At 41.8% G+C, this 72,089-nt stretch overlaps 1 protein-coding gene across 1 annotated transcript; it reads left to right on the top strand.

Annotated features, from left to right (window-relative positions):
• The first annotated feature begins 25,030 nt into the window (after nt 1-25,030).
• Nucleotides 25,031-53,575, top strand: NGFR (nerve growth factor receptor). The gene is made up of 6 exons (XM_003768385.3): nt 25,031-25,231; nt 31,243-31,384; nt 41,370-41,729; nt 49,312-49,564; nt 51,034-51,194; nt 52,860-53,575. The coding sequence occupies exons 1-6, from the start codon at nt 25,181-25,183 to the stop codon at nt 53,159-53,161; spliced, it is 1,269 nt and encodes a 422-aa protein (XP_003768433.1). The 5' UTR covers nt 25,031-25,180; the 3' UTR covers nt 53,162-53,575.
• Nucleotides 53,576-72,089: the final 18,514 nt, after the last annotated feature.

The following is a 72,089-nucleotide window of genomic DNA, read 5'->3' as shown; positions in this document are numbered from 1 at the left end:
TAAAAAAAAAAGTATATAAACAAATCCCACATTATTTTCAAAACTGTCCTGCTTTTCTGCTCCCTTCTGAGCATCATTCTGCTCTCTTCTCTAAATTAAAAAAAATATTCATTTTAAACTTAAATGAGAAATGAATGAGAACTGAGAAAAGAAAAAAAGGACATTTCCATGTACATAACAGAACACAAGAGAAGATTCGATATAAAATAATAAATTTCCATTTCATGAAAACCTATGTAATAAATCCTACACAGTGTTTTCAAAGCAATCCAGCTTTTCTGTGCTTCCTTCTCAGTTTTCTTTTGTTTCCTGCTGTACACTTTTTATTTTATTTTATTATTTTTTATTTCCCCCAGTGTCCTTTTTTGGGGAAGATATCACTATTGTTAACTTTCTTTCTCACTCCCTTCCCCTCAATTAAAAACAAAAAAGAAAAAGGGGGGGAGGGAACATCTTCCATATCCAAAAATGTGTTTCTTTTTGTCCATCCCCTAACAGGAGGTATGCAGTGTGCTTTATTTTGCAGAGTTTCTTTGGAGATATACAGTGCCTTCATTCTATGGATGTGGAATCTGGGGAAGTTTAGAAAGACTGACTTGTTGCAGATAACATAGATATTAAGGAGTTTAGCTTAGACTTGAATTCCTAATCCAAGCCTATTTCTACATTACCACATTACATTTTTCATTGCTCATTTTAGGGATTCATCCCTCCCCAATATAAGAAAGTTCTTATTTTTATATTCCTCCTGCCTCCAGGGTCCATCTGCTCTGAACCTATGCATAATATCTAACTGAGTTGAATCTGAGGCTCTAATGGAAGTGTTAAAACGTCCTCTTTTTACACTTTCTAGCTCCTTAATTTCCCTTCCAGGTACCCCAGGGGCAAATTATTTAAAGCTAGGTTTTGGCTTATGTTCAGATCTCCCAAAAGAGGGAATAAAAAGGCACTCAGTGTGCAATTCAGAGCAGGACAGGTATTTATTTCCTACACATAAAAGGAATGTTAATGGACACAAAAGATTCACAGCTCAAATTGGCAGAACAACTTAAAACAGGAATCAGTAACTACTTATAGCTATTATTTATTCTCTTAGGAAATGGATGGTTAAGCCTCATCAGAAAATAAAGCTGCTTTCAGAGTTTGTTGATTAAGCTTCTTAAATTCCACCTTGGTTCTGCACTGTCCAAACAACTGCCAGCCAGTTTCCCAACTTGATAAGACTTTCGGATCATTCACTTTACAAGATCACTTCCAAACCTTGAGGTTGTTGCATAGTTATTTGCTCAGAAAAGGAACCATAAAGAGCAGCCAGAAGCCCCAGCAGGACCTGAGTTCAAATATGACCTTAGACACTTAACACTTCCTAGCTGTGTGACCTTGGGCAAGTCACTTAACAACAATTTGCCTCAGCAAAAAAATAAATAAATAAATAAATGATTTTAAAAAATTATTTACTGGGGTCTTCTTGTTCTAGAAGCTATTTGAGAATGGCTGTAATGGTCCTAAGTGGGGAGGTGCCAGCCCATCCTCCACCCTTCATTGGAGGGTTCTTTGTTATATAATAAAGCCACTAGGATATTAAAAGAAACAAAGGTTTTTTTTTCATTTTTATAAATAGTTTTATTTTATTATCCCTGCTTACGTGCAAAACAATTTTTTAAAATTATAGCTTTTTTTTTTTTACAAGATATATGCATGGGTCATTTTTCAGCATTGACAGTTGAAAAACCTTTTGTTCCAATTTTTTCCCTCCTTTCCCCCACCCCTCCCCCCAATGGCAGATTGACCAATACATGTTAAATATGTTAAAGTATAAGTTAAATACAATATAAGTATACATGTCTATACAGTTATTTTGCTGCACAAAAAGAATCGGACTTTAAAATAGTGTACAATTAACCTGTGAAGGAAATCAAAAATGCAGGCGGACAAAAATAGAGGGATTGGGAATTCTATGTAGTGGTTCACACTCATTTCCCTGAGTTCTTTCGCTGGATGTAACTGGTTCAATTCATTCATATACTACAATTTATTCAGACATTCTCCAATTAGTAGGTATCCATTCAGTTTCCAGTTTCTGGCCACTACAAACAGGGCTGCCACAAATATGTTTGCACATGTGGGTCCCTTTCCCTTCTTTAAGATCTCTTTGGGATATAAGCCCAGTAGTAACACTGCTGGATTAAAGGGTATGCACAGTTTGATAGCCTTTTGAGCATAGTTCCAAATTGCTCTCCAGAATGGCTGGATATGTTCACAATTCCACCAACAATGCATCAGTGTCCCAGTTTTCCCACATGTCCTCCAACATTCCACATTATTTTTCCCTGTCATTCTAGCCAATCTGACAGGTGTGTAGTGGTATCTCAGAGTTGTCTTACTTTGCATTTCTCTGATTAATAATGACTTGGAGCATCTTTTCATATGGCTAGAAACAGAGAAACAGAAAAGTTTTAAAATTTTAATTAAATCAGCACCATTCCTTCCCTACTATTGACAAGATATCAACCAATAGAGTTTTATTGCATACCAAATTGATGACAGTGTGTGGATAGGATGGGGTGCTCAACTTGGAAGGAGTTCAGAATTCTTTTTTCCCTCATATTTATTTTATTTTTAATTTATGGAATAAAACAAGCTTTTCCATAACATAATATAATAAAAAAGATGATTGCAGCAAAACTACAAATCTATTATGTACAATGTGTTATTCCTTTTAAATATATAATATTTTATGTAAAATTTCTTTTTTTCTTTTTTTCCTTCCTTTTCCTACTCTCTTCACCAGAAATTAGACACAAATCTGATATTTAAAATCTGTGTTTTACTTAACCTCAATTTCTTCACCTGTAAAATGAGGGAATTAGACTTCATGGCTTCTATGATCTGTTCCTCTCCAACTCTAAATCTAACATACTATGACCTCAATATCAGCCCACCATGTGGGTAGCAGCAATCAAAAAGCCATCCCCAAAGGGTCTAAATGCTGTCCCTGAAGCCTCCAGAAGTTTCATGGTGAGTGCACATTCCCTAGGATGGCTTTTCTAAATTAATTCAACCTTGGTTTAACCTGCTTCATGCCTCCTGTTGTAACCTAGAAGTAGAAAATAATTCTGCATTGAAATCCTTGGCCCTAGATAACTCAGATAATATTTATGGGAGAAAAATGTACACCTATTACAATGCCTAACACGTAATAGGTACTATATAAATGCTTATGCTCTTCCTTTTGGCTCCTTATCTCAAATCAATTAAATTACACAAGACTACCATGTATGTGTTAGGCACTCTTCTAGATTCTAGGGATACAATTTCTTTTTTTCCCTCGATAGTATTTTATTTTTCCAAATACATAGAGAGATAGTTTTCAACATTCTTTTTTGTAAGACTTTTTGTCCTAAATTTTTCTCCCTCCTTCCCTTGCCTTCTCCTTTCCAAAAACAAGTAATCTGATATAGGTTAAATATGTGCAATTCTTTTAAATATATGTCCATATTTTCATGATGTGCAAGAAAAAATCAGACTAAAAGGCAAAAAAAAAAAAAAAAAAACCATGAGAAAGAAAGAAACAAGAAAACAAACAAGGTAAAAATACTGTACTTCAATCCACATTCAGTATCCATAGTTGTCTCTTTGGATGTGATTGGTATTTTCCATCCCCATCTGTTGGAATTGCAAGAGCCAAATCAATCACATCTGATCATAGGATACAATTAAAAAAAATAAAAATCACTTTCCTTATATTCTGCTGGAGGGAAACAGTTATACACAAATAAATAAATTAGGGATAGGTGCTGAACTTTTGATTTTATTGTGGTAGGGAACTCCCAAATGAAGAAATTTCCTTTATGAAAGCAAGTCAACACTGATCTGTATAAGGACATATGTGTATATTGTTAGAGGACTGTCCAGAGCAATGAGAGGTTAAGTGATTTACCTGCTTAAGGTCAAGTGACCAGTGAGAATCATAGAAAGCACTTGAACCCAGTTCTTCTTGGTTTCAACACCAGATCCTATTCACTAAGTCACATTATTTACAGAAAGATCAGTACCAAAGATATTCAAAGCAAACACAAATTTATTGGGGGGTGGGGAAAGCATAAAACTGCCAACGAGGGTAATCAGGAGGGGCTCTCATTTCCAATTCAGTGAGAAAGGTTATTCCAATGCCATCATATTTTAGTTCAGGGATTGAAGAGGGAAAACTAGAAGTTGAGTAAAAAAGCATCCCCTAGCTTCAGTCATGGGATTATCTTTCATGGGGGAGGGTGTCTCATCACTGACTGCCTTAGGACCATTGGTCACACGACCAGGGATGTGCTGAGGATGTGATTCCATTATCATTGCTTCCTGTTCTCTGGCTGGCCTTCTGGGGGAAGGAGTTAGGTGGGGGGCTGGGATGCAAGAGAAACCTCAAACAACAGAGAAAGGAGAGAAAACCCAACCGGGAAATTATATGTTCCCAAAGCCAGATCTGTATAATGAGAAGCAGAGAGGGACCCATTGGTAATGAAAATCAGATTGTCAGGGGGCTCTGAGAAGCCCTTCTCTCAAACCTGCTGAAAAGAGAGTCTTAGGAACAGGAATGTAAATAGGGAATGGCCGTCTCTGCCCACCTGGTCAATTCCCTTAATCTCAGCAGGAGTGAGGGATTGGGGGGTGGGGTAGAGGAGAAGAACAAGGTGGATTGGATGAGAGTAGAAGGTATTCAGATAGAAATCTGTGTAACCAACTCCCTACAAAAATGTAAGAGGTAAGTCAGACTATCCATCAGTTGGTATGTCAGGAGAGCTAATCAAACACTCAGCATCATGAATTCAGCATCCTGTCTTAGCAGAACTCAGGGCTAAGTAGAGTATTGGAGGTAGGGTATGCTAGAAACAGGAAGGCATAACGTGCCTGTTCTTGGAGAGTGTGATGAGGGACTCAAAGTGTCTATCTCAAGGAGTTCCTAGTCTGATAGGAAAGATACTATACCTAACTCCACAGAATTTCTACTCTGATGGGGAGACATCTCCTTGGATATAGAATCATAAAACGGAGACCTAAAAACAAATCTAATGAAAAGGCAGAAGAATTTTGGTGCATGGGAGGATGGGGAAGGAATGAGGAAAATGGAGTAAAATGGGAAGAATTGGAATATACTTCCTAGACTAGAAAGGCATTAAGCCTGAGCATTAGGATCAATCTGAGGGTGGAGATTCTGGAGTGAAGGAACTGGTCTGTTAGAAAATTTGACTAGAGCAGTGTAAAGTAAAGAAGAAAACTACCTGTAGAATCTAATTTGGTTAGTGTTGGGAAGAAAGGGAATGAAATGAAGAAGAAGGGGAGGTGGAATGAGGAGAGAGGCTGCTTTCAAGTTGGCGTCAGCACTTAGTGAAAAAAGTAGGTCCCTGACAAGTACAAAAGTAGGGGAGTAGGAGGAGGGATGAAAGTAGTATTTGAAGAAGATGATAGCCATGTATAAGACAGAAGGAAGGGAGATATTAGAGACCCATTTATGTGTCAGAAAGAGAGTAATAGGAGCAATATAGCTGAGTCACTTCTGTCCTTCTAATGAGTTAGACAATAAAGGGAAAAGACCTATCCTGTGGTCTTTTCTTTGGATAATATGCTTAGCGTGATGGGGAAAAGTTATGTTGATGATGATAATGATATAGGCAGGAAGAATTTTATATCCTTAATCTAACTCATGTCATTTCACTGTCCCTTTGCAATTCTGTTCAGATATCCTGAATTCCCTTAAAGGAATTAGGGTTTTCCCTTTATTTTTCAAGATTCCAAATAATTTCCCAGGGATAGGCCCTCTGGAGGATGGAGCAAAGGAGAAGGGTAGGCAACTAGAGAAACAAGCATGTTGTAAGGGCTGTCATCCTGGAAGCCTTACCCAGAGAAAGGGGATAATGAGATCAGCCACAAAGTCCTCAACTCCATATAGTTTTTCATCATCTGGACATGAAGTGAACCAAAAGGAACTGAACTAAAACCAACATACAATCATGTAATTCCTTAAATATACAAACCCTGTCTCCAGAAGACTAAGCAGGCAAATATCCATGGTTTTTGTGGTGATTTTTTCTTTCTTCCTTCCTTCCTTCCTTCTTTCCTTCCTTCCTTCCTTCCTATCTGCCTTCCTTCCCTCCCTCCTCTTTCCCTTTCTTTCTATTCCTAATTTATTTCTTCCCCTTCTTTTTGTTTTCTGTTTTCTTTCTTTCTCCCTCTCCTTTCTCTCTCATTCTTTCTTTCTCCTTTTCCTTCCTTCCTTCTTTCTTTTTTCTGTTTCATGTCTTTATTTTTGTTCCTTCTTTTTCTATCCTTACTTTCCTTTCTGTTTCTCTCTCTTTCCTCTCTCATTCCTTCTCTTCTTTTAAAATTTCTTTTCCTTTCTCTTCTACTTGCTCTTTTTTCATTATTTATTCACTTCTTTTTTCTCCCTCCAATCCCCTGACCCCTCCATTTTGGAGGACTTCCCTGAGATGTCAGATTGGGAAGTCCATTAGAGCAGATGTGGAAGGGAAGACTGTTCCAGGTGTTTGGGTCCAAACCCTTGAGGAAGAGACAAGGGTTGGAGACCATGGATATTGGGGAGTAGGGAGTATGGGGGAGGAAGAAGCTAAATCTCACATGATTACAACAAAGAGAACCAGCTGAGAAGTGGAGACAAGAGGATAAGTGGGGAAAAGCTGCTGGAAGCAGAGAAGAGTCACATCCTAGCCCCACACTGCCTCTTGGCTAGAAAATTGAAACAAGAAAGAGATGAAAGAATCTGGAAATGTTATCATTCTCATTCTCTCCTTTCAGTCCCCTCAGTGCATTATCATTAGGTCTTCCCTTTGTCCTTCCTCCTCACTCTCCATTCAGCCATCCCTGGCTTTAGGACCCCTCAGCCAAGTAACAGTCTGAAACCTGGCACAGCATCACATTTAAGAATTTATTGCCAACTAGAGAAGGCAGATGGAAGTATCCCTCTCCCAGGTTTCCCTTCCCCCACCTCATCCTGATAGAAGCAGCCTCGGATATAAATGTCATCCATCCATCCATCAAAATTTCCTATTTGGTCTTATTCATAGACTCCCCCCTCTTCAAGAACAACCAATGATGCCTCCCTCCTTCTCTGGCCCTGGATGTTTTCAGAACTCTGAAAGGATTGAGACACGACAAAACAAGAGCACAATGACATGCTGGTCTTTCAACTACTAAGGGTAGGGGGCCCTGAGAAGAGCTTTCCTTGATTGGAAGTGAATTAATTAGGAGTGAGGCTTTTTAAGTCTCCACGTTGGGTTATTTATAGTGTTCTGTTAATTTTGATAATTAACATCGGGGGCAGAAAAGCAAGTTCCTAGGAATCTAGTGCTTGCCTAGAGAGATGTGCTTCTCCCCCAACACCTCCCCTTCTCCCCTATTGCTCTGCTTGGACTCCATCAAGACAGGCTGCTCCCTACCATAGTGAATTTCTAGGGTTTTCTATAAGTAGGGCAAAGGAAGAACATTTAAAAGAAGTGGGGCCAATTGAATGAACAGTTGATTCCAAGGAATGAAAGTTAGAGATATTTGAAAGCACAGGCTTAGGCTTCTTTCATCCAGAAATTCTCAAACTTTTCAGCTTGAACTCATGTCTCTGAACCCAGCACTCTTCTCATCTGTGTCTGCTTTTAAGGGCTCAGTATTTACTTTCATGGCATGGGTTTGTACCTTGAATCTTTTCGCCCAGACAGCAGAAAGAGTCTGAACCCTGACTAACAACAGAAGCTAGTGGCAGAGTCATTACTAGTATAGGGTGATCAGTGCTTTCCCTAAGGACTCCAGAATTTAGAGGATATTGTCAGTATTTGTACTTTCTTGGCAGACAGAGACATCTGAGCTTAGGACCTAGTAATAAGAGTAATTAGCTAAAATAGAAATCTACCAGATGGTGTCTTTTCTTCCTGGTTGCTCCTCAACCAAAGGTGAGCTTCTCCTCAGCCTGGTTTCCTTCTTGGTCTCTTCCTCTATATCCTTTCTCTGCCATGGCTTCCATGCAGCAGCTCCCATGTGCTGGGATTTTAGTTTCCTTCACACAGGGTGGTAGTTCAGGGTCTCTCCTATTCATGGAGCCTTATACTGTGAAGTCCAAGGGCTCTCTCCTTAGTCTCACTCTCTCCTCAACCAAATGACCTAGATGTTGATTTGAGAGAGCCTTTCCTGAGGCCCATGTTGTACTAGTTACAGGTGTCAGAATTGCTCTCTTGGGCTCTGACCTCCCCTTCACAGGGAGATACAATAGAAAGGGTGGGGCAATGCTGGTTTTTGTTTATCCCTCAGGTATTGGGTCTCCACTTTCATCTCCAGTGAGAGAGAGAGCTCTGTAGAATGGCTGGGAACAGACAACAGGAAGTTCAGATGCAAAAGGGATTCCCTGGTGGCCTCTGGCTCCAGGGCCTGCCAAGGTATAGATGCTGGACAGGAAGAGTAAATCTGGCAGGAGAGAAGCTTAGCTTCTTGTGTTCTGACAGCTTGTACCTAATTTCCTGTTACTCTCCTATCTCCTCTCCCCTTCATACATTCTCAGATGTCTCTCCAGCCTGGCTTCCTAGTCTCCCTCCTGCCCTCTCTCTTTTCTCTAGAGCTCTGACTTCAATGTGCTCTGATGTTTCAAAGGAAGTGGAGGAGGAATAGTGGAGAAGAGGAGGAGGCATTTTCTTTTCCCATCACTCTTTCTTCCACTAACTGCCCCACCCTGGTGCAGATCATTGCTTTTGACTCCCTGATCAGTTCTCAGTTAGCAATGCTTTGTGCCATTCCTGTATCCCAATTTCTCCCATCCTAAACATTCTCGTAGGTCAGACCCAGAAGCCCTCCCTCTGCCTTTTGATGTCTGCCTCTATTTCTACCCTCCTTTTCAGCTCTGCCATAGATTTTCCCTCTTTTGGACTCAAATCTTCCTCTCTGGCTACTCCATTCTGCGCTTAGCTCTATTTCAGGGACTGATTTCATTGATGTGTTTTTGGATAGCCTTGAAAGTTATCCCTAGGTCTTCACTCTCTTATGACTATGAGCTCCTTTATGGCAGGCACTTTTCTACCATCAGACTAGGAAATTCCTAAAGGCAGAACCAGGTCTTTTCCCTAAGAATAAAGTTGTAATGAAGTTTCAATGTTATGTTTATAGAATACAAAGTTCAAGGTAGTCACAGTTATTACACATGCATATGCCTGTTATTTTTATCAAAAATGTTAATGATATTTATATTACATTCTAGATTCCTGGAGAAGACTAGGAAATGGGTGGAGAGGTTGGCAGCCTTAACTCACAGGATAGAAGAGCTCTGACTGGCTCTGGGTTGCGTGACCAGGCAGTCATGATCAATAGGTAGTAAACCCAGCATCAAAGAAATCCAGTAGAAAATAGTTTCAGGGCAGCTGGTCACATTTAAAATGACATAGGAAATTTTCATTCAGTTTCTTCCCTGCTGTCCCTCAGGATAAGACTGGGGGTATAAGTGAGTATTTGTTTTGTGCCAGACCTGACTCAGACTAGACCAATGGTTCAGGCTTGGAAAGAAATAAAACACTCATCCATCACATAGCATTTCAAGAAAGGAAATGTATTTAATAATAGCTATCTAGTGTTTTAAGGTCTGCAAATGCCTTACAAACATTAACTCATGTTTTCTCACAACAATTGTAGGAGGTGAGTGCTATTATTATTCTTTTACAGATGAGGAAACTGAGTCATAGAGGGATTACTTACCGGGGTCATCCAACCAGTAATTCTCTAAGGCAGGATTTGAACTCAGATCTTCTTAACTTTATTAAGATTGGCTCTTTACCTACTGCTCTGTCTAACCTGGGAAAGATATCCAACAAAGATAGAGTATCGATTTAATTGGTTACAACTGCCTTTTTTATCTGCACCAAATCAATTTACTAACTGGCATGGAAACTGGGAGTCCATCAAGCCCAAGGAACCCTGACTCCTCATGCTGACTTTTCCTTAGCTGGTAAAACTATTTCAATGGTTTAAGCCTTAGTCTGTTAGACAAATTAAATGTCAAAGACAGTTTCATTGCCTTTTTAGGGGAAAAAATCACTTAACTCCATACAATGTATATCTTGTTGCTACTTTGACACAATCCCATATACTGAATGACTTAGACCTTTGAAAAAAACTGCCCTCCCTCAGTAGGAGAAGGTCCAGGAAGCCAAATAAGATTCAACATCCACCCCTGGAGATTGTTTTCTCCACTCCCATCCCAGAATGAACTATGATGTTTCCCTTGTAGCTAAGGTCTGTGGCAACATCTCTCACACCTGACCTCCTATAGACTGGAATCGCTATCACTCTTGATTCAAAATTCTTATCCCTTCTTCAGGCCAGCTTGGGACTCCCATAATGGTTTCCTAACAGGTCCCCTTTCCTCCATTTTCTCTCTAATCTATCCTCTATTAAACTTCCAAAATGGTGAAATGGAAAAGACTACTATATTTGGAGGTGAGAACATGGCTATCATTTCCATCCCTGCCACTCACTACCTTGGTTACTCTTTTCTGATCTGCTCTCCTTTGCCACATAGGGAGGGAGTAGATTCAGAGATCTCTAACATCCCTTCCAGAGTATGGTCTCTGAAATGATTTTTTCCTAAGGTTGAGGTCTGATCATGATCCTTATTCAGATACCTTCAGTGAACTCAATTGTCTATGGAAAAATTGGCTAAAGGAGTGTGTGTGTGTGTGTGTGTGTGTGTGTGTGTGTGAGAGAGAGAGAGAGAGAGAGAGAGAGAGAGAAGAGAAGAAGAAGAAGAAGAAGAAGAAGAAGAAGAAGAAGAAGAAGAAGGAAGAAGAAGGAAGAAGAAGGAAGAAGAAGGAAGAAGAAGAAGGAAGAAGGAGAAGAAGGAAGAAGAAGGAAGAAGAAGGAAGAAGGAAGAAGAAGGAAGAAGAAGAAGAAGAAGAAGAAGAAGAAGAAGAAGAAGAAGAAGAAGAAGAAGAAGAAGAAGAAGAAGAAGAAGAAGAAGAAGAAGAAGAAGAAGAAGAAGAAGAAGAAGAAGAAGAAGAAGAAGAAGAAGAAGAAGAAGAAGGGAGAGAGAGAGGAAAAGAGGAGGAGGAGGAGGAGAAGGGGTGGAGAGAGAGAACATAAATCTATATATATACTTGTCTATTGGAAATATATATTCTGTCATTTTACAATCTAAGGCTGGAGAGGGGAAGACCTGATGTGGAATGCTATGAAACAGAAAACTCTCACAGAGGAATCTTCCTCTACTAAAGTACACCAGAAACTATTCTTCAATTTATGATCTTAGGGAGATACCCAGGGAACTGAAGGGCTATGTGACTTGCCAGGACAGCTAGTAGATATCAGAGGTCTAGCTTGAATCCAGGTTTTTCTGACTTCAAGATTCCACCCTTTATCCACTATATTACACCGTAGTATGGCCAGTATTGATTGAATAAATGTTTGATTACTAGTACTATTCATATTATTAATATTACTACTAGAATTCCCAGTACTACTGTTGTAATAATGGACAAATAAATCCCTTAATTTCTTTAAGCCTCAGTTTCCTCGCCTATAATATAGGATAAAGAATACTTCCACTATTATCTTCCTTGGATGCCACAGAATAGAGGTGACTGGCCTTTGGAAGAAGATGCAGTACAACATAATAAACTTTTTGAGGTCAGGGAATGCCTCCCTTTTGTCTTTGGATAGCAGTGCTTAGTGCAGTGTCTGGTATACAGTAGACCGATCGTGACTGTTTGATGAGAACTGTGTCCTCACTCCTCGAGGGTAGGGAGTACTTCTTTCCAAGCAAGCTGGGGACTCCCAGAGGGCCAGGACTCTGGCCACCCTTTTTCAGTTGCTGGATTCCCATTTTCCTCCCTGGCTGGAGTACAGTCCATGGTGCTGAATGAGAAAACAGATCTTCCTCTTAATTTTGCTTTTTGCTCTCTACGTTCCTTCTCGGGCCGGACCATCCCAGCTCTGACCAGGATCCTAGTTTGGCTCTTAGAACCCAAGGCCAGAGAGCCAAAAGAGGGGGGTAGAGGCGGGACCCGCATTCAGTGCCTCCAGACGCCGGGCTGCTGCCTCCTTTCAAATAGGCGTCGAAGGTCCCACGGGAGAGCGGGCTGCCCTCCTTCCCCCTCCTCCGCACCGTCTCTCTGCTGTCTTCCCCGCGAAGGAGAGCAGATTTTTAATTAAAGTGGGAAAAGGGCTGAAAATATATTCGCATTTAATCATCTTGACGACCTTTTTGCTTAAGAGTTTCCAGCTGAGGGGGTGGGGGAGGGTCGTCGGGACGGGAGTGGGGGAGGGGGACAGCGCAGCAGCATCTACACCTCCCTCCGGTGTGGGCCAGTAGCCTCAGTCTTGTATGAATAATGGAACAGGAACCTAGGAACTGGGGAGGGCTGCTTGCGCCAACTCAGCGCTTTTGCTGTCTCCCTCCTCCTGCTCCGGGAGGGACCCGGCTTTCCCTCCCCCTCCTTTAGGACCCTCTTTCTCTCTCCAGCTACCTGCCCCACCCTGCTCGGGGCAGAATCTGGGTCCAGGCCCCTTCTCTGGTCCTTAGGGACCTCAATTGACAAACCTGGGTCACGAGGTCACTCGTGATTGGCTCTTGTTGCCTTTTGGGTCCAGCTCCCTGCCCTCTGCCCCGAGGTGTCCAAGGCTATTTTACCTCCCTACCCTACCCCTTTCCACTACAGATCTCGTCCATTTGTCTTAGGGCCTCTGAGATAGGATTCACCCACCTCCTCAGCAAACTTATCTTCTGTTAGAATCTCCCTCTTTACAAAAGACATTCTTCTTTCTCTCCACCCCCTCCATTGTTTGAGAAACTGGTACCCACAGTCCTACTTGTCTCCACCTTCCCAGTTCCTCTCCATCCTCTCCTGTAGGAAGTCCTTCCCAGAGATTTCAATTTGGATCAACTTCCATTTCCTAACACCTTTCCCCACCACCACAAGGACACATCTGGCTGATGTCTAGAGGTCTGTCCAGGAGAATCTGTTTTTTTCTTTGTGCCTACATAATGTCTCCCCTATTAAATTGGGAACTCTCTGGGATTAGGCACTGTGTTTCCTCCTTCCTGAACATTAATATCTCCTCCAGACTATTAGGCAAAAGAGGACTTGGTCTTTATCTAAATGTTTGGTTGGCTGATCTTAACTTCTTCAGAACGGGAACAGACTCAGACCATTACACTTGACCCCACTTTCCATAAGAGTTCAAGAAGAGATAAGTCCATTATTTCCTCTCTTCCATCTCCTCTCCTCCCCCAAATATTCCCGTGGGAACTCCAGCTTGATACAACTTCCCTGTAACTCTGGTTCTTATCATGGCAAGGGCGGATGTAGGGCCTCTGCCCTGGAATTGCCTTCTCATCTAGTAGGGCACTTCTTCCCTCAATTCTTCTTTCTGTTGGAGTGGAATTAAATGGAGCCTACTATAGTCTGCCTTTTTTGTTGCATTTAATATCTTTAGCCTTCAGCCCTTTAGTCTTTAATGTCTCTCTTGAAGCTAAGAAGAAAAAAAAAGGGAAGCAGACACAGGGAGCCAAACTGGACCCATCAAAACTCTAGCTCATTTCAGCAGAGAATGTCAAGGAAGACTTTCTGGAAAAGAGATGAGAAAAAGAGGGACAGAACTGGATAGAGAGGAGGCAGTGATGAATATGGGATATACAATTAATGCTGAGAAGGTTACTCTGCCCCCTAAACATCTTTCTCCTTTCAGTCATGGTACCTGAAGCTGTGACTTTAGGCATTAGAACTTTATTTTTTGGATGAAGCATTGTCTTTTCCAAATTCCTATGTACAGTGTTCTGTACATAGTTTATCTTTCATTTTTGAAGAGCACCAATGACAAACCAGGGTGATATTTTTCCTTGGGTATGAATTGGATGTAAGTGAGAAGTCATCAGCCTCAGTTTTTCTTCCAGAATCATAAAAAAATCCAGTGGCAGAACAAAAGTCAGGATAATGGGCAATGGTCCAGTATGCAGTGGCTGACCTTGTGTCTTTGATGTCTGACCAAGCTCTAAGTGCTCCACAGCACCTGCCTCTGTAGCCTTTATGATTGTTAGAACAAATTGTTCTCACCTGTCCATTGTGCTTGAGGGAAAGTCTTCATATGTTTGAAAGACACTCCCTTAATCACCAAAGGGTTTGACGTCCATCAATTACCTTCAACCTTGTTTGGTCCATCTGCTGAGATGGTTTACCCTGGGTGTGGTCACTGTGTATACTACAGCTTCTTGGAGCCACAGGTGAGAACTGGTAAAGATAGACAACAAAAAAGGATAAGCAAACACTGAAAAGGTCTCAGCAAGTTCTCACACCACAGTTGCTAGTCCTCTTTGAACACCTTTAGATCCCAGATATATAACCCTAAGTAAATGTTGACTAAAATGTCAGTGTTTCAGAGAAGGATAACAAGTCAAGTAGCTGACATTCATAGTGGATGTAAAAATTATTAGGCTTCCTCCTTGAAGGAAGGATAGGGGAAGTATGTGTACCTGGAAGTCTGTGGGGCTGGTGGGGAGGAGGGAAGGAAAGAAGTCCAGAAGACAAATTTGGTCTCCTCCACCATTTTGCACAGGACAGGAGTAGTTAGAAGTGTATCCTTCCTCCCTCCCCTCCAACTTTTCCATCTTTCCTGCCTTCCCAAGTTTCCTAATGAAATAGGAAGAAGGGATTGTTGACAAGGTAATCACCACTTCACTTATCAAACTCAACAGAGGCAGTTCCTAATGGAGGCAGTAAGTTTTCCTTACCTTGCTTGGCTCCTGGTCTAGGGGCAGATGGGATACAGCTGGGGAAGGAAATCTGGAGAAGCGCTGGAATCTCTCAGAAATTGCTGCTCTTAGAGGTCCTTCCCCTTTCTTTGGAGGGAGCCAAGAAGGAAACATTTGGGATTTGGGGGGATTGAAGGTAAAGAGAAAGTAGAGGGCTCAATGAGAATGAAAATCATGCCAGATTCCCTTCCAGTTCAGAGGTCTATCTGAAGACTGAAGCCAGAACTGGAACAGAAATGGGCATGATTGATGATCCCTTGAGTGAACACAGAAAGACACAAGGAGAGATGCTTTTTGAATTTTTTTTATAAATATCATAGATATCTTAATTTTTATTTATTTGTTTTTCAACATTTACTTTTATAAGATTTTGATTTCCATTTTTTCTCCCCTGACACGCAATCTGATATAGGTTATACATTGTACTTCTATTTTAATGCCAAAAAATAGCCCACTGTTTGCCATTGGCTTCCATTTAATAGTATTTTATTTTTTCTAAACACATGTAAAGATAATTTTCAACATCATTTGATCATATTTTGAGTTCTAATTTTTTCCTCCCTCCTGCCCATTTTCAAGATAGCAAGTAATCTGTTATAGGTTGTACATATAAAACATATTTCCACATTAGTCATGTTGTAAAGAAGAATCAGATCAACAGAGGAAAGCATGAGAAAGAAAAAAACCAACAACAAACAAGTGAGTTATTATGCTTAGATCTGCATTCAGATGCCATAGTTCTTTATATGGATATAAATAGCATTTTCTCCTCATGAGTTTTTTGGAATTGTTTTATATCATTGTATTGTTGAGGAGAGCTAAAGTTGATCATCATATGATGTTAATGTTGCTGTGTACAATGTACTCCTGGTTCTCCTCACTTCACTCAGCATCAGTTCAGGTTTTTTTGAAAGGAATGATGCATTTTGATCCAATATTCATGAAGACTGTATTTCACCTTTCTTGCCCTTTAACTAACCAATGAGATAGGGATGCCAGGCTTTGAAGTATGAGCTTTTGGGTCTGAGGAAAAGAATGATAGACTTTTTGATAAAGAGAGGCTCCCTCTTCTAGCCTCCACTTGCATCAGCCCTCAAAAATTTTCCCTCCTTCTACTGCTATGGCCCTTAGAACTGCAAAATATTGACTCTGGAAGAGCTTTAAGATAATCTAATCTAGTTTAATAAGGGTAGCTAGGTGTCTCAGTGGACGGCGTGCCAGGCTTGATGTCAAGCAGGCTTATCAAATCCAGCCTCAGACACTTGACCCTGGCCAAGTCATTTAACCCTATTTACCTTAAACAACTTTGCTAAATTACACAGTTTGCTAGCATGGTATATAAAGACAGGGTTTAAATTTAGGCCTTTCAAGCCTGATTCCAAATCCTTTGTTTGTTATTTTACTTTTGTTTGACCAATCTGGGGAAAGAACAGGCTAGGGTGCAGGACCAGAAGAGGAATGGGCCATGAGGCTGTACAGAATCTACAATGAAGGGAATCCCTCTCCTGAGTGGCTTTGAACAGTCTGAACACCTGGGCCCATAATATCTTTCAGATGAAAGGAAGGAAAGGCAAGGATGAAAAGGGAAGGAAAAACTTCTTTTCAGACCTTCCCTTGGGGCCTAAAAGAAAGAGGATCCTAGGTGAGGAAATGGAATAAAACACATCCAAGAGAGAATTCAGAATAATTATTGACATTAGTGCCATTATTATTGACTGAGCCATGTAAGTGATCCCATCAATGATTTTTCCCAATCAATAATGATGGTGATCTGAATCAGCAAAGGTCTTCATCTTTATTATTAATATTATGAATATTACCATTCAAATCATCAGAAATTTAAACTTCGATAGGTCATTCTATAACTGCTGTGGATAAACTTTCCAGTGGTGTATATCATAGGCCAGTCACACACCTTCACATATCATTCTATAGATATACTAGGCAAGATCTACCCAACTCAGAGGGCACTTTACTGGTGAGTGGTTCACAAATTTTTTTATTTATGACAGAGCATTCTTTTACCTGAGGAACAGAGACACAAAAGGGTTACTCTGCATGAACCATGCATGGGGATGGACCTGTAGGGCCCTGGGCAACTTTCAGGGACACATTTGGCACAATATTAAGGGACTTTGAAATTTTAAAGCTATGTCCTTATTGGCAACTAAGTTGAAAGAACCTGTGATTTAACAGACTTCCAAAAAGGAATGACTCCACCCTGTCTCTCTTCTAATCAGCTTCTCCATGAAGAATTGGTGGATGGTGCTACCTGGGTATCCTTTCTCCTGCACAATGTGACTAAAATACATATCCTCCCTAGTAGATAGAATGCTAGACTTGAAGTCTGAAAACTATAGGTTCATTCACCTCATCTGCTTATTACCTGCAAATTAGTTAGCATTTTCTAGCCTCAGTCTTCTCATTTGTAAAATGGGATACCTAGTGGGATTATTGTGAAGAACAAATGAAATAGCATATATAAGGTTCTTTGCATATCTTAAAGTGTTATATAAATATTATCATTATTATTATCATTATTATGAATCTAAGCCTGAGTTTTGGGTTGTCTCTTCTATTTTGATAATTCCTTAGAATAGATGAGTAATAGAGCACTTAGATAGTGTAGAGGATATAATTTCTAACCTGCAGTCAAGAAGGTCTGAGTTCAAATGTGACCTCAGATACTTGGTAGCTGCGTGATCCTGGAGCCAGTCACTGAACAGCTCAATAACAACAATAACAGTGCAGGTGCCTGAGAAGTAATGTCACACTCTGAATATTCCCAGTCTTGGAGACAGCTTCATGAGCTTGAGAGATCTGAAGATCCTGAGACCTTAGTTACACTTTGGGATTATCCTCTAGATATCACTCTAGTACTTCTTGGTAGTAGGACGGTGAATCTAACTTCTGGACGGGCTTGCCAGAAGGAATGAAACTAGAAGGAATTGTTTAGACAGTGCAAAGTAGAGTTGAACCGTGAAGTGCCAATTTGACAGCCATGTAAACTGCTTTATTTTTTGATGGTTTCAAATCTTTGTCAGTTAATAGTCTATTATCAGTGCTGATTAGGCCTTTATCCATGAGCACTTGTCTGTTGTGGTAAGTCTTTCTTTAATGTGGAGAAAATAAATGGCTGTACTATTCTCAATTTTCATTAGACATTGAAGTACCTTTCTACACCTGGGGCTTTAGGTAATCTTCCCCCGAGCTTTAGAATGAGACCATAAAGAACCACAATGGAGTAAAAGGGTTTGGATCCTTTTTTAGGATCCAGTCTTCCTTATGATTGATCATGGTCCAGAACTGAGAGGGGTCCCTTAGTGTGGAGGAAGAGTATTTCAACACCCCTGTGCTTAGTACTCTTCTTTTTGTTTTGGATGCAATAACAGTAGCTCTGTCTGCAATAATGTTTCACAGCAAAGTCAAAGTATACTTTTAAGAACCACATCTCTAGGTCTTAGCATTCCATGGGTATCACTGCAATGTTCAGACTGTCCAATTGCTATGCTCTCCCTCTCTGTCTATAACCATCTCATTTCTTTCCTGAGCATATATATTTCCTAGATGATATTTTTATGACATTTCTCACAAATGAGTCATCATTGGTTTTCTGCTATTCCCTGCTTACATACATCATGTGTCTCTCTATTGTCTTTTCAGTTGCTCATGTTTTGATTCTTCTGAGATCATGGTATTTGACTATTTGTAGTTATTCAGCATTGGCAAAAGAATGTTAATGTTAGGGAATAGTTGGAGATTTTATTATACTACCTCTTACCCTATCACCATTTGTATCTTGACAAACCACAAAACTGAGCTACTTCCGTCATCCATCTTGTTCACACCTCTTCATATGCTATTGAATAGAGCTAGTTGAAGTCATGAGACTATGCAGACTAGACAAATTTATGTTATCTAACCTCAGTTGGACTCTCATTGCAGCAAAGAAATCTTTTTACTTCCTCCTGTCCACTCCTCTCAGCAAGGATGATAAACCTTTCTCTTGCTCTCTTTTTTATTAAAGCTCTTTATTTGCAATGCATATGCATGGGTAATTTTTCCAACATTAATCCTTGCAAAAGTTTTTATTCCAAATTTTCCCCTCTTTCCCCTAACCCCCTCCCCTAGCTGGCAGGTTAAATATGTTGAAATACATGTTAGATAATCCTTCTCTTCTCATGCCTCCCATTGAAGCAACTCTTAGCACAGTGGATTCCAGAGTCAAGAAGAATTGGATTAAAATCTGGCCTCAGTCAGTTACTAACTGTGTAATGCAGGGCAAATCACCTAACTTCAGTTTGCCTCAGTTTCTTCAATTGTAAAGTAGGGATAATAATAACAGTTCCTACATTTCAGGGTTATTTTGAGGATCAAATTATATATTTAAAAGGGCCTAGCAGTGTCTGATACATTATCAAAATGCTTATTGCTCCCCACCTCCCCGCTTTCCATGCCACTCTTTCATTCATCCTTCACATCCTTGATTATACTTTATTAAGAAAATTAGCTGTAAATTTCATTTTCTCACCTCTACATTTCAAAACTCCTTAACATCATCACCCATTCTCTCCTCCTTTTTTCCATTTTCTAATGAAGAGATGATCCTGGTTCTCACTGTGACTAACCTCTCTGCATGTAGCCACGATTCCATCCTCTCTCATTTTCTTCAACATATTTCCTCCACAATCATCATTCCCTCTAACATTCAGTCTTTTTTATTTGCTAATCCCCTCCTTGTTGCCTATAAACATGTCCAAATCTTTATCTTAAAAAATAAAACAAAATAAAAAAGGAATAACAACAGCAACAAAAAACCAACCTCTCACTTTAACCCTTCCATACATTCAAACTCTTCCCTGTTTCTCCTCCCCATTCACAGCCAAGTTTCTAGAAAAAGCTGTGCACTCTCATTTCCTTCACTTCCTTTCCTCTCACTCACTTTTCAGTCTCTTAGATTATGGTTTCCAACCTCATCACTCAATAGAAACTATTTCCCAAAGGTAACAAGGATCTTTTGATTACTCAATCTTTCAGCCCTTTTCTTTTTCTTTCTCATCCTTCTTTGACCTCTTTGAAATATTTGAAATTAATTGATCATCTTCTCTCCTGGATATTCTCTCCTCTCTGGGTTTTTCTGACAGAATTTATCTATGATTCTTCAACAAATCTGGCTGTTCAGTCTCAGGCTCCTTTGCTGGCTCATCATTAATGTCATGTCTGCTAACCCTAAAGCTCTGGGTTGCACTCCCTTCTTTCTTCTCTCTAAACTCTCAGTATGGATTCAGCTCATATGGGCTCAATTATTATCATATCTCTATGCAGATTCATTCATTCAGCCCTAGCCTTTTTTCTGTGTTCCACTTCCACCTCACCTACTTCCTATTGGACATTGCAAACTGGACATAATAGAATGTTTAAAACAGCATTAATTGCTTTTAGCTCCAAGCCTACCCCTCTTTCAAATTCTCCATTTATGTGGAAAGTACCACTATTTTTGCATTCTCCCAAGTTTGAAACCTTATATTTACCCTCAACTTCCTACTTTCTCACTTCTCATATTTAATCAATTGTCCATTTTATCTTCACAAAATCTCTTGACTCCATCCTCTTCTCCTATTTCCCCTGTGAAAGCACCCTCTACATCTTTCCTGGACTACTACAATATTCTCCTAATTGGCTTCTATGACTTTAAAATTCTATGAACTCCAATTCATTTCTTGATGCCTTCTCAATTATCCCCTCTCTTTTTTTTGGTGTTAGTACAATATGCATCTTTTCCTCTAATCATTCAATTTCTTTCTCTTATATCTTGAAAACTGACCCCTTAGTGCTTTAAAAATTGTGTCCCTCAACATATTTTTCTTCTGTATGAATATGATCTGGCCCAGCTGTTCTTCCCATCACCATAAGTGACATTTCTGCTTCCTCCTATGGTATACTTAGAGCCAATTAATAACATATTCCGCTTAATAGACTTTGGAGGATAGAAGAGGTAGCTTGAGCATCAATTGTCCAATGCCCCCATTTTGTTGAATGAATAGAGTGAGGTCCAATGAGACAAAACTACACATCTCATAAGTGACAGTGTCATTTCAAGTTTTGAGATTCCCAGTCCAGTTCTCAGATCTTAGAATCTAAATTCAATGGTTCAACACCCATTGATAATAAACAACATTTGTTAAAGAGATGCTGGCAAATATATTCCATATTTTGGGGGGAATAGCAGCTATGCCTAGGATACAGGAAGCAGACAGAATGCAAACCAGAGACAATGATGCTGGAAGTGTTTGGAAGGAAAGAAGTGATTGTAACAGGATTGGAATAGTCTGGGAAGGTTGCCTAGAGAAGGAAAAAAGGAGCATCTGAGCTAGGTCTAGAAATGATAAAACCATGAAAATATTAAAACCAGGTTTCCTTTTTCTACTATAACATACAATCTCTGGATAAACCTATCTGTGTCACTGAATATTTTCCCATCCCATAATTTCTGCTCCAATGTTTTAGCATTGGTAAACATGATTCTGGATCTCTTAAGGCTGTGGACTATAAACTGATAAGTTCAAAAGGCTTGCATAAGATCAATCTGTTCACTGTGACTGCTATCCATGGACCAGCCTAACTAAATATGGAGTCTCTCATCACCAAAAGTTGGTTGCCATGGGATGAATTTTTGTAGGTATGTGAGTCATTCTTGAAACTATCTTCCAAGGTATAGATAAATTGTGATCTGAATCAATGGAAGAAGATCCCACTCTCATGAAATCACATATCCTTGGATTAAATAATGCCTATGATCTCTTTCAAAATCTGTGAGTAATTTCTACTATGAAAGAATTCCACCAAAATGGATTACAGAGTATTAGTTGTCTGAATTCTTAGTGCTTAAGTGATTTGCCCATGGTCACACAGATAATAATTTTCAGTCAGGATTTGAAGTCACATCTTCATTCTGAGTCCAGCACTCTATTTACAATGGCAAGTTGTCTCTTCTATATTATACTCTTAATATTATTATCCATAAAAATTAAATTACTGTTTAAGTGACCAGTCTTATCAAAGTTATTAGTAATATATTACCATCCACACAACTGTTATATTAACAATAAGCAATCTTTCAGTAGAACACATTAAGATTATATTTAGTTATGTATGGTCTCTCTTCATGACTCCATTGTCAATGCTGTTGAGGAATGGAAGTTTGCTAGACTGCCTCTAACTACTTGTATGACCTTAGGTCCTTGGGTTCCATTTTCTCTTCATGTGAAGACTTCTCCTGGCAGAATGGGCTGATAAGAACAATTTATTCCAACAACTATGAAGATGGCTGAAGCAGGCATTGTGGAGCATTGTGGAGTTTGGTCAGACATCAAAGATTATCGCAGCCCTTTGGTGACTCTGGAAGAGAGGGTGAGACTGATAACTTTGTGCAGTTCTGTTTCACTTATCCAATTCACTTGAAAGTCAAGACATTACCCCATGGTGTCATTGCTCCTCTTTGAAAATGAAAGCTGGCTAATATTTGTGGAAATATGTAGAGAGGAATTGTACATGTTTAATATATATTGAATTACTTGCCAACTTGGGGAGGAAGTGGGGGGAAAAGAGGGAAAAAATTAGAACACAGGATTTTGTAGGGGTGAGTGTTGAAAACTGACTATGTGTATATTTTGAAAATAAAAAGCTTCAATTAAAAAAAAAGAAAGAAAAAGAAACTTTAAAAAAAAGAAAAGAAAATGAAAGCTGAAGGCACTACTTTGTAAAATTAAGGTGTTGGACTATCTGACCACCAAGGTCCCTCCTAGCTTTAAATCCCTGATTCTGGGCTTTTATGAACAACAGTAAGATGTATTATTCTTAATTAGTACACATTATTTCTTTCTTTCTTTTTTTTTTTTTTTTTTTGCTGAGGCAATTGGGGTTAAGTGATTTACCCAGGGTCACACAGCTACAAAGTGTTAAGTGTCTGAGGCTAGATTTGAACTCAGGTCTTCCTGACTTCAGGGCTGATGCTCTATCCACTGCACCACCTAGCTGCCCCCACATTATTTCTTTCTTTGAAATCTGCAGTTAATCTATATTCACCTACTTGTTCTTCCACACAGAGGACATTTCATTTCTCTTCCCCATGCCTTTGCATTTCATGTCTGGAACGCACTTCCTCACTTTCACCTCTTGGAATCCCTAGTCACCTTTAAGATTTAATTCAGATGCCACTTTCTACATGAAGACTTTCCTAACCTTGTCCATAGCTGCTATGATCCTCTCTCTCCAAAACAAATTGTATTCATTTTGTTATTTTCTAAAATATATATTGACAGTATTTCCCCTTTAGCAGCTAAACTTTTTGAAAGCAGGAATTCTTTCATTCTTGTCTTTGTATTGCCAGTGCTGTGAAAAGTTCCTCAGCAGGTACTTAATAAATACTTGCTGATTATGATAATCAGTATTTAAATTAATATTATACTGTCAATACCATTTGATACCACTGTTGACAATAGCTGTTGGGCCAGTACAAATGTGGTGCTACTATACTACTAAGTGACACAGTGGATAGAGTGTCAGCCTTAGAGCCAGGAACCTGAGTTCAAATACAGTCTCAAACATGTACTAGCTCTGTGACCCTGGGCAAGTTATTTAACCCTGTTGGCCTCAGTTTCCTTATCAGTAAAATGAGCTGGAGAAGAAAATGGCAACCCATTTCCAAATGGGGCCACCAAGAGTCAAACATGACTAATCAACCAAACAACAACAGCATTCCCTACACTCCATAACTCCTTGTATGCTCTATTCACTGAGAGGAATATATCCATAAAAGTAATATAATGGGGAACTACATCTATTTGCTGCTTCTGCTGGAAATAAGGAGGAAGGAGTATACTTTTGTAAACCCATGAAGGGCTTCCTTAAGAAGGTTTACACAGTTCTTTCCTCCAATCTTTGTCTCAGAGATTCAAATCCAGTGACAAGTAGCATATTTATTTTGAGGGAACAACCATAAATAAAAAAAAAAAGCTTAATCCTTCCATCAGTAAATTTGGTCCTTGGAATAGCCAGTGAAACCAATTCTTGTTTCCACTGATCTTTCCCCAGTGATTCTCAGTTCCTTTCACCATGTGATAATGGGCTTGGAGTCAGAAAGATGGGTTCAAACTCTGCTTTTGACACAAATTCTGCGACCATAGGCAGGTTGCTTAACCTATGTCTCAGTTTTATTCATCTGAAATATGGAAATAATTATATCCATAATACTTACCTCAAACAAAGAGTGGATAAGATTACTGATGTCATTTTGTATAGGATAAACTAAAATGAAAGCATAGGAGGGAGATAAGGAAAAGGACTTGATTCATCTCTTTAAGAAATTATTAGTAGTCCCACGAGTAATGAGTAATAAATTAGTAAGATAACAAGTGCCAAAGGCACAAAGGAACCAAGACTTCTCAGCTTCTTTTGTAAAATAGACTAGGTCCCATCTAGCTCTTAGATTCTAGGCTCTGAGTCACTGGTGACAAGTTGTTCCTCTTGTTGTCCTACTGGTTCCCTAGATTGGCCCCACCTTTATCACAAGGATTTAAAAATGGCTGGGATAGGCGAAAGGAGAGGAGCCTCAATAATGGTAATGTCCCAAGGCTGGGCTGGGGTAGCTCTGAGATGTAAATACCTGTTTGGTTAATCTTGATTCTCACTGGCGTTTCACTGGACGTGCATGGTTTGAGGGAAGAGCAAAGGCAATGTCCAAGTGTGTGTGTGTGTGTGTGTGTGTGTGTGTGTGTGTGTGTGTGTGATCCAGCACCTCCTGGAGTTGACTCAACTGTAAGCAAAGAATTTAGTTGATCATTGGGGTCGACCACAAACAAAAAAGGGGGTGACAAACGTCAGGTAGAGGATAGGTAAAGAGAGGAAAGGAGTTGTAGGGAAGGAGAGATACGGAACACGGGATAAAAAACAAACAGGAGCTGATGAGGAGACCACTGAGGAGAGAGAAGGAGGCCCTGAAAAGACGGCGGAGAGAAAGAGAAAGAGGAAGCTCAGGACAGGGGGTGGGTTGCAGAGGATTGGGGTGGAGGTGGGAGGTGGGCAAAGCGATGGAGGAGCGACTCAGCTTCATGGCCCGGTCCCCTCTGCACCCTCCCCTCCCCACTCCAGGCAGCAGGGCTCAGGGGTGGCGGGGCGGGGCAGCGGTGGTTCCGGGCGGGTGGGCGGTATGGGCGGGGAGGGGGCGGGACCGTAGTCCTGGCTCTCGAGTAGCTCCTGCCAGCAGCCAGAAGGAGCGGAGCCTCGGCTGGCTCCTGTCGAGTGCAGAAGCAAGACCAAAAGGACTGAGCTAAGGAAGCTGGGTGGGGGCGGGAGGAAGGTGCCACTGGGCACCCAAAGGTGGTCTTGTCCACCTACTCAGCCATGGAAGGGCCGTGCCGCTTGCTGCTGCTGCTGCTGCTGCTGCTCTTAGGGGTGAGTCCAAATGGAAGGTGTCCTCTCTTCGCACGCACTGGGACTGGAAGGGCAAGCAGAGCCCTCGGAGACTAATGCAGGCGACGCTCCTGAGATGTCTGTGCGCTGAAATAGAGAGGGAGAGACTCGGAACCAATCCTGGGTCTTTCCAAAGAACCTTGGAAAAGGGGGGTCACGGAAGGGAACAGGGATGCCGATCTCTGAGAGAAGCGCGTCTGGGGGAGATGTCAACTCAGATGCATGGGTCCCTCTGGAAGCGGAAGGAGGTGTGGAGGTGCAGCTAGTCAAGAAGGGGACCCTCGGGCTCTTTGGTCCCCGGAGTGGGGTCACGAAGGGAGGGAGATAGGAGAGGTGCTCCGACTCTTTGATCCCTGGAAGTAGTGGGTTGGCTAGGGTAAGAGGGTATTCCGATGCCAGGGTGACCGAAAGGAGCTTCAATTGGACAGAGGAGGCAAAGGGAATAGGGTGGGTGGGGTAATTTGGCATCGGGACAGACGGAATGAGGGAGCAGGCAGTAGTTATACCATGCAAAAGAGGCAGAGGGGAATGGGGAACGGGAATCGGGAATTGGGGGCAGGGGGCAGGCAGAAAGTATCAAGGGTGGGACTTCGGACAATAGGGACAGGGCAGGACAATGAGTGGAGGGGAGGGGATGCGCTAGTGCATGAATCCGGATGGCAGCAAAGAAGGGGCGTTCGAGCAGATAAGCAGGGAGAGGATTCATGAAAAAAGTGATGAAGTAGGGGGAAGGCAAGGGGGGAAAGCCGAAAAGTGGGGGCGGAGGCCGGGGAAGGGTTTGAAGGAGATATGAGATGATTGAACCAGAGGGCTGAAGAAGAGACCGTGGGAGCTATTCAGGATGCTTGTTTTCTATGATTTACCTAGTCCGGAGATTGCAGATGGGGAGGGACTTGGGGAAGAGCCCTAATCATTATAGCGGCCACTCGCCAGGGTTCTCCATCCTTTTACTGCACCTTCGGTCACTCTTCTCGAAATCCTCCTAACTCTTTTTCCCACTCCCATGCTGCGTGTGCTTCCCAGAACCCTTTCGCACTCCACCCATCATCCTTTTCCCAGCCAGTAGGCTAGGGGGTAGCCCCCAAGAGTTGTCTTTAAGGAGAAAGGGAGGCAAAGAAAGAGGATCTCTTGGTCGGTTGTCTGGACTCCAGTACGGGACAGAGATTAGATTGGCCTACGCACCAAATAAGGTGACTTGCCCAGGGGGGGTGGGGGGAGGATACCCGCTAAATCTGGCTGGGGGGGGGGGGCGGTAATAATGAATAAAGTGAAGAACCTGGGAGGTCAGTGGCCAAGAGAGGGCGCTCTAGGAAGGGGAAAATGGGGCAATCACAGCTGCTGCAGTCCAGTCTAGTCCCATCCCTCCCGTCCCGTCCATTTCCTTAAAAAATGAGTACTGCGCTGTTCTGCTCATCCAGTCTACAAATCCTACACCCCAGTCCCGCACACTCCCTAGAATACACTCCACCTTCCCCTAATCGGATCCGCTGCCTGGTGCCAGAAAGATTTAGCGGTCTCCGGAATCTACTCTCCAGGCTTGGGAGTTGTGAGGAGGGAAGGCTTGGAGAAGCCCCGGTCCTTGAGGGATAGAAAAGAGAAGCCGGGAGGGAGACTGATGGGCTGACGCCGAGTTTGTTGTGTCCAAGCCATTCTCTCCAAGAATAAAAAAATCACACCGAGGGACTGCTGGCTTTGAGAAACTAAGGAGGGATTGGGGCGGGGGGTAGAGAGACGGTGGCAGGATCTCCAGAATCCTTCTCTTGCTGAGTCATGAGGGGAGTTGTCTCAGGAGAAGGGCAGAATGTCCCCCACAAAGGGCCCACAGTCTTGCAAATTATCGAGAAAACTCTATGAAGCGGGATAGTCAGATTAGGTTCTATTCCTAGGGGTCAACCTTTAATCAGGCTTTGATAATTCGAAATCAGGAGCAGGGACGAAGAGAAAGGGAGGTGAGGATTTCTTCTCAGTCCTTATAAGAAAACACTTTCCAATAGCTTGGTCCCCGAAACTACAATCTCGGGGCTACCTTCTTGCAAAATTGGCCCTATGGAGTGGGTGTGGCCAAATCGCGGAAAGCTTTGAATGTGCGAGGTGGTGGCCGAGACCACACTTTCCCTAGGGCCTCCCAGAGCACTTTGTTTTATTCGGCTCGGATGGCACATTGATTTTGAGGCTGAAGTGCCTGGAATGGGGGCGGTTGACGTAGTTTGAGGGGTGGTGGTAAATGTCATCTGGGAGACTGAGGAATGACACTCAGGAGAATATCCAGTTCTGGGCCAGGTGTGGGGCTGAATTCCCACCCTGCACTCCCAATGACCGCTCCTTCCCTGGCTATCTAGCTGTAGGATTTGACCGGATCTGGAGTTCCTAAGCATCTTGTGTGTGTTATGAACTCTTATGAACGCTCTCCCCAGAGTGAAACCTAAGGACCCCTTCTCAGAATGATTTTAAGAAACTGGAGGAAATGCTAAATTTAAATTGGAGATTGTTGGAAATAAAGATGTATTTTTTTTCTCGTGATGAAATCTATCCTTTGGGGGTCCATAGACCTCAGGGTAAGAACTTCTAGTCTAGAAGATTAATACATCACCTTGTGGGCAGGAGCCCACATCTCTCCTCTCTTGGGAGTTTATCTGGGCCTTTCTGTGACAGAAATCTGAGAGAACTGGGTGGGCAGGAAGGAGCCCAAGAGAAGAATTTTGTGCCAGAAAGGATGAGCTATTTTTCAAATTCCTGAAACTAGAGGGGAAATATGAACCAGAGGCTAGAAGAAAAAGGCCATGGCAGAGAAGTAGCTCTGAGAATAAGGTATGTATTATGCCAGGCATAGGTAAGGATAGAGTGCTGGTTTAGGCAGGAAAGCATCAGGGATGATATTCAGTGCCAGGGAGGGCAACTGGGGAAGAGGTTAGTGTTAGGGACTCAGGAATCTCCATCCCCCTAACTCTGCTGGGGATGCTGCCTGGCAGCGCTCTCATGCTGTCGTGGTTTCTTCCTGAGTCCTGGCAAGAAAGTGCTGAAACCAGAGCATCCCGGGCCAAGCAGGAGGGGGAGGGAGCTGGGGTAATGGAGGCACTTTGTCATTCAGATGTCTGTAATCGGAGCTGCCTAGGAAGCTAATGCAGCCTCTAATAGGGATGAAGCTAAAGGCAGAAAATGAGCAGGACAGTCAGAGGGGAGGAAGGGAATTGGCAGGGGGCCCAGTAAGGAGAGGGGGACAGAATAAGTGGCTTTGGCAAGATTTTGGGGTTAGCCCCCGTCTCTTAAAGGTAGCAGAAAAAAGATCTGGGACACAGTCCTTCCAACCATCTCCCTCCCAGCCATTGAGCTTTTCCATTCTACCGAACTAAAGTGCGGTAGGACTGACATTTGGTTCCCTTCTCTAGCAAAACCCCAGTCAAACAAACACCATATCCCTGGCTCCCCATCTTTCAAACTGGGTCCTTAGTCCCAGATCTCACAGTCATATATTCAGGCATTTGAAAGTGAATTCTATAGACTCATGAAGGTCTCAGAAGTCAAGTCATTTCAAAAAGCTCTTAGAAGTTAGAGCCTGAAGGGATTAACCAGTCCAATCTCCATTTTACAGAGTAGAAACTGAGGCTCAGAAAGTCTCAAGGTCACTAAAGTAATAAGTTGCCAAGCCAAAAATTTGAACACTTTTTTTTAAAAGAAGAATCTGAACACAGGTTCCCAAATTCAGTGCTTTTCCCACTATGGCATACTTTCTCTAAATCCAAGACACTAGCAGTTCCCCTTACCTGGACTTTATTCCCCTCTTGAAGACCTACTCTTTTTGCTCCACAACCCTCCCCCTGAAGCCTGCTAAGGTATTAAAACAGATTCTTAAAGTATGGTCTGGGGACCTCTGGGGACCCCAAAACCTTTTTGAAAGGTCCTTGAGATTAAAACTAATTTCATAATAACAATATATTTTAATTTCTAGCACAGTAAATAGAGATAGCTATAATCTTTGTAAAATGAAGGTCTTTTGAGGAGTCCTCTGTAATTTTTGAGTGTCAGTGGTCCTGAGACCAAAAGGTTTGTGAAATATCACATTAGACCATTGAAAGGGGATCTGTAGAGCAGTTAGGTGACAAAGTGGATTGTACAGAATCTGACCAGAGTTCAAATATGACCTCAGACACTAACTGTGTGAACCTGGGCAAGTCATATAACTGCTGTCTGATTCAATTTTCCCATCCATAAGATGATGTTAAAACTAGTATCTACCTTGCTGGGTTGTTAGGAGGATAAACAGAGATAACAAATAAAGTGCTTTGCAAAACCTAAATTGCTATATAAATGGTAACTCTTGTTATTGTTAGAGATAGATATATGCCTCCAACATTATCCCAGATAGATGGCAATCTTCCCATACTGTCCTTGGTAGGATTGGCCAGTCTTTTTCATTTCGATTACTTTTTTTTTTTTTTTTTTTAACATCTTTGCTTTGCAAAGCAAAGTTCTGGCTCAGGATTTCAGGAGGAAGTGATTTACCCTGGGTCACAGTGGTTACAAGTGCACAGCACAGCTGAGATACAAATGCAGATTGCTCTGACTCCATCTCCAAAGCTCTTTCTACTAGCCTGATTGCATCATGTCAAGGAGAGATTATTGTCTTGTGTGGGGGAAAGATTTCGGAAGCCACCTGCAGCTGTGGACCTGGGACAGGAAGCCTCCTGGGTTGCAGATGTTTTCCTCCCAGAACTAGGATAGATCTTTGCCTTCTGGAAAGGGTGCAATGTTGGGAAGAGGGGACATCTGTTATCCCCAATTTGGGCCACACAGGTCCATCTAAAGAGCAGCTGCCTCCCATGAGGTTCCAATTTGTCAATCCCCCTCACTCTTCCATCCCTTTCCAAAGGGTCCAGATTTTTTTTTTATCTATTTTGAGACATTGGGGTAAAATTCAAGCCAGCTGATGCAGAAACAGTGGAATGGATGAAATGTTCTTGTGACTTCTCTTTTAGTCCCACAACACTAGGACCTAAAGGGAGTTAGGTGATCTATAGCTGGGGAGGTAGATTTTGGAATTTCCATAAGCCTCATGATACTTTAAATTTTCTTTCCTTTTTTTTTTTTTTTTTTAAGAGACAGAAAATAAAACAAGTCTTCAGCAGCCCTCCCACCCCACCCCCACCCCCAAGGGAATCTAGTGCTAAATTGTTCCTATCCCTGGCCAAAGATGCTTCGGCGGCAGGAATCTGACTCCCCTTTCCCCTGGTTACTGAGCTGTTCCAAGTGTCTCTCTATATGTATGTGTGTGGTGAGGCGGGGAGTTCTCTGTTCTTTGGAAATCAAAACCTTGTGCGGCAGGATAGCCTGATGGTTATAAGCTATTTTACCATCATCTATAACAAGTACTCTCTTTATGTATACCAGACTCTTTCCCTTCAGCTCATTGTTATTTAGGCATTGTCTATGTCTTTTGACAGATGAAGGAAACTGGAAACTGAACCCCAGAAAGGGATTTGAAAAGACATGGATAACAAAGAGAGAATTGGAACCCAGATCTGTATTCCACATGCATGTGCCTGTTTTCTCTCTGTGGAAGGGGAAAGGGGAGGACTGTGGGAGCTGAGAGGCTGGTCCTCAATGATCCCACCTCCACTCCCTAATACTTCGAGGATAGAGACCAGGAATTGGGGAGGAGGGTTAGTAGTAAGGGAAAGTTCCCCTGATCCAAAAGAGACCTAACCTAAGAGTGAACTCAGCAGCTGGTTAGTTATAAGTGCTCTGACCTCACTCCCTCACACTTGGGGGGGAGCAGTGGAGGGAGGCACCCAGTGTCCCTCTCTTCCTCAGGCTTTGATGTTCCTAATGCCTCCTAAGTGAGCTCATCCCCTGGCCAGGTGTTTCTAATCGAGTGAATTAGAAAAGGGCATTTGATCTATCAGAAGATTCACTCTGTTCCCCATCTCCCCCCTTTTTTCTCTCTGGACTTCCTGAGGATCTTCCCAGCCTGACCTTCTCCCCCCTTCCCCACACAGGTGTCCATGGGGGAAGTGACAGAAGATTGTGCTACTAATCTTTACACCGAGAGTGGCGAGTGCTGTCGAGCATGCAACCTGGGTGAAGGTGTGGCCCAGCCCTGTGGGGTCAACCAGACTGTCTGTGAGCCTTGCCTAGACAGTGAGTACCTTGAGAAGTGGAGATTGGGAGTGGGGGGATAGGGCTGGTGATTTGGGAGGTAGAGACTTGGAGCAGAAGCAGAAAAAAAAATCAGAATACTCAACAGGGGCCTCTGATCCCTGGTTGGGGCGGTCTGCTATAGGAACATAGAATCCCAGAATGGCAGTGCTGGGAGGAACTGTGGAGGTAAACCAGATCAACAGTTTTATTTTATTAGATTTTACAAAAGTATTGTTTTATCTATTTTGGGAGTCACTAGTTAAAGTTATAATTAATCAAAACCACTTCCCCCCAGGAAATTAGGGTTAAGTGACTTGCCCAGGGTCACACAGCTAGGAAGTATTAAGTGTCTGAGATCAAATTTGAATTCAGGTCCTCCTGACTTCAGGGCCGGTGCTCTATCCACTGTGCCATCTAACTGCTCCCAAAACCATTTTTTAAACTGACACACAACCCATGGTACCTTTATTTCCAAGAGGAGCATTGTTTCTCCTTCATTTTATTTTTTATAATGAAATATTTTAATGATTTTTTTTATATCATTATTTCTCAAACCTCTATCCACAACAGAATGCTCCCTTACAGTTAAGCAAAACAAGCCAATTACTTGGTTGGTTTTGTGGTGTGGTTGGTTATTTCCTTTTCCAGCTCATTTTACAGATAAGGAAACTGAGGCAAACAGGGACTTACACAGGTCACACAGCTAATAAGAATCCGAAATCATATTCAAACTCAGATATATTCTACCTTAATGCCAAACATTTTGTACACTGCACCACTTAGCTCGCTTTTTGCTGAGAGAAAGCTTTTCAATATCAGTCTTCTGGAGTTGGGATTGGTTGTTTAATTGATCAGAGTTCTAAAGTCTTTCAATGTTATTTTTCTTTCCATTATTTTAGTTATTATGCCAATCACTCTTTTGTTATCACTAGGCTTAGCACAATGCCTGTCTCTGTGCTTAATGTTGTTGTTTGTTCTTTCTTTAGAAGAGAACCAATGACATCATGGAGTGATGTCTTGACTTGAGCTTAAATTGTATTGAAGGGAGGGAATGGAAGGGAGGAAAGACTCAAAGTCTTTAGTCTCACTCTCTCTTAGAGTCATTTATAAAAAGCTTTTTAACTGATTGGCTTCACTTTGCATCAGTTCATATAAACTGTCCCAGTTTTTTCTGGATTCTTTGTAATCAAACTTTTTTTTTTTTAAACAACTCAATAATATACCATTAATTCATATATCACAACTTATTCAGCCATTCTCCAAATGATAGGTAGCCATTTTGTTTCCAGTTTTTGACTGCCAAAAATATTCTTGTGCATTTTCCCTGGTGTCAAGTCAAGTAAACAAACATTTATTATGTGTTAGACACTGTTCTGAGCTCAGGGAAGACAAACAAAAAGATGCTCTCAGGGAAATCACAGTTTAATGGGGAAATCAACATGCAAACAGCTATGTATATAAACAGGACAAACTGGAAATAATTAATAGAGGGAAGGTACTATTAAGAGACATTGGGAAAGACCTCCTGTCTTGGGATTTTTGCTAGAACTTTAAAAAAACTAGGGAAACCAGGAGGTGAGATGAGGAAGGAGAATATTGCAGGCACATGAGGGATTTGATTTATTTTCTCCTTATTAAAGAGGAGGAAATGGTTTTTGATGTTCAGCCGTGTCTGACTCTTCCTGACGCCATTTGGGATTTCCATAGCAAAGATATTAGAGTAGTTTGCCATTTCCTCCTCTAGATCTTTTTACAGAAGAGGAAACTGAGGTAAACTTGCTCAGGTAGCATCTGAGGTCAGATTTGAACTCAGAAAGATGAGTGTTCCTGACTTCAGGCCCTCTACCCACTGTGACATGTAGCTGTCTAATGGAGGGAATGGTTCTAGACTTACTACACATTACTCCATTTCATACCAATCAGCTATTCCCTGATGTCATGGAGAAGCAGGATAGCATAGAGGATAGACTACTGGATGTGTAATTAGAAGGATCTTGGTTCAAATTCTGCCTTAGAATTTATTAGCTGTGTGGCAAATAACTTAACCTCTCCATGTTTAGTTTCTTCATCTTTAAAATGAGAGGATTAGACTTTGCTGGATTTTTAAGTCCTTCCAGGCTCTAAATTTATGATCTCATGATCATATGGATCTTTCCTGACCATCTCAAATAACTGAAACTTCTTCAAATGTTCTCCTTTAAAACTTAGCTCGAGTACTATGACATCAAAGAAGCCTCTCTTGATCCTTTCCTTCCATACAATTATTTTCTCCCTCTTCTTGTTTTCCTAGAACACTATGTCTGATATAGATTTGTCATTTTTCCAACTCTGACACTACTTGTATGATCTTGTGCTAGTCATTCAACAGAGTCAGGAAGACTCATTTTCCGAGTTAAATTCAACTTCAGACACTTACTAGATACATGACCCTGGGCAAATCACTTAACTCTGTTTGCCTCAGTTTCCTTCTTTGGAAAATGAGTTGGAGAAGGAAATGGCCAACTACTAGAGTATCTTTGTCAAGAAAACTTCAAAATGGGGTCACGAAGAATCAGACACAACTGAACAACATACACAACTAGATAAACTTTTGAGTTTCTTTACAGCTTTAAATATTTTATCTTTGAAGCAGCATGGCTTATAAGGATGGGGTGCTAGGCTTGGAGTTGGGAGTTGATGCAACCAACAAACATTAAATGTCTATTGTACATAAAACACTATGCCTAGCTGATCCTACCAATGCCAGAATGTGTTAGTTTCTGCCCTCATGGAGATTACATTATATTAGGAGAATAGTACATATTCACCAATAATGAAATCTAAATTATATACAAAATAAACACAAAGTGAAGGGAAAGATCCTAATGATCAGATGATTGAGAAAGGCCATCTATAAGGAATGGCATTAGGGCATCCAGGATTCCAAGAGGTAGATGTGAGAAAAGAAAACCTTTCATTACTAACCCCGTCTAGCAGAAAGAGTTCAATGGGTCTTTTTAAGCATAGAAGTAGTAGTGATAATAATGAATAGATAACTGATATTTGTATATTGCTTTAGTGTTTACAAAATGTTTTATGTAGATGGAGTCCCAAAAGTCTTAATGCAATTCTAATTACTTAATAGATTTTCCAGACCTTCTAAATTGTTGAACCTCACAACAGCTTTGAGAGGTTAGAGCTACAAGTAGCATTATTATCCCCATTTTATAAATAAGAAATTAAGGCTGAGAAAGGTTAAATGAGTTGTCTGGGATTGCATGGTTATCAATGTATTGGAGGGAGATTTGAACTTGAATTTTCTTGCCTCCAACTCTACCATTCCTTTCACTGTGCCTGTGGGAAGCCTCCAAGCTTGGAGAGAAGGAGGGATAATCCAATAGAAAAAAAATCTCCTTGAAGGCTGTTGTTTCATCTTTATCTCTGATTTTTCTTGTACTTAGTCCAGGGTCTGGCACATAGCAGATACTTAATAAATCCTAGTTAAACTGAATTGAATTGGATTTTGAAAAGGAATGTAGTATAGTTAAAAAACAATCTTCTCCCCTTCCCCTCCCCCAAAAAAAAACCCAACAACATAACCCAGTCTTGGAGGAAAGCAAAGGAATCTCCTGAGAGAAATGCCCCCTGTTGTGTCTGGGTCAGGCAAAGGGAGGAGGGGCTGATGAAGATCTGGGCTAAAAATATCAGCTAAGCAGCAAAATCAATGGCTGTTCTTTCACTTTGTGAGTGGGGCTGGGGGATAAAAGATCGAATCCCCGCCAAGCTGGGGAGTCTGACCTTGGGGGATCCCATCGAGGACATGGCCAATCTCTCTTGCTGGTGATGTCCTTCTCAGTACAGAAGTAGGAAAGTGGGGGAAGAGGGGCAGGAATGGAAGAGGCTGTGCCCTGAACGAGACAAAATACTTTCTGAGAAAAAGCCGAGAGCATGGCAAGACCTTAGTCTGATCCAGACAGGGAATGAATGCCCTCTCTTGCTGTGCCCAGCATGATCCCACCACATCTGTCTAGTGGGCACAGATCCTATCCTGGGTCTGCATCTTTGGATCCCTGTGTATTGTTAAGATGATAATGATCTTTACATTTCCATAGCCCTTTAAAGTTTATGAACATATTATGATGCCCATTTTGGATACTAGGAAATAGGCTCAGATACATTGTGTCAGTAATAGAAATGATAATAATCTTTACAACAACCCTTGGAGATCGGTGCTATTATAATCCTCATTTTACAGTTGAGGAAACTGAGTCAAACTGAAGTTAAGTCACAGAGCTATTAAGTGTCTGAGGTTGGATTTGAACTTGGATCTTCTCACTCCGAAAAGCACTCTATTCACTGTGTTGTCTAGTTGCAATAAATAGCAAGAGCTGTACTTTTGGGGTTAGAACTGGGAAAAACCTTAGAGGTCATCTTGTCGAAACTGTTTCATTTTACAGACAAAAAAAAAAAAACTGAAGCCCAATGAGGAAAAGGGATTTCCTCCAGGTCATTGGAAGGCAGGTTCTTGGACTCAGTCCCATTCCTCTTTGCTTTCCAAAAGAGATTGGGGCTTTAACTCATTCCTGTGACTTCCAATTCAAAAAAGTCTGCTCAGGTCCAACAACCTAGCACCTCTCCAAGTCCACTGGAAGTCATTTCCTTTCCATATGAGTGTGGGATACTGTTCCTCCCCTCCCCCACCTTGACTTTCCAGAGCACAGACCTGCCTTTCTGTACCTCCGGTTTGTCCCCAGGAGGTGAGCAGACCTTTAATCTGCCCTTGACGGAAGGTGGGTACTTAAGCCCCCCAGGACTCCTTTTAGAACAGCTTTTCAATTGGCCCCAGTCCCAGGACTTGTCAGAATTCTAAAGGAAAAGGAAATACACCTTTCCCCCTTTCCCTGCTCCACTCAAAGGACTGGTCTTCCTCATGAAGGGGCGAGTGGGGATAGGGAGCAGAAAGAAGCACAAAACTTAGAAGCTGGAGGTCTTGTGCGTAAGGGGTCAGCAATGTCTGCTTTGGGAGATGGGGTGGAGTTCAGTATCAAGGACAGGGATTGAAGAGTCACAGTTTTAGAGATAATTGCTTCAGGGATCCCTCTTCCTCCTCCTTCTTCTCCTCGCTCTGTCTCTTCTTTTCTCTCTCTCTCTCTCTCTCTCTCTCTCTCTCTCTCTCTCTCTCTCTCTCTGTTTCTGTTTGTCTCTGTGTCTCTCTCTCTCTCTGTTTCTTTCTGCCTCTCTCTGTCTCTGTCTGTGTCTCTATCTCTGTCTCTGTGTCTCTTTCTTCCTGTTTGTCTCTGTCTCTATCTTTCTGCCTCTCTCTCTGTCTCTGTTTATCTCTGTGTCTCTATCTCTGTCTCCCTGTCTCCCTTTGTCTCTCTGTCTATGTCTGTCTATCTGCCTCTGCCTCTCTTTGTCTGTCTCTAATTCTCTCTGTGTCTATGTCTGTCTGTCTCTATCTCCTCTCCCTACTTTCCTTCCTCCCCCATTCCGTATACCTTAGGAAACTCCATCATTAGTTCCCTCCTCCACAATCCCCCTTGCCTCACCACTGTGTTCTTTGTCCTCTGAGACCTGATCATTTTGAAATGCTGGGGGTGGAGTTATTCAGGTGTATCCACAGAGGGCAAGTCAGTCTCCTAGCTCGACTTCTCCCTCTCTCAGCTTTGAAATATGCCCACTCAGCCTCTTCTTCCAGACCAGAACTAATGGGGGCCTGTTATTTATTCATGAGACATCTCATGGGGCTTAGGAGGTGGGGGATATTCTCTAAGCTGGTTAGAGAAAGCAAGAGATCCTGAGAGGAAGAGAGAAGTATCTATGAAGGGTCTTACAAACAGCACAGTGTTTAGAATACTGGGCTTGGGGTTAGGAAGACCTGAATTCGAATCCTATTTCAAGACCTGAACTTCAAATCCTAGCTGTGTGAGCCTAGTCAAGTTAACATTTCCTAGCTATAGTTTCCTCAGCTATTGGCCCTAAATACCACTAAATCCCTTTCAGTCTAAATATATGGTCTCTTGATCTTGGGAGAAAAGGAAGGTTTGGTAACATAAGATCAATTATAGTTTCCAAAGAAATTCCTAGATCTGAAGCAATTTTTGAAGTCTCCATGCCCAAAACTGATATCCCTATCATTGGATCTATTTGAACCTGCCTTTTTATATAGCACTTTCCTTGTTTACTACTCATGGAAACTAGGCAGAGGACTTCTTCCTTTAATATAAACTTTTTGCCTCCTGCTATAGAGTCCAGAGTAAACTAGGAAGAGAAGACCCCTCTTCTCCTCCCCCCACCCCCAGAAAGAGTTGGAGTAAAGGAATGACTGCCCCTCATTTGGAGCTATATATATATATAATACCAAGAATTCATCTTAGTCCCTGAGCTCCATCATTGATCTGGGCTTAATGAGTTATTTTATTCAGAGGAAGAGTCCCCAGCAGAATTTCCATTATTTCTAAGACATTTTTCACCCAGGAATCAATTTTGCTCTCATTTTCCCCAATAACTAAAAAACAAAACAAACCACCACATACTTCACGCCCCTAAAACATGTTCCCAGGAGATTGCCTGCCAAATTTCACCCCCCTTAGGCAGAAGAGAACAACACCCTCCCTTCCACACACAAACACATAACAAACATCAATCCCCCATCTTTACACTTTTGCGTCCCATTTAGCTCTCTTCTTGGAGACCTCATTGCATGCTTTAGCTACTGCTGGAATGAATTGCTGCTGCCTAACAAATTTTGGCCCTCCTGCAAGTTAATCTTAATTCTTGTTGCTTGACCCATTCAAGGATCATAAATTTAGATTATAAGGAACCTAAAAGATCATCTAATCCATTCCCTTGATTTCCAGTTGGGGAAACAGAGTCCCAAAAAGAAGTAGTTTATCCAAAATCATATAAATAGAAAAAATAAATTACTTAATAACCTTTTTAGAAAAATAAATTGAATAAGCCATCAATGAACTCCCTAAGAAAAAATCTCCAGGGCCAGATGGATTTACAAATGAATTCCATCCAAACATTTAAAGAACATTTAATTCCAATACTATGTAAACTATTTGGGAAAATAGGCAAAGAAGAAGTCCTGCCAGATTTCTTCTATGACACAAATATGGTGCCAATACCTAAACCAGAAAGAGCCAAATCAGAGAAAGAAAATTATAGACCAATCTCCCTAATGAATATTGATGCAAAAATAAATAAATAAAATATTAGCAAAGAGATTACAACTTATCAGTAAGATAATACACTATGACCAAAGCAAAATCATATAAGTAGTAAATAGCAGAGTCAGGATTTTTGTACTAAACTCTTCTGACTCTAAAATGAGTCTGGTGCTCTTTTCACCATCCACGCTGACTCTTTCTCCGAAAGGAACCTCAGTGGTTGTATTTTGTAAGACTTCTTTCTTGATGTACTTGAAGTTCTTTTAATCTTTCTGACACAGTCAATCTTTCTTTTTCTACTTTTGTTCCTCCCCCTTCTGCCTTTATGCCATGTTCTTCTTTTTCTCCAGTTTCTGCCCTCCCACCTCCCACTTTCTATTATTTTATGACCTTTAGATTATTTTTCATGTCTTCATCTAATTACATAGTCCTGAATTCCAAATCCTAGTTTTGCCTCTATTCTCTTCCAGTGGAGAGAAGTTTCAGCTTTTTTATCTCAGTAAACTTATAAAGCTGTTCTTTCTCCCTTTATTTATTTGTTTGTTTGTTTTGGGAAACAAATAGGTGGAATGAGTTGCTCAGAGTCACTCAGCTAATAAATATCTGAACCCGATTTGAACTTAGGTTCTCTTGATTTCAGAGCCAGTGCTCTACCCACTATACATCTAACTGCCCTTCCTCCTTTTATTTTTGGGTCCATTTTCAGAGAGAACCAAAAGACTGGAACCTGGGACTTAGTTTTAAATAATCTGATTCTACTCCAAATGAATCCCTTTTCTCTCTGCTCCAATTTCTGTACTTTATAATTCTCTGCTATCCCTGATCCAGCATCTTCCTTCCCAATTTAAACCTACAAGGTTAGATGGAGTTAGCTAAGATTCAGTAGGATTACTATCAGAATGGAGAGCAACAGAGGTTTGGATTAGGGGTATGGTTGAGAAGTCTGTGGTCTAACTAACCTTAGTTTCTCCTTCTATAGATGAAGTCCCTCTTTGTTTCTTAGGCCCTTTTTTTTGTGCTAACTGAAATATTTTGCTCTTTAAACCTTCTGTTTCTCCAAGTTCCTAAAGAAGAAAAGAAAAGGAAGTAGAAGAAGAATGGAAGGATTTGTAGCCCAAGTGGTTCCCATGGGATCTGGACCAGGTCTTGGAGAAAGCAGGGTGGGAATCCCAAAGAGATTAATTTATAATCTTTCCTAAAGCAGAATACCAATCCAGGCAAGGTGATTTCAGGGCTTGAGGTGCAACAATCATTTCTGCATCCTAACTAGGCACTTTGCCCCTCCACCCTGGGGGCTAGAGGCTTTTCATGTAAGAGTGAGAATTTCAGCCCCTTTGGATCCACAGGAAGTAAGTTTATAAGTTGCCTCCTGCTTTGGGAGCAGCTCAAAGCCTGGAAATGGAGGAAGAAGGGAATGCCTAAAGTTTCAATGTTTTAGAATTGTGGGGACTGGATATATTTTGGTTTGTTTGCCCTTAATAATTTCCCCCTCGAATTACATGTAAAGATAGTTTTTTTAACATTCATTTTTATAAGATTTTGACTTTCAAATTTTTTCTTTCCCCCACTTTCCTCCCTCCCTCCCCCCCCAAGAAAGCAAGAAATCCGATATAGTCTATACATGTACGATCATGTTAAACATATTTCCATATTAGTCATGTTGTCAAAGAAAAATCAGAACAAAAGGGAAAAATCACAAGAAAGAACAAACCAAAAACCAAATTTAAAAAATGAAAATAGTATGTTTTTGATCTGCATTCAGTCTAGATGTGAATGTCATTTTCTATCATTAGTCTTTTGGAATTGCCTTGGATTCTATTGCTGAGAGGAGCTAATTCTATCACAGTTGATCATGACACAATGTTGCTGTTACTATGTACAATGTTCTCTTGGTTCTGTTCACTTCACTCAGCATTTGTTCATGTAAATCTTTCCAAGTTTTTCTGAAATCCATCTGCTCATCTTTTCTTGCAAAACAATAGTGTTCCATTACCTTTGTATACTACAACTTGTTTTAGCCATTTCCCAACTGATGGGCAGCTCTTCAATTTTCAGTTCTTTGCTACCACAAAAAGAGCTGCTATAAATATTTTTTGTACATGTGGATCTTTCCTTTCCCTTAAAAAAAAAAAAAAAAAGATTTATTTGGGATACAGACCTAATAATGGATTGCAGTTTTATGGTCCTATGGGCATAGTTTTAAATTGCTCTCCAGAATGGTTGGATCAGTTCTCAACTCCACCAACAATGCATTAGTGTGTGTGTGTGTGTGTGTGTGTGTGTGTGTGTGTGTAAGTAATGTATGGAGATTATGAGGTAGGAAAATTGAGGATTGTGGCTGGTCAGTTGTTTGGGGGAAATGAGAGATAGCTTAGTTTTGGGGATTGGAGGAAAGACTCCAGGGTCTGGAGAATAACTAGGAAGGTCAGTTAGTGCCTGGGAATTGAGAGAGGGAGGCAGCTCGGTGTCTGGGATTTGAGAGGGAGAGCTCAATATCTGGTGTCTGGTGTTTCTGTGTGTAGGGGATAGTGGATCAACGCACTTTAGAAGCTAAATGTTAGTGTTAGAGGACTCTGAACTGAGGATTTTATTATTTTGTGAATATATACATTTATTTATATCAATAATTAATTTTATTTATTTTATCGATAATAATTAATTAATTTTATTAATACTTAAAAACTCTGCCTGACCTTGGATGAGGGCACAGTACCTGAGACAACGTGGTCTGGAGGTCTGCTGCCAGTGAAAAAAGCTTCATGGCCGGATTATGAAAAAGCCCAGATGTTGGGGAGGGCTAGATCTGACGCTGCACTCTTTCTATTCTACAGGTGTGACTTTCTCCGACACAATCAGTGCCACGGAGGCCTGCAAGCCGTGCACTGAGTGTGTGGGGCTGCAGAGCATGTCGGCGCCTTGCGTGGAGGCCGACGACGCTGTGTGCCGCTGTGCCTACGGATACTACCAAGACGAAGAGTCGGGGCTCTGCAAACCTTGCAGCGTGTGCGAGCCTGGCTCTGGCCTTGTCTTCTCCTGCCAAGATAAGCAGAATACTGTCTGCGAAGTGTGTCCGGAGGGGACCTACTCAGATGAGGCGAATCACGTGGATCCCTGCCTGCCCTGCACAGCCTGCGAAGAGACAGAGCGAGAGACCCGGGAATGTACCCGATGGTCAGACAGGGAGTGTGAGGGTGAGCAAAGAACGGCTGGAGGGATGGAGACCAGGATCGATCCTGGCAGGCCTGTGGGCAGAGGCAAAGATGGCACAAGGATTGGGGGCATGTCCGATAGGGCCAAAAAGGTCTCCTTGGCAGAAATTTCTAGAGAAGAGAATGGGAGGAACTAGATAGGATTCCCTGGGGAAGAGTGAATATTGGCTCGCTGCTCTGAAAAAGGAAACGAAATAGTTTACACGTGATTTCAATTTCTCACAAAATTCTAGACCATATTTAATTTTTCTTTAAACTTCTTATGGGGGGAGGGTCTTTGCATTTCCATCTCCCAGTACTTAGCCACTTAACTGTGATTTAATTTTATAGGACACGCTTGCATGAGAAACGTCCCTTCAAATATCAATAATAAACCTATATGCACCAAAGGGTGTAGCATCCAAATTCCTAGAGGAGAAGTTAAGAAAGCTGCAAGAAGAAATAGACAGCAAAACTATACTAGTGGGGGATCTCAACCTTGCTTTCTCAGAACGAGATAAATCAAATCACAAAATAAATAAGAAAGACGTTAAGGAGGTAAATAGAATATTAGAAAAGTTAGGCATAATAGATCTTTGGGAAAAAGTCCCTTCACCAATCCAGGGTGCATCTTCTCTGCAATGTAGTTTTAGGAAGATGCCTTGGGCACTGAGAGGTTAAGTGACTTGTCCAGACATCCAGCCAGTATGAATGAAAGGAGGGTCTTGAACTCGGGTCTTCCTGACTCCAGGCGGTGGTACACTGCGCCACCTAGCTGCCTTTAGATGTCATATTCAATACCTAGGGTTCGGAGCATTTTCTACTTTCGGAGCTGTGCATCGTCATTATAATTTTATATATATATCTATAGTGTTCAGTTTCATTTTATTGTTCTTTCCATTGTTGTAGTTAGTGGGGAGGCTATTTCCCTGATCCTGCTTATTACCCCATTCTGCATCAGCTCATATAAGTCTTTTTTTTTCTTTTTTTTTTGATGAGGCATTTGGGGTTAAGTGACTTGCCCAGGGTCACACAACTAGGAGGTATTAAGTGTCTGAGATCAAATTTGAACTCGAGTCCTCCTGACTTTGGGGCTGGTGCTCTATTCACTGTGCCACCTAGCTGCCCCTGCTCATATAAATCTTTCTATGTTTCTCTGAATTCTTCATGTTCATCGCTTTTTAGGATGCAGTAATATTTCACAGTATTTCTGTAGAACGTATAATTGAAAACATATGAGTGAGTGAATATTTATAAAAGGAAGTAGTAATCACAAAGGAGAGCTGAGTTATTTTTAAATATTAAAAATTTTTTCAATTACACATAAAAACAATTTTTAACATTAAAAACATTTTGAGTTCCAAATTCACTCTCTCCTCTCTCACTGAGAATGCAAGCAATTTGATATAGGTTATACAGGTGCAGTCATGCAAAACATAAGTCATTTCTTAACCTGATTCTTTTTATAGGGAGGGAGGCTAAACTGATAGGTTAGGAGACTAGATTTTCATCTAAGCACTTAAGAAAGTCACTCTTGCTATTCTTGCAAAAAAAGATAGAGAGACAGTCTAGATGATAATGATTTTAGGTGGTTTTATAACTGGTTGAATGGCTGGAACTAAAGAGTAGTAGCTAATGTGCCCATGCCAACATGGCAGGAAGCCTTCAGTGGAGTACCCTAGGAGATTGGGCCTTGACCCTTTGCTGCTTCATATTTTTGTCAGTGATTTGGAAGAAGGCATAAGTGACATGCTTGCCAAATTTTCAAATGACAACCTTGGGAAGGTTATAAATAAAGGAAAGGGAATGAATAAATATTTATTATTGTTCAGTCTCATCTAATTCTGTAATTCCATTTGGGTTTCCTTAGCAGAGATTCTGATATAATTTGCCATTTCCTTCTCCAGTCTTTTTACAGATGAGAAACCTGAACCAAACAGGGTTAAATGACATACCTAGAGTCACACACAGCTAGTAAGTGTCTAAGGCTGGATTTGAAGTCAGAAAGATGAATTTTCATGACTCCAGGGCCGGTGCTCTAACACTGCATTATCTGAATGCCAGGTACTGAGTTATCAGGAATTGTGCTAAACCCTGGAAAATAAATGTTGTTATTATCTCCATTTTGCAGATAGAAAAACTGAGATAGGCAGAGATTAAATGGCTTGCCCAGGGTCACATAACTAAAGAAATAGGGATTTCAACTCAGGACTTCTTGATTCCAGGCCCAGTGCACAAATAATAATCAGGTTCCAAAAAGACCTCGACAGTCTGGGATGTTGGGAGGAATCAAAAGAGATGAAATTTAATAGAAATCAATGCAAAGTCTTAGACTTGGATTCAAAAAATAAACTTCACAAGTACAAAATAAGTGAAACATGGTTAGATGGTTTGTGTGAAAAAGATCTGAGGGTCTCAGAAGACTAAAAACATAGTATGAAGTATACTATAGTGACCAACAAATCTCATAATCTTGGGTTGCCTAAGAGGAACATAATATCTGAGACTAGGGAAGTTTCTTAGAATTCTGCTTTGGTCAGACTATTTTGCGTTCTGTTGTAAGTGCTACTTTTTCAGAAGGTTACTGATAAGCTGGAGATCATGCAGAGGAAGAGCAAGCAGTATCTCAAAGGGTTTTTGGCTCATGATCATTTGCAGTAAATGGGGTAGCTTAGCCGGGAGATAAGAAAACTTAAGGAGAAACAAGGGCCATTTTCAAGTATTTGGAAGGTTGCCACATGGAAAAGGGAATAGACTTGTTCATCATGACCTCAGAGAGTTTCTCCTCAGAATTAGAAGCATTGAATGGAAGATCCAAAGAGGAAAACCTAGGCTTGTTAGCCATAAAATCATCTATAAGAATGGTACCAAAGAGGAAGAAGTTGTTTTAAGAACTAGTGGAATCCCCCTTAAAAATCATCTAAGATTTACACAAGTGAAGGCGGGAAGACTGCTGGTCAGGAATTTATTCTGTAGAGATAATTCTTGTGCAGTTATGAATTAGACTAGATGGTTTTTGAATCCCTTTCTGATGCTGATGTTCCAGGGGTGCTAGGATACGGTGGAGAAGAACCCTGGACTGGGGACCATTAATCCACTGTGTGACCTTAGTCAAATCACTTTTCTATATGATAGTTTTTTCCCTTCCCCTAAAATGAAGGGTTTAGGGAAGAGAATATTGAAGTAAAACTAAATCTAGAAATGGAATGTACACTGAGAATAATAGTAAATTCTGTGGCACAGTTTTCCCCCCTCAGTAAAATGAGGGGTTAGTTTAGGAATGGAATGTACACTGAGAATAATAGTAAAATAAGTCTCTTATTGAAAGGGAAGGGGAAAAGAAATTTTCCCCATATACATCTACTGTGCATTATATGCACATTGTGCATTATGATTAGCGTTATAGATATTATCTTATGTGATTCTCATGATAGGTGCTAAGATTACCCTGTTTTTGAGGAAACTGGGGTTAAATGACTTGCTCAGGAGCACACAGCCAGTATTTAAATCCATTAAATATGAATTTGAACTCTTTCCACAAGGCAAGGCTTAAGAATGGAGAACAAGATGTGAGTAGAGGTTTGAATCACAGAATCAGAATTATATATAATCAGAATAAAAGGTAAATCAGAAATCAGAATAACTGAGCAAGGAGCCTTCCTAAAATGAATGCTTTAATGAGAAGAAATTGGGATCTAGGGAAGGGAAACGATTTGTGGAATATCACACAGTTACTCAGTGGCAGAGCCAGTCCTAACACATGCATCTAGCCTCTGAGAACTGTGCTCTGCTCATGAATCCTTAAAAGAAAGGGAAGGGGCAAGTATAGTTGTGGACAACAAGGGTCATAGGGTGTGAGAGGACTTAGAACTTGAAAAGGAGGCTTTGCTCATGGAACTCAGAAATAAAACTATTTGAATAGAACTCTCCAGGTATCAGTCGTGAATGGAGGCAGGAAGCATGGAGTAGGGGTGATAGAAAGTAGGCAACAGGAGTTCCTCCAGGGATGAAACTAGGGAAATGATAGTGTATCATTCCGATGTAAGAATGTTAGAAACATGAAAACCAGGAAGGAAAAAAAGGAGTAAAGCTCAAAAAGAAATTCAAAGTTATTTTTGGTTCTTGGTTTTAGTATTTCTGTTTCCAGAAATATGATGGTTGCTTGAGAGGAAGAGGTCAGTTCCAACCTGAAAATCAGTGATGAAGTCCCACATTAGGGGAAGGAGAAAAGGGAAGTTGGCTTCCCAACTAAGAGCTGTGCTCTCTTAGGGACAGTGTCCTAACCTCAAGGCAGTAACTTGGCTGGGAGTTTCAAGGCAATTACTATTAACCCAAAGGGGTTTCTAGTGGCAGTGTTACAAAGGATTAGATTTAACCTATTCTTAGTTAACCGGCAGTGCTAAGCACTCACTGTGAACAGAGCTTTTGTCCTAGGCAAGGGGAAAGAGGAAACTTAGTTGCAATTTAAAAATTTTTTCAATAGTATTTTATTTTTTCCAAATATATGTAAAGATAGTTTTCAGCATTCATTTTTGTATGACTTTATGTTCCAAAATTTTCTCCTTCCTTTCCTTCCCATTCCCCTCCCCAAGATAGCAAGCAATCTGATATAGGTTAAATATATACAATTCTTTTTAAACATACATCCATGTTTGTCATGTTGTGAAAGAAAAATCAGACCAAAAGGGAAAAAATTGTGGAAAAAAACAAACAAAATCAAATGAAAATACTGTGCTTTAATCCACATTCAATCTCTGTAATTCTCTTGCTGAAAGTAAATGGCAAAAGTCCAAACTTAAGCCCACCCTCAGGTGACTTCCAGTCTGACCTATATATAGTTCCTGGCCTCAGGATGCTCTAAAATAGTTCCTCACCCGACCTAATATCTCTCTGAGGCAAGGCAACCACAAAGAAGTGGGTGGGGAAGTTTTATTTTTTTCCTTCATCTGGGATCAAACTGGGGTGTGTGTGTTACTTGCATGTTTGCATTTGGGTGTCTGTGTGTGTGTGTGTGTGTGTGTGTGTGTGGAGTAGGGGTGCTGTGCCCTGGTAGAAGATATTAGAGTAGGTGATTGGTGGGAAGGAGAAAAAAAATAAAAGCATGGAAACTCATTGCTTCTGGGCAGAGCAAGGAAGGGAAGGGCTTCCCTACCTGAGCGTCTCTTCTTAGGCAAGCTGGAACAGCCCAGGTTTGGGCAAAGGCCAGGTAAGAGCTTAGAAGCAGAGGAAGGAGATGTTTGGAGGAGGGGTGGATGGTTTGCCATCGGGGGACATTTGTAAACATCTTGCTAGCTCCCACAGTCTGGTTCCTTCTGAGCCTCTTCCTCCAAGAACGTCAAAGGGTGAACAACCACTTTCATAGACTCATAGAGTTCTGGGAAATGGAACCTTGATTTGATTGTCCTGTATCCCTAGGATAACATCGTTTCCTGGATGTATAAGATGCTAATAGGGTGATTTGTCTCTAGAGTGAAATGACACCTTCCCACCTGAGATAACTACCAGGTTAGATTTAAAATGAAAAGTAGGGTAGGGGGAGATGTAAAACTAGATTTGTTTGTCTACCACCCCAAGCTTTTCCCTCCCTCTTTGCCACCCAGAGCCAACTTCTAGCTGGAAACAACTATCCAGACAGGCCAAGGGTTTGGCAGGTTGGGATGCTAGGGGGACGTGGCCACATCTGGATCTCATTTCCCATCTCCCTATCCCCCTCCCCCAAATTAGAGGGAATTGGGAAGATGGAAGGGAGAAGCGGGTTGGGGGTGGGGATAAAACTCATTGTTGGCTCTTGACCCAAATTCCATCCAGATTCTGGCCTTAGAAAGTCCCTCTCTTGTTCCCTTCCTCCTATATCCTGGACCTCCCTGGTAATTACCATAATGACCTGACTAGCCACTGCTTCCTTGCAAATGGATCGAGCCTGTTGGTATCCAGTCCCTTCAGCCTGATTAGGGATGTTTTCTACCTCTGAAAAGAGGGCACGACCAAGTCTGAAGGACAGTATTTAGGAGGGAAGAGGCAGAGGCTATGGGGACATACCCAAAAAAGTCACACAGCATGGTCATCGCAAGAGTTCAGGAAGCCCTGATGCCTTCTCTGACGCTGCCAGACGACTTGGCTGGTGTCTCACCCCAGGGGTGGGATGATTGGGCTGTGGCAGATGGTGTACCTCTCCCCACCATCCCTCCCAACCAGATGGACTCCAGATACACATCTGGAAGACACATCTCTCAGCGGGAACTGAAATAGAGATGCTTTGAAGTGCCTTTATCCTCAAGTTAAGAAAATTCAGGAAGGCAAATAGGTAGCTCCTGCTTGGGTGGGTGAACCAGGGGATGTGTTGGAGTGGCGGGTGCTTGCCTGTAAAACATCCTGTCTCTTCGCTCCCCTCAGCGCTGACTCGGGTGAGGGTAGGCATTCCATGCCCAGACAGATTCTCGGGCATCGAGAGGCTACAATAGCTGTGTAACGAAATGGAAAATCCCACCTGCTCTTGCCAGGAGATCCCGATCTAGCTCAGCCACACAAAGCAGGGGGCCAAAGGATCCATCCCTTCCCTTCTCCCCCCAGTGACCATTGTTTGTTTTCTTGGCTTGGCTCACTACAACCTTCCTTCGGTTCTCAGGGTGTGGGGGATGGCTTCCTCCCCATAAAGGGTTAAGTCTGCCCTACGGCTTTTCTTTGGGTGGCAAGACCAGACACATTGTAGGGCTTGTGCCAGGCAGGGCCCTTGCCAGTTCAGAAACAGATGTTGGGCTTTGCCTAGTCACTGGCCAAGGAGAGAGACCCAGCCAAGTCTTTCAATTCCCAAGAAGTCTTGGTGGCATGGGGAGGGGACAGGAGAATGAACTGAAGGACAGGGACAGAAGCCAGCTCCTTGTGGAAGTTCTCTCTCCTGTCTAAACTTGAGAAAGTGTCTCCTGCCCTTCAGGCTAAGGCTTGCTGGGGGCTGAACGGGCCGAACAAAACCTAGGGAAGAGAGCTTGTTTTTCAGAATCAAATGGCACTGAGGTTTACTGCTGGGATCGAGGGCTCTGATTCACAGCCATTGCTGTTGTCCATTTCCTGTCTATGTTCTTGGCCCTGGCCCTTCACTCCTGGCACTTGAACACATCCATAACACACCTATTCAAACAGTGAAAACAATAATTGGTGACAGTCCTGTAGAGTTTTCCATTTTGCAATGCCTTTCACATACATTATCTTATTTGCTCTCCAGAACAACCTTTAGGAGGCTCTAAAACCTTCCTTTTACAGATGAAGAAATACTTTCAGAGGCTTGATGATTTTCTCAAGGTCACACAGCTAGTAAATACCCCAGTCTGGTCTCCCGGGTCAGATGGCAACTTCAGGCTCTTCCACTCACCAGGACATCTTTCTCCACAAACCCTTTCTGCTCCTATTACCCTAGGTCTCTGAATTGTGCAATGGGGAAGTCGCAAGGTGAGAGGGGCTTTTAAGTTGGGCTAGGACCTTTGCAAAGGGAAAGCGTAAGATAGGAAGTCTGAGGTAGTGGAAGGAGAGAATGCAAAGTACAGGGTGGGGAGGACTTACCTACCTCCTATGTCTTCTGATCCTTGGGCAGAGATCCCAGCCCGCTGGACAACTCGGACCACACCTTTATTGGGCTCTGACAGCCCGCCCCCAATCACCCAGGACCTTCCTGAGCCCCCAGAGCCTGAAGCCGAGGCCAGCACGGTGGCTGACGTGGTGACCACTGTGATGGGCAGCTCCCAACCTGTAGTGACCCGAGGTACCACCGACAATCTCATCCCTGTCTACTGCTCCATCCTGGCTGCGGTGGTCGTGGGTCTGCTGGCCTACATTGTTTTCAAGAGGTAAGTAAAAGGGCTTGAAACCTTTCAGCTCAGATATCTGACTTTTACTTTTGAGTCTAGATTTTTCTACATTTAGAGAAATGGAAGGCCTCTGGATCAATGTAATATGTTCTCTCGACCTTTGACCCAGAATCACAAAATCACAAGATATTTAATCACAATGGAACCTTAGAACAAAAGATGTTGGAACTAGATGGAACCTTTGAACTGGAAAGGAGCAGAGTTGGGAGGGATCTTAAAGATTATAGGGTCCATTTTACAGAGGAGGAAACTGAGACCTCTTTCTTCTTAATTACAATTAAATTTCTTTTTCTAGTCATTTAGGGGGTTGGAGTGTTAAATCTCTGAGTTAGAAATGTCTCAGAAAACATTTGTCCAGCCTATACCTGAGCAGGGATCTACTATATAACATGTCCCACAAATATTTCTCCTTGTGGTAGCTCCTTCCAGTTTTGGAAAATCATAATTGTGCAGTTATGGATATTTGGCTTTTGATTCTGAACATTGAGTCTTTGACTCATGGCCTGAACTCCACAATACACATATTTTTTTCACTTCAGTTGAGAATTAAAGTCAATTTTCCCATCAGCTTCCCAATTGCTTAATCTGGTAGAAGAAAGTGAATTTATGTGGAGAGAGGTAAAAAGGGAGGGAAGGAGGGAGAAGGGAGTATAGGAACAAAGGAGAAAGGAGATCTTGATGTTTTTTAATCTCTGTCTCTCTCTTGTCTGTCTTGGTTTGTCTGTCTCCCTTTCCCTCTGGCTGGCCATCCTCCTCTTTTTCTCCCTCTTCTGTTTCTGTATCTCTGTCTCTGTCTCTGTTTGTCTCTCTTTCCCTCTGTCTATCTGTCTGCCCCCCCTTCTCTCTATCTGTGTGTATCTCTCTCCCCCATTTCTGTATCTCTGTCTCTGTCTTGGTTTGTCTGTCTCTCTTTCCCTCTGTCTGTCCTCCCCTCTCTCTCCCTCCTCTGTTTCTGCATCTCTGTCTCTGTCTGTCTCTCTCCCTCTATCTGTCTGTCTGTCTGTCCTCCCTCTCTCTCCCTCCTCTGTTTCTGTATCTCTGTCTCTGTCTCTCTTTCCCTCTGTCTGTCTGTCTGTCCCCCTTCTCTCTATCTGTGTTTGTGTATCTCTCTCCCCCCGTTTCTGTATCTCTGTGTCTGTCTGTCTCTTTCCCTCTGTCTGTCTGTCCTCCCCTCTCTCTCCCTCCTCTGTTTCTGTATCTCTGTCTCTGTCTGTCTCTCTCCCTCTCTCTGTCTGTCTGTCCTCCCCTCTCTCTCCCTCCTCTGTTTCTGTATCTCTGTCTCTGTCTGTCTCTCTTTCCCTCTGTTTGTCTGTCTGTCCCCACCCCCCCTCTGTTTCTTTCTCTCTCTCCTTCCCTCCTCTCCACCCCCCCCCAACAATTATCTAATGAATAGACAGTCGGGGTCTGGCAGCCCCTCGAGTCCTGATCTGGTCCCTCTCTGACCACAGGTGGAACAGCTGCAAGCAGAATAAGCAGGGCGCCAACAATCGGCCTGTGAACCAGACTCCGTCGCCAGAAGGGGAGAAGCTCCATAGTGACAGTGGCATCTCTGTGGACAGCCAGAGCCTCCATGACCAGCAGCCTCAGACTCAGACAGCTCAAGTCCAAGGTATGGGACTGGTGCTCCCGTGGTAAGGGAGTGGGGGAAGAGCTCCCCAGACAGCTCGGGACTGCAGCTGGGGCACCTCCCCTGGGTCCTGGTACAACAGGCTGTTACAGTTGGGATAGAAATTATTCTTCAAGAGGAGGCAAGTAACCCAGGAAAGCAGATGGTATTATCTTCTTCCAAGGAATGATCTGAAGGAATGGGAGAAACTTCTGTAATACAACAACAATAATAGCTAATATTTGTGTAACACCTTAAGGTTTACAAACCACATTACATTTGATCCTTATAACAATCCTGTAAAGTAGATGGTGTTATTATCCCAGTTTTACAGATGAGGAAACTGAGGCACAGAAGGTTAAGTGACATGCACAGGTTCAAACATCTAGTAAGTGTCTGCAACAGGGATTTGAACTCAACTATTCCAGACTTCAAGTCAAGCATCCAGAGCCAGGGAGGCAAGTGGTCAGCCTGGACTCTGAGAAATGGATGGGATGACCTTGGAAGCTCTTCTAGACAGAGCTGGGAGGTCTTTTCTAAACAAGAACTTCCAGATTTATCAAGCTAATTGCCCCCCTAGGGCTAATTACCCCAGAAAATGGCTGCAATTAGCCTCCTGCCCCAGACTTCCCATGGACAAGTGGTTAATTATGTCCCTAATTAACCACCCGTAGGCTGGTTCCAGTTCACCCACTAAGCACTTGTACCTTCCTATGGACTATTCAGAGCTGAGAAGTTCTGTCTCACAGGCCATTTCCTCCCCATCTCCCTCACTCCCATCATTGGTTGGCTGGAGAGGGAAGGAGCAGACCTGGAAACAAGAACCTCAGAACTTGTCTTGGCCATACCCCCAACTTGGAGTGGTCACATTCTCTCCCTGAGCTTTTCTTCCAGTTCATAGGATTTGAAACTGAAGGGGACCTTTGGGATCATCCCGACCAATGATTATGAGCCTTTTTTGTGTGTTATGGATCACTTTGGCAGTCCGGTGAAACCTATGAACTCCATCTCAGAATAATGCTTTTCAAAAGCATGATAGAAAATATATAGGTTTCCAAGGGAAACCGATTATTTTGAAATCAATATGTAATTGTTTTCCTAAGTTCCCAGAACCTCAGCAATATATCCCTGGACTCCTCGAATCCATGAATTCAAGTTCAAGAACTACTGATCTAATCAAATCCCTCACTTGATCTAGATGAGAAAACTCCTTTTGGGAGGCCAAAAATGAATGCCTCAGTAGTCTTAATACTTTTAACTCTAAGTCTACGAACCGCTTTTGGAAAGATTGATACAACCATTGTTGCTGTTCAATAAATTCAGCTGTGTTCAATACTTTATGGAACATACTGTCCATGGTTTTCCTGGCAAAGATATTGGAATAGTTTGCTGTTTCCTTCTCCAGTGGATTAAGGCAAACAGAGATTAAATGACTTGGCCATAGCTAGCAAGGGTCACATTTGAACTCAGACCTTCCTGACTCCAAGTCTAGTCTGTCTACCTAGCTGCCTTGACACAACCCATCCAGGCTCTTCCTCCTACCAATGTCTAATCTTCAGATTCTGCTGCTTCAAGGTCACTTTGTTCCTCAAAGGGGGAAGTCTCCTGCCCTCCACTGTACGGGGTGCCTCTCTCTCCCTCCCTGACTAGCCTCCTTTTCTCTTGCAGCTCTCAAGGGGGATGGAGGTCTCTACAGCAGCCTCCCTGCAGCCAAACGGGAAGAAGTGGAAAAGTTGCTCAACAGCTCATCGGGAGACACCTGGAGACACCTGGCTGGGGAGCTGGGCTACTTGCCTGAGCATATAGACTCCCTCAACCGAGAGGACTGCCCTGTCCGGGCTCTGCTCGATAGCTGGGCTGCCCAGGACAGCGCCACCCTGGATGCCCTCTATGCCGCCTTGCGCCGGATCCAGAGGGGGGACATCGTGGAGAACCTCTACAGCGAGTCCACTGCCACCTCCCCAGTCTGAGCAGCCACCGGGGCTCCCCTCCCTCCCCTCCACCCCCTCCCCTCAGCATCCCACGGGGCGGAGCCCTTCAGATGGGAAGGAAACTGGAGAGGGAGGAGAAAAGTCCTTCTACCCAAGGGGACATTCACCTCTTGGCTAATGGTTACCCACTGGGGGGTCTTCTCCCTCACTCCCTCAGCAGGTCCTCAGGCCCCCTTTTAGACTGTCTGACACTCGAGCCAAACCCCCAAGGAGCTCCACTGAGAGTGAGCCCCCTTCTCTCCAGAGAGTGGAGGCCAGAAGTCAGGGAGTGGGCTTCCAGGTCTTTTCCTCACTTCCCTTCTCCTGACCATCCTGATTTTCACCTGTGATAGCGTCTGCTCCACCCTCATCTCCACCTTCCTCTCTCTCTGTGTGGCTCCCTCTCTACCCCTCCCCGCCTAATGGTGCACTGGATGTCTGGTTATGAAGAAGGGGCTTGGGCTGGAGGGTGAGGGGTGAAAACATCCTCCTCCCCTCCCCATCCCCCTACCCTCCCGCCATGACCACAAGCTCCATGATAGAAAGGGGACACAGTAAGAGGCAGGAAGGGGGAGTCATATGATCTGACACTGTGAACCCCGGGAGTGAAACACTGTTCTCTGGTGAACTTTTATTCCCAACTGTTCTATTATTTCAACCCTAACCCTCTCTCTGGTCAGAGCCCCAGACAGTAAAAAATTATAGAATATTACCTGATCGGATGTGTCAGGGACCTAAGCAACCATCTCACCTCCCCTCCTTTTACAGATAAGGACATTGAGGACCCAAGAAGGAGGAGTTACTTGCCCAAGATCTCAAAAACACCTATTAGGGATGATAGATTTTTCTCCCTATAAGGAAAGTAGGAAAGGGGGGAAGAGGGCAGCTTCCCTTGCAGATACAGGCTCACCCCTAGCCTAGACTTCTAGATGTCTCTCTTCCTTTACCAAAGGGACTAGGGCTGTGAGACAAGGCTATTTTGACCAATGTATGATTGAGTAATCCTGCAGGTGGCTATTATTCTTACAAGGTCCTCCCCCCACCTCTCTGTCTCTCTGTGTGTGTCTTTTTCTCTGTCATTGACTCTCTGATTCTCTCTCTCTCTCTCTCTGTCTCTCTATCTCTATATCTCTCTGCCTCTGTATTTCTGCCTCTGTCTTTCTTTCTCTCTTCTCTCTCTCTGTCTCTGTCTCTCTGTCCCTCCCTTTTTCTCTGTCTCTCTGTCTCTCTATCTCTCTATCTCTCTGTCTCTGTATTTCTGCCTCTGTCTTTCTTTCTCTCTTCTTTCTCTCTGTCTCTGTCTCTCTGTCCCTCCCTTTCTCTCTCTCTCTCTCTCTCTCTCTCTGTCTCTCTCTGTCTCTGTCTTTCACACACACTTTCCTCTCTTCAACAACCACTTTTTGTTTCTTGGGCTGGGACAGGATCCTGTCTCGGGAAGCTGCCAGAGAAGATTCTGAGGGAATTTGGAATTTATCCTTCCTCTTTATTTGCTTCACCCTGGGTTTGGCGGCTCCAGCCCTGGACCAAGCAAGAGATCCCTCCCTCCCATCACCCCACCCGCGGAGCCTTTTCCTCCACACGCCCCCCCACTCCTAGGCACCCAGGGAAGGGCAGCAATTACTTTTACGCGGTTACAAGCCCAATTAGGTCTGGGATGAAGGATGAAGACCGATCAGATCTAGGCCGGGGGCGGGGCAGAGGAGGATCAGAGAAGCCGGACATTGGGAGGATCCCTGCTAGGAGTTGGGGACCTGGAGGGAGCTCCTTCTCCCATCTTAATCATGAATCAGGCAGATGAAGGACAGAGGGGAATGACTCATTTTTATCAAAGGAATTTCTACCACCCTCTACTCCCATTCTCTGCTTTCCTCAGGCCTGGAAAAGTGATGTTGCAATAACTGTGATCCCCTTTCTACTTATACCTGGAGTGAAGAAGAGGTCCCAGGCCCTGGAGAGGTCTGCCGGGAGCCCCTTCCTCTTGGCTTGGGAGAGGGCTCTCCAGGCTCTGTGTAAAAAAGCAAGAATTTTTTTTTTTTTGGCACGGAGGCAGGGCGGGATCATGAAGGAAACTGTGGAGACCCGGAAACTAACTGTACATAATGCCATCTCTTTGACTTGGTTCTGTTTGAGGGAATGAGAGGCTTGTCCTTGCGGTCACTCCCTGAAGAAGTAGAGTTTTATTTATTTCTCCCTTCCTTTGAGAAGGAGGGAGTTGGCATGGGGATGGGGGTGGGAGCTGCTCCACTTGGGAGAAGATTTTGCAAGTATGTTTTAGCATGTGTATGGGTGCTTGGCCCCTCTGACCCCGGAATCACCTTTTTTACCCCCACCCTCATTAGACTGGAGGTGACGTTCCCCCTTTTTCCTGTGGGAAGGGGAGGGGGCTCTTGTCCACTGTCTCCAAATCTGTCTCTCTATTCTCCCATCCTCCAGTCCCCAATACCCTGTCCCCTTGCATCCTGTGTAATTGTCTCTTGAACCTTCTTGAAACCAACACATAAGACATAAAGGATGATAATTAAATAGCAAAAAAAAAAAAAAATACAGTTTTTTTTGGAATAAATATTGGGGAAGAAGTAAAAAGGAAAAGGAAGGGGAGCCCAGCATCTAATCCCAACTTCAAGATTGTTTTCCCTCACGCCTCAATAAGGGAAAATTTTAGGCAAAATCAAGTAAAATTGTGCAGTCACAAAGAGGTTAAATTTTCAAGCTAATGAGGAAAGTTGGCGGCGGTGGGGAACGTTCTCACTTCCACCCCCTCCTTTGAGGCTAGAGAGGGAAAGTGAAATTGACTAGGCATGAAAATGACCAGCAGTGAACTTGACCTGTATGTCAGGAGTGAAACCGATCACCGGGAACAATGGATCTGAGGAAGGGAGCTCGCTCACTCTCCAGCACCTCCCGCCGCTCAGATGGTCTGGCCGGGGACCAGCCCCCTCCTAATGAGCCTGATTCCAGATGTCAGTCAGGACCCCATCCCGCAGCCAAGCAGGAGGTGACCCCTCCCAGGTCTCCAGGGAAAAGCCTGGGCCAAAATTCCCAAATCCCCTGAATCCTTCCTTGGCTCCTGCCAGCCTGGCTCGGCTTTGATCCTGACCCAGCTGGTGCCCGCTCTTGGCAAGGCTCTCAGAGTTCATCCAGCGCTGTTCTCTGCTGCACTTTTGTTCCCCGCCCTCCTCTCCCTAGTCAGTCCTCCCCCTTTTCTTCCTCCTCTTCCTTCTTCTCCTCCTCCTTCTTTTCCTACCCCTTTTCTTCCTCCTCTCCTCCTCCTCTTCCCCCTCATTTTCTTCTTTCTCCTCCTCCTTTTCTTCCTCCCCCTTTTCTTCCTCCTCTCCTCCTCCTTCTCTTCCTCCCCCTTTTCTTCCTCCTCTCCTCCTCTTTCTCTTCCCCCTCATTTTCTTCTTCTTCCTCCTCCCCCTTTTCTTCCTCCTCTTCCTCCTTTCCTCCTCCTTTTCTTCCTCCTCTCCTCCTCTTTCTTTTCCCCCTCATTTTCTTCTTCTTCCTCCTCCCCCTTTTCTTCCTCCCCCTTTTCTTCCTCCTCTTCCTCCTCTCCTCCTTTTCTTCCTCCTCTCCTCCTCCTCCTCCTCTTCCTCCTGCTGGGTCTGGGAGTCTTTACAGTGTTCTTCAGCCCTCCACAGCCACCTGGCTCTGTCCACTGGAGGTTCTGGCTCTGTGGTAGGCTGGGAAGATTGAGGGATGAGCGTCAGACTCAGTCCTCCAAAGGAAAAACAAACATCAGCCTCTGGAGCCCAAGGAGAGAAGCCAAAATTGCTTCAGCCAGAAGCCTGGACAGTTTTGGGGGATTGGAGATCATTGAGAGAATGAGGAGAAGGAGGGGTATCTAGGCTTACCACTCTTTCCTTACCCTTTAATCTCACACACTGAATACATTCTGTCAATAGCCTAAATGTTCTAGGAAGAGTTTCCAATATTCGAGGGAAAGAGTTTGCCTGGGAACCAAACCAGGAATTGGTCCAGTTATTCTGAAAAGTATTTGGAATGTGACAAGAAAAGAGATTAAACTACTTTGGTGTTAATATTTGCCATGAGAAGGACCAAAGACCAAAGGAAAGGTCTCATATATAAAACAAAATATTTGTAGCAACCTCAGAGAGGAGAGGCCCTGATCTCTCTGGAGGAAGGGAGGGCACACATTCAGAACAGAGCAATATATAAACCAGTAAAAGGATTAACATAAAAATGAATCCCAAGAAGGGAGAGGTAAAGAAGCAGTGGGGATCCTGGGAAGATAATCAAGGAAATATTGGGTTGCACTTTGAAAGATCTTCCAGAACTGAACTTGTGTTTGCTTGGTTGTTTTTCAGTAATGCTCGACTCTTCATGATCTCATTTAGGATTCTCTTGGCAGAGATACTAGACTGGTTTGCCATTTCCTTCTCTGGCTCATTTTACAGATGAGGAAACTGAGGCAAGCAGAGTTAAGTGACGCCCAGGCTCACAAAGCTAGTGTCTGAAGTCAGATTTGAACTAAAGAAGGATGCTCTATCCACTGCACCACCTAGCTGGAACTGGGAGATCACCAAGACCAGCTCCCCCTTTCACAGATGCAGAAACTGAGGTCCAAAGAGCATAAGATCACACAGGTAGTAAGTAAATAACAATTCAAAGTAGAGCATCTGGAGTCAGAGAACCTGAGTTGGTACTCTCACCACCTATGTGATTTTAGGCAAGTAATTTAACGTCTCAGCCTCACTTTGCTCATCTGTAAAATTGGATAGTTGAACTAGGTAGTCTCTAGGGTCTCTTCCAGCTCTAAATCAGTGCTCCTACAAACTGCAATTCAAACCCAGATTTCTAGCTTCAAAGACATCCTACTCAGCCTCCTGAGGAGTCGGTTGTCCCTACAATGCTGTCAAGGTATTGGGAAGAGAGGGACTAGAATTTGGATAATGCCATTGTTTTGGGAAGAATCTAGCAAGGGGAGAAGAAAAGGAAAACTGAAGAGGTAGAGATACTCTGTCACTCAGACCCCTGAAACCTAGATGTCTCAAGCCCCACCTCTCTGCTTTCCACCTGATGTACACTCTTTCCTGAAAAAAGGCAGGGATTGGAAACATATTTCAGAGGGCTGTGCCCCCCAGAGGAAAAAATGCTGTTGTATTGGTGGAACCAATTCAGGATCCCAGCTAGGGACTAGAATCAGAGGGTTCTGCTTCTGGAAAAAGAATTTTCAGTTCCCATCTGGGAAGTCCACTCTCTTAGGTCAGTCTCTGGCCAGTCAATCCTCCAAGACATCGTGCAACCTGTGGGCTGAGTCCTGATCTAGGTATTAGGAGGAGATTCAGAAGAAAGAGACATCATTCTTGTCCTCAAAGAGTTTTCAGTATGCAAGAAAAAGAGAGACACACATACAGAGAGAGAGAGAGAGAGACAGACAGACAGACAGACAGAGACAGAGAGACAGAGACAGAGACAGAGAGACACAAACAGAGAAGAGAGACAGAGAGATGACAGCGAGAGATAGTGTGAGACAGAGCAAGAAACAGAAAGACAGGGACAGAAAAAGAGACAGAGACAGAGAGAAGCAGAGAGATGACAAGAGAGACAGAGAGAGAAACAGAGAGACAGGGACAGAAAGAGACAGAGAGATAGAGACAAAAAGAGACAGACAGGGAGCAGTTACCTATACACTAATAAATAGCTTGTGGATTTTGTAATTTAATTTTCATTCTGGGAAACTTCTTCAGGGATGGGGGGTGAGGGGGTTGGAAAGAAAGAAGAAGCTTCTCCTTTCCTCATATCTAATCTTAACTCCAATTATAGTTCCTTTCATTTGACTTTACCTCAATGACAAGCTCTAGGAATTCATATTTGACACTAGGATCTGATCCTACTCAATGTGGTCTTGGCCCATCTACTCTCATTATGACCTCAGTATAATCAGATGATAGGGGATATCCTCCTGCCTTTCCCCGTCATACACTTTTGAAAGATCTAAAATATAGAGAACCCCAGAGATTCTGCTAAAAAGTTGTTAGAAATAATCCACAACTTTAGCAAAGTTGCTGGTTATAAAATAAACCCACATAAGTCATCAGCATTCTTATATATCACTAACAAAATCCAACAGTCAGAGTTACAAAGAGAAATTCCATTTAAAGTAACTACTGATAATATAAAATATTTAGGAATCTATCTGCCAAGGGAAAATCAGAAACTTTATGAGCAAAATTACAGACCACTTTTCACACAAATTAAGTCTGATCTAACCAATTGGAAAAATATTAAATGCTCTTGGATAGGGCGAGCAAATATAATAAAGATGACAATATTACCTAAACTAATCTATTTATTTAGCGCTATACCAATCAGACTCCCAAAAAACTATTTTAATGACCTAGAAAAAATAACAACAAAGTTCATATGGAAAAACAAAAGGTCAAGAATTTCAAGGGAATTAATGAAAAAAAAATCAAATGATGGTGGCTTAGCTGTACCAGATCTAAAATTATATTATAGAGCAGCAGTTACCAAAACTATTTGGTATTGGCTAAGGAATAGATTAGTTGATCAGTGGAATAGATTAGGTTCAAGGGATAAAACAGTCAACAAATATAGCAACCTAGTCTTTGACAAACCCAAAGATCCCAGCTTTTGGGATAAGAACTTACTGTTTGATAAAAATTGCTGGGAAAATTGGAAACTAATATGGCAGAAACTAGGCATTGATCCATACTTAACGCCGTACACCAAGATAAGGTCAAAATGGGTTCATGACCTAGGCAAAAGAATGAAATTATTAATAAATTAGAGGAACACAGGATAGTTTACCTCTCAGACCTGTGGAAGGGGAAGGTCTTTATGACCAAAGCAGAACTAGAGATCATTACTGATCACAAAATAGAAAATTTCGATTATACAAACTGAAAAGTTTTTGTAAAAACAAAACTAATGCAGACAAGATTAGAAGGGAAGCAATAAACTGGGAAAATATTTTTACAGTCAAAGGTTCTGATAAAGGCCTCATTTCCAAAATATATAGAGAATTAACTCTAATTTATAAAAAATCAAGCCAATTCTCCAATTGAAAAATGGTCAAAGGATATGAACAGACAATTCTCAGATGAAGAAATTGAAACTATTTCTAGTCATATGAAAAGATGCTCCAAGTCATTATTAATCAGAGAAATGCAAATTAAGACAACTCTAAGATACCACTACACACCTGTCAGATTGGCTAAGATGACAGGAAAAAATAATGATGATTGTTGGAGGGGATGCAGGAAAACTGGGACATTGATGCATTGTTGGTGGAGTTGTGAACGAATCCAACCATTTTGGAGAGTAGTTTGGAACTATGCTCAAAAAGTTATCAAACTGTGCATACCCTTTGATCCAGCAATGTTACTACTGGGATTATATCCCAAAGAGATTATAAAGAAGGGAAAGGGACCTGTATGTGCACGAATGTTTGTGGCAGCCCTTTTTGTAGTGGCTAGAAACTGGAAACTGAATGGATGTCCATCAGTTGGAGAATGGCTGAATAAATTGTGGTATATGAATATTATGGAATATTACTGTTCTGTAAGAAATGACCAACAGGATGATTTCAGAAAGTCCTGGAGAGACTTACACGAACCGATGCTGAGTGAAATGAGCAGGAGCAGGAGATCATTATATACTTCAACAACAATACTATATGATGACCAGTTCTGATGGACCAGGCCATCCTCAGCAACGAGATCAACCAAATCATTTCCAATGGAGCAGTAATGAACTGAACCAGCTACGCCCAGAGAAAGAACTCTGGGAGATGACTAAAAACCATTACATTGAATTCCCAATCCCTATATTTATGCACACCTGCATTTTTGATTTCCTTCACAAGCTAATTGTACAATATTTCAGAGTCTGATTCTTTTTGTACAGCAAAATAACGTTTTGGTCATGTATACTTATTGTGTATCTAATTTATATTTTAATATATTTAACATCTACTGGTCATCCTGCCATCTAGGGGAGGGGGTGGGGGGGTAAGAGGTGAAAAATTGGAACAAGAGATTTGGCAATTGTTAATGCTGTAAAGTTACCCATGCATATATCCTGTAAATAAAAGGCTATTAAATAAAAAAAAAAAAAAAAAGAAAGATCTAAAATACATGATTCTGTCACTCCAACTCTTCCATTGATCACATTCCTAAATCACAGTCCCTCTTTCTTGGAGTTTGGGAAGTGGAAAGTAAAGAAATTAAAATTTTTAATCCCTCTTCAGTAACCTGACTCCTTAATTTGGGATGGAGATGGGAAGAAAGAGACAAATCATTTGAATTCAAGGATTTGGTCACTTTTAGGGGCTCTTCTTTAGAGAGGAGAAACCAGGGTTAGGATTTAAGTCAGGAAAAGACACTTCCCAAAATGCCTTGGGGTGGGAGTGGGGGTAGGGTCTGCTGACCATATGTCGAAGGGGAGGCAGTTTCTTAATAATACAAAGCAGATTTCTCTCTCTCTCTCTCTCTCTCTCTCTCTCTCTCTCTCTCAGCTGGTGGGCTGATTGCCAAGGGAGAGGGAAGAAGGGGGTTTGGGCCCCAAGCTGTCTGGGTACAGCAATGTTTGAGACCCAGAAATTGGATCTTAGGAGATACTGGCCAAGAGTTACCCCCGTTACTCTTTCCCCTTCTCTTCCTGCAGTTCTTTCTTCTCTTCTCAGGATTCCAGTACCTTCATGCTGTTCCCCCTCATACTCCCAGTACCCTCACTAAGAGTTCCTATACCCCACCTGAGACTACCCTCTTTCCTGAAGAGTCCCAGGCTCTTACTCCCAGACTGCTTAAATCCATGAAGTATCAAGGGCTAATAATGACTGTATGTATCATATTTCCCATTGGCATTAGAGTTCACAGATTAGAGCTTCATTGAATTCAATTCCTTCTTTTTAAGATGAGGGAACTAAAGTGACACAAGAGGCAAGTTGCCCACCTTGAATTTAAATCCATGTTTCCCCATTCAGTGTTCTTGCTTCTATTCTGTCTAAAATATGAGCATGTTAGATGTTCTCTCAGGGCCCTTCTAGGTCTGCCATTCTAGGACTCTATAAGGGTATAGAATTGTAGCCACTGTAGGGCAGATCCGCCTGGGGAGCTATTTCTCCTTGGGAAAGGCCTTTGCAGGTTTACTATTCAATTTTTGTGACTCAAGCAGCCATCTTATTCTGTCTGGTATAAGACTAGCCTTGATCTTCCCTTTCCTCCTCGTTTCTTGGGACTCTTTTAAACAAATCTTCTTGTTCCTCTCATTTCTTTTCTATCTTCCCAGGATGCTCTGCACAGTTAGGTAGAATCTTTGATATAAAGCTTTATATCTGCTGCTGACATAAGACCTGGGGACTACTGGAAGGTATGGACCATCTGTCTCCTTCTTCTAAATCTCTTATTGCTGCCCAGCTAAGACTTTGCCCTCAAAGAGATTTCATCTTGAACATCAAATTATCAATTAGATTGTTTACTACAGAGGCTGACTGATGTGAATCCCTTCCCTATCTCTTTTTCCTCCCCCCAATTAATGTAATCACAGAATGTTCAGATAGTTGAACATTCAAGGATATAAATTAGGTTCAAACTAGTCAAGTCATCATTTTGGGTAGAGTGAAATACTTTGATCATTGGATGAAGATAGATGACGCCACAAAGAAAATGTCTTGTGATTGGCTGAAATAATTAGACATACTCCTGGGCTTACAGACAAAATAAAACATTCCAGTATGTGAGTTGAGTGGTGGTCAAAGGTAAAGGATTCATGAAAGAGGCTTAGTCTTGAATTCGTAGTTAATTTACTCTTCCCTTCTCTCTCCATTCACCAGGTGATGATCTTCACTTTGAAAGGTCAAAGATTTAAGGTTCTCATTGGCTATCAGTCAGTCTCTCCCAGAAGCACCAGTGACTGATAGTAGCATTTGTGTCAGTAACTGATAAGAACATCAAGGACAAACTAGGTGCCCTGAGGAAAGGCAGTTTAATATTTTAAAAAGGCCCCTACCCTCAGAGTCCAGCTAATCCCTAAGGTGAATGTCATGAGTACTTGATGAAAGGGACAAAGGAAGACTTTCAGAGAATCTGAATTTATTCTTCAGTCACATGTGCTCCTTAAGTTGGAGCCTGCTTTCCCTAAGGTTCTTGTGTGTGGAAGGGAAGAGTATACCCTCAGTTTGGGGAAATATTTCCATAACAACTGTCCTTGCTATAGCTCAGTAATTATTACTATATTCTGTAACTCTTAGCAAACATATCTTTCTAATGGCCAATTAGCACAGGTGATAATCAATGAGAAGCACACCAGGTGGGGGCTTTTGGGTGAATTTATTCTTTAAAATGAACTCTTCAAGGCTACCCCTAGAACTCTGAGAAGGGGAAAAAAGTAGTCATCTTCTGGGGAACCAACCTGCCAGTGTGAGTGGGAGAAGGGAAAGTGGTTTGGGAGGGGGTGTTACTAGTGTACTAAAAAGAACTGTGAATTTGTAGCAAGAGTTCTGGGTTTGAATCTTCCTATAACTATTTACTATTTATGTGATTATGGGCAAGTTATTTAACCTTTTTGAGCCTTCATTATCTCATCTATAAAATGGGAATAATAATATCTGTATAACTGTCTCATAGAGCTGCTATGAGTTTTAAATGAGATAATGTGTTAATTGAGATAATATGTGTAAAGCCTCTTCTAACCCTTAAAATGCTATAAAAGTATCAGTTACTGTTATTATCAGCATTACTGTTTAGTATCTTTATTCAAGGTGAAAATTGAAGGCAAAACATCTGTGAAACTTCTTGATTCTTCCTGCTCCTTCTGTGGACCTTTCTATTCCTCCAAAAAGGGGAATTATTCTGATGTCCTGTCAAGGCTCTTCCACAGCCCCAATATGTGGTTTCCTCTAATGATCTCCATTCCTAAACTCTAACCTCTTCCCCCTGCAGCCTCTCTACATAATCCCATCTGGAGCTAAGGCCAAAAGAATGTCCAAATGATTCCATTAGAGAATTACATATAGGAACATTCCAGATCCCACCCCCCACCCACTCAAAGTGTACCCAGTCCAGCCCTGTTCTGCTGTCTTCCAGCACATCTTAATCCCAGATTCCCTTTCCCTGCAATCTTTCCTTCAGCTCTTTCTCAAAATATTCCCTATGGAATTCTTTTGATATCTAGGGTTGAGACTCCTCCCTGGATCTGGTCTAGTCCCTATGGAATGACCCCGGGAATGCTTCCTCCTCGTTTCTTTTTAATCCCACTCCTACCCCATACACAATGGTTACTGGTAGGGGTGGAGGCTTCCGATGGTACAAATGTCTCCATTAAGAAACTTGCTGTGAGAGAATGCTCTACTAGCTTTTCTTGGAAAAGAGAGCAAATCAAAAGGCAGTTTCCAATTATAACTCACTTTACCATTCTCTCCAGTTTGCTCTGACTTTAGCACTGTATGTCTGTTTCCTAGAAACGTTCTTGAGGGTGTTTCATTCCTGTGTTCCCTCTCTTTTATTGCAACCAGCTCATCTCATTTGAAGTGAGTTTTCAAAATGGAATCAGAGACAGTGAGGCATTTGGCTGGATAAAATCCATTCCTAAATCAGATGCTCTTCTTGGGTTTATTTGGGTTTTTTTTTCCCTGTTAACATATGTTTGTATGTGCATTTTTCCATATGTACACAAATGACCATAAATTGAAGAGGAAGTACTGACTTGAAATCACCCTGATTTCATAGGTATAGGAAACTTGTGAACAAAGGATCTCCTTGCATTAATGCAGGTCAACACCTTCTCTTCAACTTATGGTCATAGACAACTGCCAAGGACTATGAGAGGTTTAGTGATTTGCTCAAAATCAACCAATCCATAAATGTCAGAGGTAGAACTTGAATCTAGGTCTTCCTGTCTTGGATACATCTCTCTATACAACAGCTTCGAAGTGTAGCATCCATGTAGCATTTATCAGGATAGGAGGAAAGAAGAGACAATCTCAGTCTAGGTACCTTCTGCCTTACTATTTTGGGGAGCTTCTTAGATAATTGCTGCTCATAGCTTCTGGCCATGACTAAAGAAATAACAACCTATTCTTATTAGGAAGAAACTTTCTCATTTCTTCCTAAATTTAAATTAATTTAAATTTCAAAATTAAAAAAAAATTTCATTACTAAAAATGAAAACTCATTTCACCATAAAAGATGATAATGATATGAGCCAGCCCAGCCCTGAAAAAAGACAAAAGCAGAAATTTGGTTTGTATCCACCAAGTGGAACAGCCCAGCAATGGCCAGAGGGAAATATCAAATAGAGACAATTTACATAGTGGGGAGAAGAGATATCAACCGTAGACTTAGCTACTCTGCAGGGTCAGAGATGTGAATTAATCTGGACGTGGATGTGTGTTTCCCCTACATGTATTCTCTGCGTAAATTCCTTCCACATATACTTCCTGAATAAATGGGTCACAACATATGTGCTTTTACACGTTCCCAGACCATATCTGTTATCTACCATATCAGTTTCCTCCATGTGTGGTCCTCAGGCATTTGTATTGCCTGTATATGTTTTCTTCCCCATTGGAAGCGTAATAACCATATGCATATAGGAATTTTATCTCTTTATTTGCCATGTTCTTTGTTTAGGAGTCTTGCTTGAACTAATGCAATTTCTGGCAAACAGGTAAATAGAAATGCATTGATGGGGTTTGTGAGCCAAAGTTTGAGCCACAGAGTATCCTCAATATTGGATATTTTTTTTAGGGGATCCACATATCAGAGAAGGGACCCCAAAGGCTAAAAGGGATTTTCTTCTCTTTCAGGGAAAAAGATAAAAATATAAGCATGTGATCTTATGTGTAATTATAGAAATGCTGAATTTGAGAACTATCATGATACACATGATAATCTAGTATCCTTATACTTTAAAATGTCCAGAGATCTAGGATTTCATAGATGTCAGTAGATCAAATCAGTGCTGGGAGCCTGCAGTGTGCAGAGACTGAGCAAATGGGAATGCTTTAGGGTCTTCCATATCATCAGAAGGAACCCAATTGTTGACTCCTATTTCATTCAAAACCCTGTGAATAATATTCAAATAGTCTAAGCAAAAGAGGAAATAAGGTGGGGGGGAGCAGGTGAGTGTCTAGTAATGGGAAGTTTTCCTAGCTCCTGACTGTCCTAGATGAGTTCTAGATTTACCTAGAACCTGAGAGGGAAGGAAAAGGGGAAGTAATTGCCGTCCCCAGTGGAGATAAGTCTTCCTTCTGCTAGGCCATCCCAGATGGATTCAGAGCTCTAAAATACCTGCCCTCCCCACTCCCAACACACATTCCAAGACCTCCTGGGATATTCAGGCTCCATCTTCTAACTTCTGGTGCTTTTCCTTCCCAGATTAGTATAACTCTGCCTATTCTCCCCAAATAATTGCTATCACATGGCATAGAAATATTTACAATGAGCTACATAAATAATAGCTATATTGTTATTCCCACCCTCAGATTACACAGAGTGTTACCTCAGTACTTCTTTTAAAAAGTCATTTTAGCATATGGTGAATTTAACAGAGATGGAGACTATACTTCCCCAATGTTTCTAGACCTCCTCTTTCAATTTTCTCCTGCCTTTCCCTCCAACGTATCTCCTACTTTTCTGTACTATGACCTGATCCCCCCTTTGCCCTCCTTGGAGAGGACTTCTACTAGAGATGATCTCCACTGGCACTTTTCTTACTCCATATTTTATTTTCCTCTGGCATTTCTGTTGAAAGCAGGATTCTGCTTTCAGCTCACACTTCTATGTCACAATATATATTTTTTGAGGCTATCAGGGTTAAGTGACTTTCCCAGGATCACACATCTAGTAAGTGTTTAAATTGAACCCAAGTCCTCCGATTCCAAGGCCTGTGCTCTATTCACTGTACTACCTAGCTGTCCCTGGGGCAGCATTTTGTTAAAGAATCTCCTCTAAGGAAATTGAGTCCTTAAGTGGGGATGGAGCAATACTATTACTAATAATAGCTAGAATTCAAACATGCCCCAATTGATAAATGATCAAAAGATATGAATTATGCCCAAAGGGTTATAATATCATGCATATCCTTTGATCACTGCTGGACACCAATCCCCAAAGAGATTTTCTTTAAAAAGGAAAAGGACCTATATTACAAAAAAAAAATAATTATAGCAGCTCTTTTCTCAGGGCAAAAATTTGGAAATTAAGGGGAGGCCCATCAATAGGGGAATGGCAAAATAAATTGTGGCATATGATTATGATGGAATATTATTGTTCTTTGGGAAATGATGAACAGGATGCTCTCAGAAAAACCTGGAAAGTCCTTCATGAACTCAAGCAAAATGAAATGTACTGTGTACAAAGAATTCGCAATATTTGGGAATAATAAGCTGTGAATGAATTTGTTATTCTTAGCAATACATGACTATTCTGAAAGGCTTATGATGAAAAATTCTATCCAAACCCAGAGAAAGAACTGATTGTGTCTGAACAGAGATTGAAACATTTTCTCTCTCTCTTTCTCTCTCTCTCTCTCTCTCTCTCTCTCTAGCTTTATTTTTCTTGAGGTTTTTTTGTTTATTTGTTTGGGAGAAGAGATCTATGTTTTCTTTCACAATATGACTTTTATGGAAATGTATTGCATAACTTCACATGTGCTTTTGGGGGCTGGGAGTGGGGATAAGGAAGAGAATCTAGAACTCAAAGTTTTAAAAACAAATGTAAAAAATTGCTTTAAATGTAACAGGGGGAAATAATTTCTTTTAAATCTAAAAATACAAAAAAAGACTCCTTTAAGATGCCCAAAACTGTCTGATAAAAGTTTATTGTGCTAGCTTACTGCTGAGGTTTTTATTGCTTCTTGTGTCTTAATCCAAAGACATAAAGCCACTTCAGTATAAAACAGGAAGAAAGGTCCTTTCTGAGAACAGTTTTTGAAATAGCTTTCACCAAACATGGTGTCATTTGCTTCTGTGAGGCAGGCAGAGCAGGGGGAGACATAGCAAAGAGCTAGAAGGGAACACCCAGTCCTCTAGCCAGTCTTACCTGAACAAAAATCTCCCCTACAATATCAAAGATGACTAGCCCATCCAGCCCCTGGAGGAGAAATTCCAGTGACATGGCATTCTCTTCCTTCCAACATGGTGTATTCCACTTTTAGGCATCTCTGCTTGCCAGGAAATTTTTTCTTACACGGAGTCAAAAACCCTACTTCCTTCTGGCACCCACTTAATCGTTTGAGTTACCTTTCTCTCTAATCCAGCTAGATGGTGTAATGGATAGAACATTAGACTATCAGGAAAATCTGAGTTCAGATCCTGCCTTGGACATTTTTGCAAGTTATTTATCCTCTTTAACCTTAATTTCCTTGAATATAAAAAATGGGAATTAAAAAATAACACCTACTTAATAGGGTTATTGTGAGGCTCTAATTAAGAATAACTAGTTTATAAAATACTTGAGGTTTTGCAAAACCTCAGGTATTTTATGAACTAGTTATTATTTTAAACCCATGGACAAAATTCCTAGGACAATTTTTGTTACCTGAATGTGTGCAGTCACCTGAGGTATCTTCCCTTCTCCACTCTCACCTTGTTGACCTAGATTTCATTTTGCTGTTGACATGTTTATTCATAAAGTTGATCATATAATTTCTTTGATCAACTTCTCTTCCCTTCCATGGCTCCCTTTTACTTTCCAGCTGATGTTCAAACTCCTTTCTTCATCCTCATCCATGTAACATGAGGAAGGAAATTGCTCCATCCCTGATTAAGGACTCAATACTATTACAAATAATAGCTAGAATTCATAGAACATTCTAAACTTTGCAAATTGTTTTATATAGGATTATCTCATTTGATCCTAATAAAAATTTATGAAGGAAGGGAAATGAAGGAGAAGGAGGAGGAGGAAAAGGAAGAAGAGGAAAAGGAGGAGAAGAAGAAGAAGAAAAGGAGAAAAAAGAGAGAAGGAAGAGGAAGAAAAGAGCACAGAAGAAGATAAAGAGGAAGAAAAGGAAAAAGAGGAGGAAATAGCTTTTATATAGCACTTTTATAAGGTTTACAAAGGACTTTACAAATATTTAATTCTATCTTTATAGCAATTTTGGAAGGAATATGCTATTATAAGCTTCATTTTGCCATTGAGCAAGCAGGCCCAGAGAGGTAAGAAATAATACCAATAATAATAGCTAGAACTTATATATTACTTCAACATTTAACACTTTGCATAGATTGTCTCTTGATTGTCATAACCATTTTTGAAGAAGAAATTATTAATAAGAAGAATAAAAATAAGAAAAGCTAGCATTTATATAGCACTTTTATAAGGTTTGCAAAGCACTTTACAAATATTGTCTCATGGAAAAAGCCCTCTGCATCCAGAGAGAGAACTATGGAGACTGAATGTAGATTGAAGCATTGTATTTTCACCTTGTTTGTTTACTTACTTTTTATTCCTCATGGTTTTTTCTTTTGATCTCATTCTTTTTGTACAATATGACAAATATGGAAATATGTTTAAAAGTATTGTATATGAATAACTTATATCAGGTTGCTTGCTGTTTTAGAGACAGGGGAGGTAAAGGAGGAAGGGAGAAAAAAAATTTGGAATACAAAATTACAAAAAGGAATGTTGAAAACTATCTTTACATGTATTTGGAAAAAATAAAATGCTATTAAGAAAAATATAAAATAAAGAGATAGGAAAAAATGGAAATATTTTATCTTTACAGCAATCTTGGAAGGTAACTATTATTATTCCTATTTACAGATGAGAAAACAGATGAGGTACAGAGAGATTAAATGACAACCAGCTTTATACAGCAAGCAAGTAAGTATCTGAGGCCATATTTGAACTCAGATTTTTCTGTCTCCTGATCTAATGTTCTATTCATTCTGCCATGTACTTGTCTATTTTGCAAATGAGGAAATGCTAGGAGGGACAAAGGGATTTGCCCCTCATCACAAAGTGAATCACTGGCAGAGTTGGGACTCTAATCTCCCGAGGTTTTCCCTGCTCTCTGCTTCAATCAGCCCACAAGATTAGGGGAGGCATATTTGGCTAAAATGACTTTTCTGAAACTTCTCAGATAGCACTTATATAAGCAGCTACCTAGTACTGGCCACTGTTTACTTCCACCAGTGCCTAAAGCAGATTCTAAAACAGAGGAAATTAAAGCCATAGATTTTAGCCCACTGGGTCAAATCACTAACCTGTGACATCTTAAACTCCAGAATCCCCAAGAAAGAATATAGAGTGGAGGGAAAATTCCTGAATTGTCACCAGAAATCCCAGTGTCAGCCTTATCTCTTCCCAGACCTGCTATGAGTTTGGAAGGCAGTTTCTGAGTCTCATTTTCCTCCTTGGTTAAATGAGGAGAATGGAGTGAAAAGAAGTGGATTTGAAGTCAAAGAAACATATTTAAATCCCAGTCCTGACATTTGGTACCACAAGCAATAAAGATCAATAAGAAGATAGTGCTGGAGTGGGGGAAGGAGGCAGGGTTAGGGAAAAGGAGTGATGGATAAGCCAGCTGTCCTAGAATCTCTGTAAGTAGCAATGTGACTTGAAACAAATCACTTCATTTGTGAACCTCACCTTCCTCATCTATTCAGTAAGAGAGTTAGAAGAGTCACTCTCTAAGTTCTCTTCTAGTTCCAACATTCCCTGGTTCTCTAGTCTAAGAAGGAACAAGATAGAACCAGGCACAGTCTCTGGGCACTATGTGCTACCCACCCTTCCCCAGGGTGTCCTCCTGGGTTAACATGTGGGAAGGGCACGTGCCCAGCTGGTGCCCAGCTGGTGCCACATGCCCATCAGGCCCCAGCCTGCCTCAGCTCTCTCTTGGGCAGATGCCAGATGACTGGGAGTGGGGCAAACCTAAGGTGGTGAGTCAGGCTAGGAAATGGAGAAGGGAACACTGAGATCCAAACTGGGCTTGTTGGTGCCCCTGCCACAGGAGGATAGGTGTGTTAGGGTACTGGTGCCAGCGGCAAAATAATTTGGCTCCCATAGAGTTGGGGGTGAAGCCAAGGGTAACCCCATGATGTAACAAAGGCATAGAATGTCAGAACTGAGAGGGGCCTGAGGAATTATTTAGACATCCTCCTTACCTTATGGAGGAAGAAACTGAGGCTCAAAGAAGAGCTGTAACTTGCTCAAAATCACTCAGCTAGTAGGTGACTGGACAGAGTCAGGCTACATCCTGATGCCCCTGCAGCACTTCCTTTCACCCCTACCCAGGAGTAAGAGTAACTGCAAGATGTTGGCAAGGGATCAGTTTCTAAGGATAATTCTTTGCTGTGGGCTGAGTGCCAACCGTAGTGATGTTTTCATTTGAGAGGCAGGTAAATGCTGTTTGTGGAGCTGAGTTCAAATCTTGCCTTTGCATCTGCAAGTAACTTCTTTCAGTCCTTTCCTCATCTCTAAAATGGAGATATTAATAACATCTATCTCACAGGACTTCTGGGAGGAACAAATGAGATCATTTATAGATGAAAGGGGAGGGGGGAATGGTCTGTCAACACTGGAGTGAACACTGCAGCAGAGCTGACCCTGCTGAAGACTAGAGGTTAAATTTTTCAAGCATAAATCTCATCCATATATATCCATGAACCTCCCCCCACCAATATGTAAAATGTATTATAAACCATAACATTATTTGTTCAATCATATCTACCTCAGTGACTCCATTTGGAGTTTTTTTGGCAAAGATACTGGAATGGTTTCCTTCTCCAGTTCATTTGACAGATGAGGAAACTGACATAAATAGGGTTGCTCAGAATCTCACAGCTAGTAAATACCTGAACTGAAGCTGGTTGTGAACTCGGGTCTTCCTGACTCTAGACTGGAAGTTCTATCCACTAAGCCACATAGCTACCCTGTCAAAGGCAAGCAAAACAAGTCCCCACCTTGTCTCTAACCAAAAATACACATGTAAATCTGTA

Source organism: Sarcophilus harrisii, chromosome 4, assembly GCF_902635505.1.
Source record: "Sarcophilus harrisii chromosome 4, mSarHar1.11, whole genome shotgun sequence".
Classification (NCBI taxonomy): Eukaryota; Metazoa; Chordata; class Mammalia; order Dasyuromorphia; family Dasyuridae; genus Sarcophilus; species Sarcophilus harrisii.
The sequence above is the reverse complement of the archived record's forward strand: the minus strand, read 5'-3'. Positions and strand labels throughout refer to the sequence as shown.

Coding starts and splice junctions, on each gene's coding strand:
- NGFR (XM_003768385.3), top strand. CDS start 25,181: ATGGAAGGGCCGTGCCGCTTGCTGCTGCTGCTGCTGCTGCTGCTCTTA. Junction 49,565..51,033: donor GCCTACATTGTTTTCAAGAG/GTAAGTAAAAGG, acceptor CTCTGACCACAG/GTGGAACAGCTGCAAGCAGA. Junction 51,195..52,859: donor TCAGACAGCTCAAGTCCAAG/GTATGGGACTGG, acceptor TTTCTCTTGCAG/CTCTCAAGGGGGATGGAGGT.